We start from the raw sequence: 72,089 nt of genomic DNA, 5'->3' as shown, positions 1-72,089 counted from the left end.
GAATGTCAGCCGCCTTGAGTCTTTGCTACGGACTCAACGCTGGGTGCAGCTGCTGCCTGCCAGACTGAGCCATATTTGCCTAGCCGTGAGCCGCTCCTAAGGATCCTGCTTTGCTGGCCCATGTGTGGACTGTCCACGAGCTACTGCCTCATGGGAGCATTTTGCTATGGTAGCTGGCTGCTCGTCAATGGACTGTCCACAAGCCCACAGTCCCGTGGAACTGTGTCGCTACACTTTCAGAGTACCTTCCAGTTCATTGATGCTATGACATCTATGGATTTTGTCATAGTGAGCACCTTCTAGGTATTGTCAAGGAATGACGTTTCACTTGCAATCAAGTTGTGTGGACATTCATAGTCAGATGGCGTATTGATTTTAGTTCATGGTTAATATATTTCTGTTATTCCAGTGTGTGCGCATCCATCACAGCCTTCGTACACCACTTGATCAAGGATGTATCACATGCTACCAGTCAATGAAATGCTATGGAAATACTTTGGATTTCATTCAAGTATTTGTGCACATTGTCTTGATTAGGAAATTTTTGACATCATTTCTTCTGTCCCAGCAGGGCTAACGCTGGTCACGAAAAATTCTGCCATCATGTCGATTTCAGTCGATAACTACCTTTTAAGGGCAACACTATTGACCAAAAACATAGTGATGAGTTATGATGTTTGTGAAGATAATTCTCCATGTTCGTCAGACAGCATCGGCCTTACAGAGGGTGTAAGCATCTATTGGCACCTTCGCAGACAAAAGTCCTGAGATCTGCGGCGACAGAATCTTGAACTTCTTTTCCTTCTAAGCAAGTGAGAACTCAGAGGAACGGAAAATTGATCCATGAGTAGTTCACCTCTGTTCTATTATGTGTTCTATACGTCCCATATTTCTCGCTTTAAATCCTACAAGGATTTTCATAACTATTAAATTTTCACAATTAGAAATTTCAGAACTATTTATGTGGGGGTTAGGAATCTGTATGGGGCTAGGAGAGATTATTTTATACTCTTTTAACCTGATTTGAAAACGCGGTATATTAAAAATTCATTTTCATTTAAATAATTAGTTTTGCCTTTTAGTTTTGTGTGCATAAAATTTTTCAGTGGATTTTCAATGTCTTGATGAAATTATAAGAGAGATATATGCAAAATTTCAGGTTCATTTCATTGTCCTTCCACCTGGTAATGTCTAAAATAGAACAGAGATATACCTACATAATCAGTTTGTTTAATTGTTGTTTTCCTAAGAAGTTCAGCAAAGAAAGAATCATAATTAATTTCATATTATATTTCTAAGATTTTTATTACAATACTAGGTTTATATCCAAGGCTTCACACTTGCACACATATATCACATATACTGCACTCATTTCCTCTTCCGACTCCCTGTCCATCTCTTTCTCCCCACACTCTGTCCATCTACTTCGCTTTCTCTTTCTCCATCTCTTCCTCCCCCTTTCTCTGTCCATCGCCTCCTCCCCCTATCTCGGTCCATCTCTTCCTCCCCCTACTCACAGGCTGTCAGCTCCTCCCTTTTCTCTGTCCATCTCTTCCTATGCCCTACTCTCTCCATCTCCTCCTCCACCCTCTCGCTATCCATCCACACCTCCCACCCCCTCATTGTTCAGCTACACCCCTCAGCATGTATGTCCACCGAAACGCGTTCTGACGCAACCTGCACAACACACTAGTCCAGCAAGGCAGCCTTGATGTCAGATATTACCAAATATTTTCACACCAACCACTACCCATACCGTTCAGAGCGGCTAAATAAATGAGTTAATATTGCACTGACATCCAGTTCTGAGTTATTTTTAAAATTCTGTGTTCCTAGCTCATGAGGGAGTAAGTAAGTAAACATAAATTGCAAAATTTGTACCAAACAGGCAGACAAGAAAGTGAGTTAATAAACACGTCGTAAAATATTATCCGACGATCAGTGTGGAGAGAGGCATATTGCATTGCAGACACGACACACTACATATACTACGCTCAAAGGTGATTGAAAAAACAAAGGTTTCTGATGGAAGGTAAAATAAGAAAGCATCACTTGATGATAGAAGCAAATGGACAGGAAAAAGTTAAATTACACTTAGCTGGAAAAATATGGGAAGTCGAAAATGAAGTATCTTCTAACACAAAATGAACACTAGCGTCATTTCTTTTTATCCTAATAATTAGTTCGCAGAGAGGACACTCACGAAGTGTTATTAAGCGTAATTTTTTATGCGTATAATGTAAACCGTTCTAATGTTCTTGTGAAACGTGTTTAGATTGGATTAATATCGAGACAGTGAAATACATAATTATAGACCTAAATGGTCTACAATAGTTTAGCTACTTTACACGCCCAGATGCGATTCGAGAACTATCCTCAAACAATAAGTGGCGACGATTCGGAGACAACATTACAGTCCTCCTGAAAGACAAATAGAGAACACAGTTAAACAAGTTTTTCATTCTCAGTCACTAATAATATATCTACATCTACCTAAACACTCCGCGAGCCACCGTATGGCGCCTGGGACAGGGTACCTTGTACTACTAGTAGTCATTTCCTTTCCAGCTCCGCTCGCAAATAGAGAGAGGGGAAAACGACTGTGTATGTGGATCTGTGCGAGCCCTAGTTTCTTTTGTCTTATCTTAGTGGTCCTTACGCGAAACCTACGTTGGCGGAAGTTGAATAGTTCTGCGTCATCTTTCCTAAAAGTACTCCAACTTGAGTTTACGTAGCATCTCCATAACACTCGAGTGTTGATCTAACCTAGCTGTAACACATATAGCAGCCAGTCTCTGAATGGTTTCGATGTCTTCCTTTAACCCGACATGGTTACTATCCCAAACATTCGTGCAGTACACAAAAATGAGTGGCACTAGTGTTCTAAAGACAGTCTCCTTTACAGACCAACCACACTTTCCTAAAATTCTCCCAGTAAACCTAAGTCGTCCACTCTCCTTCGCTACTACCACCCTTAAGTGCTCGTTCCATTTCGCGTCGTTTTGCAGCGATAATCCTTGGTATTTAATCGATATGACTGTGTCAAGCAAGGCACTGCTAATGATGCATTTGAACATTACGACACTCTTTCCTCTATTAATCTGCATTAACTTTCATTCTCTTCATTTAGAATAAGCTGCCATTACTACTATAGTTACTCAACGACGACACCTCCTCGTACACCGCAGCATCATCAGCAAACAGCTGGTGACTGCTGCTCACCGTGTACGTCAGATCATTTACGTAGATAGTGAGTAGGAACTGTCGTATTACACATCCGTGGGGCATTCCTAACGATAACCTTGTCTCCGATGAACACTGGCCGTCGAGAACAACGTACTCGATTCTGTTACTTAAGTAGTCTTCGAGCTTCACAAATCTCTAATCTGCTCCGCACGCTCGTTCCTCCGTTAACAGTCTGCACTGTGTTACCGTGTAAAACGCTTTCTGGAAATCTAGGAATACGGAATCTTCCTGTTACCTTCATCCATGGTTTGCAGGATTCCACTTGAGGAAAGGACAAACTGAGTTTCTCACAAGCGATGCTTTCGAAATCCGTGCCGATTTGAGGATAGAAGCTTTTCCGTCTCAAAGAAATTTATTATATTCAGACTGAGAATATATTCAAGAATTCTGCAGCAAATCGATTTACGGATATTGGTCTGTAATTTTCCGGGTGTTTCATTTTAACCTTCTTATATACAGGAGACATCGCCGCGCTTTTCCGGTTGCTTGGAGCTTTGCGTTGGGCAAGAGGTTCGCGATAAATGCAAGCTAAGTAAGGGCCAATGACTTAGAGTACTATCTGTAAAACCGAATTGGGATTGTGTCTGGTAACATTACGCCACGGATGTTCGTTTCTCTGTCCACCATACGGGAACCTGTACGACAGCCATGTGGCAATATGTTTATACTACCCTCCTGCGTGAATGATTCTTACACGTGGGACTTAAGGTTTCGGCTTCATTTTTGCTGTTTTCTGTTGCCACACCAGACTCGTCAACGAAAGACTGGATAGAAGCTTGCCACCCGTCTGGCAATTTTTCTTAAGTTCAGATGGTTCAAAAAAATGGCTCTGAGCACTACGCGACTCAACTGCTGAGGTCATCAGTGGCCTAGAACTTAGAACTAATTAAACCTAACTAACCTAAGGACATCACACACATCCATGCCCGAGGCAGGATTCGAACCTGCGACCGTAGCGGTCACGCGGTTCCAGACTGAAGCGCCTTTAACCGCACGGCCACACTGGCCGGCTCAGATGGTTCAAATGGCTCTGAGCACTATGGGACTTAACTTCTGAGGTCATCAGTCCCCTAGAACTTAGAACTACTTAAACCTAACTAACCTAAGGATATCACACACATCCATGCCCGAGGCAGGATTCGAACCTGCGACCGTAGCGGTCGCGCGGTTCCAGACTGTAGCGCCTAGTACCGCTCGGCCACTCCCGCCGGCTTTTTCTTAGGACCAGAATTTTTTTTGGGTTCTCAGCAATATCTTTTGCTAAGGTATGACTGTGGTAGTTATTCAATGCTTTTCGCGTCGATCTTTTTACGGACGCACGAATTTCTTCTAACTTCTGCCTGCCGTCACTTGCGCGTTCTTTTTGAACCGAAAGTGCAAGAATCTCTGCTTCCTCAGCGATTTCAGAATTTGGATATTGAACCACAATCGGTCTTGTCTGTCCTTAAACCACCTACTCGGCCCATACGTCTCTGTTTAAACTTTGCCTGTAATTCATTTACGTGATTTACAGAGGGTCTCAAAGGTGGCAATTCCTTTTCTAAGTGGGACGATAACAAATGCTGATCTGTTCTTTCTACATCTACATCTACATCTATACTCCGCGAGCCACCTTACGGTGTGTGGCGGAGGGTACTTATTGTACCACTATCTGATCCCCCCTTCCCTGTTCCATTCACGAATTGTGCGTGGGAAGAACGACTGCTTGTAAGTCTCCGTATTTGCTCTAATTTCTCGGATCTTTTCGTTGTGATCATTACGCGAGATATATGTGGGCGGTAGTAATATGTTGCCCATCTCTTCCCGGAATGTGCTCTCTCGTAATTTCGATAATAAACCTCTCCGTATTGCGTAACGCCTTTCTTGAAGTGTCCGCCACTGGAGCTTGTTCAGCATCTCCGTAACGCTCTCGCGCTGACTAAATGTCCCCATGACGAATCGCGCTGCTTTTCGCTGGATCATGTCTATCTCTTCTATTAATCCAACCTGGTAAGGGTCCCATACTGATGAGCAATACTCAAGAATCGGACGAACAAGCGTTTTGTAAGCTACTTCTTTCGTCGATGAGTCACATTTTCTTAGAATACTTCCTATGAATCTCAACCTGGCGCCTGCTTTTCCCACTATTTGTTTTATGTGATCATTCCACTTCAGATCGCTCCGGATAGTAACTCCTAAGTATTTTACGGTCGTTACCGCTTCCAATGATTTACCACCTATGGCATAATCGTACTGGAATGGATTTCTGCCCCTATGTATGCGCATTATATTACATTTATCTACGTTTAGGGAATGCTGCCAGCTGTCGCACCATGCATTAATCCTCTGCAGGTCCTCCTGGAGTACGTACGAGTCTTCTGATGTTGCTACTTTCTTGTAGACAACCGTGTCATCTGCAAATAGCCTCACGGAGCTACCGATGTTGTCAACTAAGTCATTTATGTATATTGTAAACAATAAAGGTCCTATCACGCTTCCCTGCGGTACTCCCGAAATTACCTCTACATCTGCAGATTTTGAACCGTTAAGAATGACATGTTGTGTTCTTTCTTCTAGGAAATCCTGAATCCAATCACAAACCTGGTCCGATATTCCGTAAGCTCGTATTTTTTTCACTAAACGTAAGTGCGGAACCGTATCAAATGCCTTCCTGAAGTCCAGGAATACGGCATCAATCTGCTCGCCAGTGTCTACGGCAGTGTGAATTTCTTGGGCAAATAGGGCGAGCTGAGTTTCACATGATCTCTGTTTGCGGAATCCATGTTGGTTATGATGAAGGAGATTTGTATTATCTAAGAACGTCATAATACGAGAACACAAAACATGTTCCATTATTCTACAACAGATTGACGTAAGCGAAATAGGCCTATAATTATTCGCATCTGATTTATGACCCTTCTTGAAAATGGGAACGACCTGCGCTTTCTTCCAGTCGCTAGGTACTTTACGTTCTTCCAGCGATCTACGATAAATTGCTGATAGAAAGGGGGCAAGTTCTTTAGCATAATCACTGTAGAATCTTAAGGGTATCTCGTCTGGTCCGGATGCTTTTCCGCTACTAAGTGATAGCAGTTGTTTTTCAATTCCGATATCGTTTATTTCAATATTTTCCATTTTGGCGTCCGTGCGACGGCTGAAGTCAGGGACCGTGTTACGATTTTCCGCAGTGAAACAGTTTCGGAACACTGAATTCAGTATTTCTGCCTTTCTTCGGTCGTCCTCTGTTTCGGTGCCATCGTGGTCAACGAGTGACTGAATAGGGGATTTAGATCCGCTTACCGATTTTACATATGACCAAAACTTTTTAGGGTTCTTGTTTAGATTGTTTGCCAATGTTTTATGTTCGAATTCGTTGAATGCTTCTCTCATTGCTCTCTTTACGCTCTTTTTCGCTTCGTTCAGCTTTTCCTTATCAGCTATGATTCGACTACTCTTAACCCTATGATGAAGCTTTCTTTGTTTCCGTAGTACCTTTCGTACATGATTGTTATACCACGGTGGATCTTTCCCCTCGCTTTGGACCTTAGTCGGTACGAACTTATCTAAGGCGTACTGGACGATGTTTCTGAATTTTTTCCATTTTTGTTCCACATCCTCTTCCTCAGAAATGAACGTTTGATGGTGGTCACTCAGATATTCTGCGATTTGTGCCCTGTCACTCTTGTTAAGCAAATATATTTTCCTTCCTTTCTTGGCATTTCTTATTACACTTGTAGTCATTGATGCAACCACTGACTTATGATCACTGATACCCTCTTCTACATTCACGGAGTCGAAAAGTTCCGGTCTATTTGTTGCTATGAGGTCTAAAACGTTAGCTTCACGAGTTGGTTCTCTAACTATCTGCTCGAAGTAATTCTCGGACAAGGCAGTCAGGATAATGTCACAAGAGTCTCTGTCCCTGGCTCCAGTTCTGATTGTGTGACTATCCCATTCTATACCTGGTAGATTGAAGTCTCCCCCTATTACAATAGTATGATCACGAAACTTCTTCACGACGTTCTGCAGGTTCTCTCTGAGGCGCTCAACTACTACGGTTGCTGATGCAGGTGGTCTATAGAAGCATTCGACTATCATATCTGACCCACCTTTGATACTTAACTTAACCCAGATTATTTCACATTCGCATTCGCTAATAACTTCACTGGATATTATTGAATTCTTTACTGCTATAAATACTCCTCCACCATTGGCGTTTATCCTATCCTTGCGGTATATATTCCATTCTGTGTCTAGGATTTCGTTACTGTTCACTTTTAACCAACTTTCCGTTCCTAATACTATATGCGCACTATTTCCTTCAATAAGAGATACTAATTCAGGAACCTTGCACTGGATACTCCTGCAGTTTACCAATATTACGTTAACTTTTCCTGTTTTTGGTCTCTGAGGACGGACGTTCTTTATCAACGATGATAATGTCCTCTCTGGTAAGCCGTCAGGTATTTTATCGTTTCGCCCAAGGGGGGGGTCCCTCTAACCTAAAAAACCCCCGTGTGCACGCCACACGTACTCTGCTACCCTAGTAGCTGCTTCCGGTGTGTAGTGCACGCCTGACCTGTCTAGGGGGGCCCTACAGTTCTCCACCCAATAACGGAGGTCGATGACTTTGCAACCATTATAGTCGCAGAGTCGTCTGAGCCTCTGGTTTAGACCCTCCACACGGCTCCAAACCAGAGGACCGCGATCGACTCTGGGCACTATGCTGCAGATATTAAGCTCAGCTTGCACTCCGCGTGCGATGCTGGTTGTCTTCACCAAATCAGCCAGCCGCCGGAAGGAACCAAGGATGGCCTCAGAACCCAAGCGGCAGGCGTCATTCGTTCCGACATGTGCTACTATCTGCAGCCGGTCACACCCAGTGCGTTCAATAGCTGCCGGAAGGGCCTCCTCCACATTACGATTACGGACGAGACCCCCCGGCAAGCACACCGAGTGCACACTGGCATTCTTCCCCGACCTACCCGCTATTTTCCTGAGGGGCTCCATATCCCGCCTAACGTTGGAGCTCCCTATAACTAATAGGCCCGCCCTCTGTGACTGTCGGGACCTTGCCGGAGAATCGGCCACTGGCCCAACAGGCGAGGCATCCTGTGGTGGCTCGGAAACGATGTCATCACCACTAGGAAGCACCCCGTACCTGTTGGAAAGGGGTAAGGCAGCTGCCACGCGGCCAGATCCCACCTTCGCCTTTCGGCCAGGCACGCGCGAGCCCACCACTGTCCGCCATTCACCCTGGAGTGATGGCTGACCGGTAAGATGCTCACTGCCGGAAGACGCAGCGACATCAGGGGTTCCATGTGATTCCAAGGCCACCGAAGTAGGCACAGGTCTCACCACAGTTGCCCCAACGCCACTACGAGCCGACGCCTGCGCCTCGAGCTCGATGAGCCTAACAGACAAAGCCTCCACCTGCCCCCGAAGAGTGGCCAATTCTCCTTGCGTCCGCTCACAACAACCACAGTCCCTACACATGACTATGTTTACCCTACTCTATACGGTGACAAATTCCCAAGATAATCTTCTGATGAGCTACTCTGATAATCAAGAAACACTCACTGAAATACGAGACGCGAAAACTACGCTAGGTTTTCCCAGAAAAACTATTTAAAAGCTAAGCGCAGCAAATAAGTACAAAAACGTTTTATACAAACAGTACTCGCTGCTGCTGGTGCTCTCGCTCTGGCTGTCACAAGACAACTGCTGATTCAAGTGACTAGTGGCTAACGGCCGCGAAACAAACAAAAGACGGTTTTAGGGCGCTTTCTGTTCTAAACGATCAAGAAAACACTAAGAAATCTAACACGAAAACTACGTAAAGTTTTATCAAGAACTGTTAGTTACTATGCAGAGCAGATAAACACAAATAGAATCCCTTCCTTAGTGGAAGGTCGTAAACAAAATGCAAAATAAACGCTTTATACAAACAGTACTCGCTGCTGCTGGTGCTCTCGCTCTGGCTGTCACAAGACAACTGCTGATTCAAGTGACCAGTGGCTAACGGCCGCGAAACAAACAAAAGACGGTTTTAGGGCGCTTTCTGTTCTAAACGATCAAGAAAACACTAAGAAATCTAACACGAAAACTACGTAAAGTTTTATCAAGAACTGTTAGTTACTATGCAGAGCAGATAAACACAAATAGAATCCCTTCCTTAGTGGAAGGTCGTAAACAAAATGCAAAATAAACGCTTTATACAAACAGTACTCGCTGCTGCTGGTGCTCTCGCTCTGGCTGTCACAAGACAAAAGTACTCTCCTAGCCTTATTGATGGATTTATTAACTTAAGTAACCTTTGTCGTTATGATGACATCATGATCACTGATCCCTTTCTCTATACTGACAACGTCCATAATGTAAGGCCTGTTTGAAGCTGCAAGGTTTAAAATATTTCCATTGCGTGTGGACGGTCAAACTAGCCGCTCGGGACAGTTTTCGGAAAACGTGATCAAAAGTAGTTCACAAGACTGCATATTCGAATCACCTGCAATAAATCCATATACGTCCATTTCTATACTAGGTAGTTAAATTTCCCCCTCCCCCCCCCCCCCCCTCCATCCCGGTAATACTGCATGATCTGGATATTTCCACTCTACTGAGCGTAGAATATCCTTGAATGATTGTAAAACCGTCATGGCAGTATCGTGTGGCCGGTGAAATCATCTGATAATTAACTTTAGTTTCACGAGTCCAGATAACTTGACAGTCAGAGTCAATTTCGATCTTGATAGCTACAACAATTTTGTCGACTGCGACTTTGATAAACGCAACGTGTAAGCTGCACTCATGTCTCTTCTTGTGTATCTCAGTCAATAATTCAAAGTAAACTAATGCTTTATGGACATTACGTGAAGGACAAAGGTTCCCTCTATTGGAGGAAGAACTGAGGCGATACCTTCTACCACCTGTGTATAAGGTCGATCACGCTCTTACTTAAAAGGCTGTAAATATGCAACTTGCTACCAATCCTGACGTGTTACCAACAGTGACTAACGCCTTACTGAGCTGTGTAACTGGCTGTTTGAAAGAAATGCCGGTTGTCCTACAGACTGAGCGAATCTACACTTTACAGATACTAAAACGCGAATTTACAAATCTTAAACACAAAACACGCTCGTAATAAAAGAATTAAACTACGAAAAAACACAAGAAGAGCTTAATACGTAACTTGGAGCTCTGGTGGTACGTCACAGGCGGCAGCAGCAGCAAATATGACTTTCTTTTCTTCTGTGACTGAGACGGAACCTCTGCTTATACTTAAGTATTCTGTTCATACGAAATTACAGCTGTTATGTTACAGGATGTGTTGTACAAGTCGCATTTATTCTAAAGCAAATACCAATATGAAATTTCTGTTTCTAAATGATTCTTCTATTGTGTCTCTTAAAGTCTTCGTTTTTCAATTCAGATGGAGTATTATCTGAGAATCTCTGAAAGCAGATAGCTAGGTTTCATGACTGGAAGTCATCGTCTTTGAACGCAGATAAGCTGTTTTCTGAAAATGTCTCGGGAAGCCGATTCCTAACTCGTAAATATAACTGAGCATTCGCATTTTTGTATTTTCATTCGAAGTACGAAATTTCTTGAGCGAGGAACATCGATAGAAGCAAAGCATTTTAAAAATAAGTGCCTCTAGAAAACACAAGGTTACAATTTATGACAGAGGGTAGCACTTTGTCTTCTGCGAATTTGACAAATACACACATTAAAAAAAGTTTTGCATCACCCCTGTTCCCAGAACTCCGGAAGATAGACGTTGGCTGTAGATGTTGTATCACAGACACAGTCCCTCTGACTGTTCAGAAATCTCACTAAACTCGCCCGAAGATGTAAACAATCGTGCGTGAGCAGCGCCTATTAGACGGAGGGGGACCGACAGCCGATCAGTTCCAGTCATTCCACCAGGAAGGAGGTTCACGGCTCGTGTTGTCTGTAGTTCAACCATATCTAGACGGTCAATACCGCGGGTCGATGGCGTCCGCATTGTTTCTTTGTGCTAGGAAGGGCCCTCAACAAGGGAAGTGTCCAGGCGTCTTGGAGTGAACCAAAGCGATGTTGTCCGGACATGGAGGAGATACAGAGAGACAGGAACTGTCGATGACATGCCTCACTCAGGCTGCCCAAGGGCTACTACTGCAGTGGATCACCGCTACCTACGGATTATGGCCCGGAGAAACCCTGACAGCAATGCTACCATGTTGAATAATGCTTTTCGTGCAGTCTCAGGACGTCGTGTTACGACTCAAACTGTGCGCAATAGGCTGCATGATGCGCAACTTCACTCCCGACGTCTATGGCGAGGTCCATCTTTGCAACCACGACACCATGCAGCGCGGTACAGATGGGTGCAACAACGTGCTGAATGGACCGCTCAGGACTGGCATCATGTTCTCTTCACCGATGAGTGTCGCATATGCCTTCTACAAGACAATCTTCGGAGACGTGTTTGGTGACAACTAGGTCAGGGTGAACGCCTAAGACACATTGTTCAGCGAGTGCAGCAAGGTGGAGGTTCCCTGCCGTTTTGGAGTGACATTATGTGTGGCCGGCGTACGCCGCTGGTGGTCATGGAAGGCGCCGTAACGACTGTACGATACGCGAATGCCATCCTCCGACCGATAGTGCAACCATATCGGCAGCAAATTGGCGAGGCATTCGTCCTCATGGAGGACAATTCGCATCCCCATTGTGTACATCTTGCGAATGACTTCCTTCAGGATAACGACATCGACCCGACTAGAGTGGCCAGTATGTTCTCCAGACATGAACCCTATCTAACATGCCTGAGATGGATTGAAAAGGGCTGTTTAATGGACGACGTGACCCACCAACCAATCTGAGGGATCTACGCCGAATGCCGATGAGGAGTGGGACAATCTGGACCAGCAGTGCCTTGATGAACTTGTGGATAGTATGCCACGACGAATAAAGCCATGCTTCAATGCAAGAGGACATGCTACTGTGTATTAGAGTTACCGGTGTGTACAGCAATGTGGACCACCAGCTCTGAAGGTCTCGCTGTATGGTGGTACAACATGTAGTGTGTGGTTTTCATGAGCAATAGAAAGGGCGGAAATGATGTTTATGTTGATCTCTATTCCAATTTTTTGTACAGGTTCCGGAACTCTCGGAACCGAGGTGATGCAAAACTTTTTTGATGTGTGTATATATGAGATGCTTGTGATTTCTTTCATAGAAAGTTTCTGCCGCTTAATGAAAAGTCGTGCAATTACTTACACGTAGAACCGGTAAGAAGAACGTTTTTTTTTTTAAATAGATTCCACAGTAAGAAGTACTATCTGCGACGCGGTTTCCTGTGATTTGTAGAATATTGATCTATGTGTTGAATCCACATAGAAAACTGTCCATATATCTCTGTCCTTAATGCTTTCAATGTTTCGTGGTCACCATAGCCACCCTGCTGATGGTTAAGTGAGACAAATAATAGTTTAAGACACATATCGTGATAAAGCCTCTGAAATGTTTCCGGATGTCTTTTGTAAGATAAGTGTCACACTACTTCCAAAATGTTCTGTTTAAGACTGCTGACAATCTGAAAGAGATTCCCGAAACATTCTTAAAATTTTTGAGAAATGTTTGCATCCACTCTCTACCTTTGAAAAGTATTACAGGTAATGATGCACGCTCGAGCAACACCGAAGAGAGTGTTAGAGTAGATTTTTGTCTTACTAATAAGCTGTTTTTCCACGTCCGTCACCAGAATTTGTTACAGCATTTAGTATATCTGTAATTAGCATTGTGTCGTCATTTCACATCAATTAGCTTCGGCCTTTGATATTAAATACGCAACAGATTCTTGTAAAATGAGCGAGAGTTTCTCAAAGGTACCAAATGTATTTTTCACCTTATTTCATTTCTAAAAGCTGTCATGTATGTAAATAACGTTATATGTCTACAGGGATATGATGATGATTGCTTGCATGGATGTGTATCGAGAAACGCCGGCTATAAATCTGAGAAGGTTAAGGTTGTCAACATAGCGAGTCTGTGGAAGAGATCAGTCGGTAAATCGCACACAGCGCCAAGGTGGTGGCGAGCTCTTGTGTACCTAGCTGCACAGGGAGACGGAGTCCTATACAAACAGAACGAACCGCGCACCCAGTACCGGGAGGGGCGTTACTTGCTACGAAATGGAACGATCACTCCGTTCCAGTTATATTTACACCGAATGTTTGTTGTATGTAGATTGACTATACGAATCTGACGATTTTTTCGTAGAGTAGTATCCAGTTACGCTCATATCATTCCTTGAAGGCATATAGAATAGCACCCTACATCAAAATTTTATAGAGAATATTCTCTATCATTGACATTGACATTACGGACGGAGATGGATGGATAATTTTCTCAGTGGATTGAACAGTTCTACAAATCATAGTAAATCGCTTCGAAGAGAGTACTCCTTACTGTGGAATCTATTTAAAAAAAAAAAAAAAGCTCTCGTCTTACCGGTTCTATGTGCAAGCAGTTGCACGACTTTTCATAAAGCAGGACAGACTTTCTATAAAAGGAGTCACAACCTTGCCATGTACTTGTCAGATTTGCAGAAGACAACGTGTTACCCTCTGTCATAACCCTCAATAAAATATAACCTGGTGTTTTCTAAAGGCATATATTTTTAAAATGCTTAGAGTCTACCAATGTTCCTTTCTCAAGAAATTTCATATTTCTGAATGAAAATACAAAACTGCGAATTTTGTAGATCTATATTCTGTAAATCACAGAAAATCGTGTAGTAGAGCGTACTCTTTACTGTGTAGTCCATTAAAAAACAAGAGCGTTCTTCTTACCAGTTATAAATGAAAACAATTACACGAATTCAAGAAAATAGGTGAGTATCTCAATACAAGAAATTAAAAGATCCTCACATGCGTGTCACATTCGTAGAAGTAAGTATAATTAAAATCGCGAATGTGGAACAGCGGCTGCCGTGTTGCATCTATTTTGCTTTCTTTCCTCCATTATATTTTAGCGTTAGCCATCTACGACGAATAAAGTGTCAGTAACCTGAAACTGAAGCAAACGAGAATACTACTTTCATCTCCGGTTTTGTAATGAATATTTGCTCCAGTAATCATATAAGTGAAATTCAAAACGCTTGATCCTGATAAAAACAAATGTTGTGTTACACTTTAATTAAATTTCCTGACAAAAAAGTGAAGTAGCCAGAAGGCTTGGCAGGATGTCAGTTCAACTTTGTACACGTACACGCTTTCGGCGAGTATGTAAATGGTTAGAGATGCAATGCTCTGTGACACGAAGAACGGCCACCAGAAAGCGTTAGTGCTGTTCTTGTTTAGTGTTGTTACCAGGCCTAGTAGGGAATATAAGGGGCGTGGAAAGCGGCAGATGTTGAGTCATCGTTCTTGGTAGACAACGTTATCAGCACATGGCAGAGCTTGACAGGAGCCTAATTTTGAGTATCCATTTGGCCGGCTGGTCGAATAGTGCGGTATCAAGATTTGTGGGGTATTCTGATGTGACAGTGGCCCTAATGTGAGGGCAGGCGTACCGTTGTCAAAGTTCCGGTTGACTACATCTGACTACCACAAGGAAGGATCGCCGTATAGTGCACTAAACACTTCGGAACCCGTTCACATCTTCCCCCGTCATACGAGAAAAAGTAATGGATTTCTTGTAAAATTCTGTGTCATCCCACACAATTGGTCGGAGACTAACAGCAGCCGATCTAGGGAGTTATCGTGCCATGCGTAGGCTGCCTCTGACACAACACTAACGGCTGCGTTTGGAGTGGGCCGTGTCCGGGAAGCATAGACTGCTTATGAATGGCGTCCATTGTGTTCAGAGATGAATCGCAGTTCCGCGCTACCACGGAATATTGCAGCAACCTGGAGAGAACTCCCATTTTCAACATTCAGGAGAATAAGAGCGGTGTTGATACTGTCGTCATGGTGTGGGGAGCCATCGTGAATGACTTCCGGTCACGGCTGGTAGTGATTGACGGAACTATGGCTGGACAATGCACATCAAGGAAATCCTGCGACACCATGAAGTACCTCCCACGCGACAGTATGGTGGTGATACTTTCAACAAGACAGTGCTTGTGCACACGTGACACGTATCTCTATGAACTGTCGGATTCATACTGAAGTACTCCCGGAGCCAATAAGATCCACAGATCTCTTACCGAAATGTGTGGGACCAAATCGCACGCCAACCACGTCCCAGACCCAGTATCCAGTGTACCAAAGATCAGTTACAACAGCTGTGGGCAAGCTTGCTTCAGTTCATATTGCCAACTTTTTTGTAAGTTTGACTCGATTCAGTAATCACTGAAATAAGATCACATATCGCCTCAACTGTCGAAATTTCATTTAATTTCCTCCTGCTCTTCTGAGTGCTACATCTTTATCTCAAGTAGCATATAATGTCAATTCAGCACACATATATTAAATTGATATGTGATGTGTAGAGATAGAAGAAGATGAAGTGCTTTTTTAACTGCAGTGACGTAGCTCGGTAATGGGATAACTCATTGAGTTCAATTATGCACACGAATACGTGTAAAAGTATAGTAAATAACTTTACTTTACTAAAAAAATTATGACATTTGTGAAAAATTATAAAATAAACATGAAGACTCAATTTGTCGTTTGAGATTATACTGAATCGCAATAATTACAACACATTTAGGAAAACCTCAAGTTAAGCCTTAAGAAGACACCTGTTCCTAAAATAAACATGTTATAGTTTTTATTTATGAAAGGTGTTATTAAGTATCGAAGTCTAAGTAAGGGTTTTCCTTAATTTAGCGCTTAGTATTCCAGTACCCATTTTTTATGTATTTTAAATAATTCTCAGGCAGTCATGCTGGCTGTTAATATTCCTACATGTTGCATCATAATTAAAGGAGTGAACGCATATTGTTGAAATTACGCAGCACTACAAGCAAAAACTTCAAGTAACTATGGACGCTAAAATGTGTACCGAGATTTTCGATGTTATGAAACACATCTCCGCCACGGCAAACTTTTTGCATTCCATATTTTGGGAGGAAGTAGTATGGACTAAAACAAGAAAAAATTGTCTGGGCTACAAAATTTATACTTAACAGCTATACGCGCTAGATGAGTAGAAGATGTACTGGTGCTCATAGCTCTTAAGGTATGCACTTACAGCCATTGTTTACTGGACTTTCTTTTTTGTTTTGGTCTACGTTACCACCTCTGAAAATATGGAAAGCAAAGAGCTTGCTGTATCGAGGATGAAGAAGTCCTAGCTCTTCAGGTATGTATTTTAGAGCCCATGTTCAATAGACTTTTTTGGTTCTAGTATCCAGAGATGTGAATTATGTGTAATATATTTATTTGAAATGCAGATGAGAAATGCAAAGTACCTACTTTTATTTTGCATTTGAAGCACTTTTTTTTAAAATCATTTTCGCTTTTCACTTGAGTTGCTTAAATATTCGTATTTTGTATTTGTAAAATGCAAAATTCTTCTCTTGATTTTTTTTCATGCTTTGCAGTTTTCATTCATTCAATGAGCCATTTGTTTAAACCAAACTAGTTCCACGACGGATATAGATGGCGCAATTAGCGCCAAAGTTATGTCTGTCACGTGAATATAACCATGACCCTATTCGTAATTAGAAAAGGCAGTAATTCATAAGTACATGGAGTTTACTGTTATTCTTTGTTTAATATAAAGCGTACAGAAATTATCTGATCTCAAAAAGAAGTGAAGGAAGGAGGAAATGAAGTCGATATCGAATTTTTGTGTGGTTACGAGTTTACTCACAGTTTACACAAAGTGAAAGTCACAGCTGTACCTTCGTAAACGGTGTCTGCATCTATGGAGCACTAGAAAAACTACGTTTCCGTTTAGTTTGTAAGGTTAGTATCGATAGCTATTTTGCTCCCCAAATAGCAAAACTCCTTTACAACTTTAAGTGTCTCATTTCCTAATCTAATACCCTCAACATCACCCGACTTAATTCGACTACATTCCATTATCCTTGTTTTGCTTTTGTTGATTTTCATCTTATATCCTCCCTTCAAGACACTATCCATTCCGTTCAACTGCTCTTCCAATTCCTTTGCTGTCTCTGACAGAATTACAATGTCATCGGCGAACCTCAAAGGTTTTATTTCTTCTCCATGGATTTTAATACCTACTCCGAATTTTTGTTTTGTTTCCTTCACTGCTTGCTCAATATACAGATTGAATAACATCGGGGAGAGGCTACAACCCTGTCTCACTCCCTTCCCAACCACTGCTTCCCTTTCATGCCCCTCAACTCTTATAACTGCCATTTGGTTTCTATACAAATTGTAAATAGCCTTTCGCTCCCTATATTTTACCCCTGACACCTTCAAAATTTGAAAGAGAGTATTCCAGTCAACATTGTCAAAAGCTTTCTCTAAGTCTACAAATGCTAAAAACGTAGGTTTGCCTTTACTTAATCTAGCTTCTAAGATAAGTCGTAGGGTCAGTATTGCCTCACGTGTTCCAATATTTCTACGGAATCCAAACTGATCTTCCCCAAGTTCGGCTTCTACTAGTTTTTCCATTCGTCTGTAAAGAATTCGCGTTAGTATTTTGCAGCCTTGACTTATTAAACTGATAGTTCGGTAATTTTCACATCTGTCTACACTTGCCTTCTTTGGGAATGGAATTATTATATTCTTCTTGAAGTCTGAGGGTATTTCGCCTGTCTCATACATCTTGCTCACCAGATGGTAGAGTTTTGTCAGGACTGGCTCTCCCAAGGTCGTCAGTAGTTCTAATGGAATGTTGTCTACTCCTGGGACCTTGTTTCGACTTTCTTTCAGTGCTCTGTCAAACTCTTCACGCAGTATCATATCTCCCATTTCATCTTCATCTACATCCTCTTCCATTTCCATAATATTGTCCTCAAGCACATCGCCCTTGTATAGACCCTCTGTGTACTCCTTCCACCTTTCTGCTTTCCCTTCTTTGCTTAGAACTGGGTTTCCATCTGAGCTCTTGATATTCATACAAGTGGTTCTCATTTCTCCAAAGGTCTCTTTAATTTTCCTGTAGGCGGTATCTATCTTGCCCCTAGTGAGATAATCCTCTACATCCTTACATTTGTCCTCTAGCCATCCCTGCTTAGCCATTTTGCACTTCCTGTCGATCTCATTTTTGAGACGTTTGTATTCCATTTCGCCTGCTTCATTTACTGCATTTTTATATTTTCTCCTTTCATCAATTAAATTCAATATTTCTTCTGTTACTCAAGGATTTCTACTAGCCCTTTTTATCTACTTGATCCTCTGCTGCCTTCACTACTTCATCCCTCAAAGCTACCCATTCTTCTTCTACTATATTTATTTCCCTCATTCCTGTCAATTGTTCCCTTACGCTCTCCCTGAAACACTGTACAACCTCTGCTTTAGTCAGTTTATCCAGGTCCAATCTCCTTAAATTCCCACCTTTTTGCAGTTTCTTCAGTTTTAATCTACAGTTCATAACCAATAGATTGTGGTCAGAGTCCACATCTGCCCCTGGAAATGTCTTACAATTTTAAACCTGGTTCCTAAATCTCTGTCTTACCATTATATAATCTATCTGATACCTTTTAGTATCTCCAGGCTTCTTCCATGTATACAACCTTCTTTTATGATTCTTGAACCAAGTGTTAGCTATGATTAAGTTGTGCTCTGTGCAAAATTCTACAAGGCGGTTTCCTCTTTCATTTCTTACCCCCAATCCATATTCACCTACTAAGTTTCCTTCTCTCCCTTTTCCTACTACCGAATTCCAGTCACCCATGACTATTAAATTTTCGTCTCCCTTCACTATCTGAATAATTTCTTTTATTTCATCATACATTTCTTCAATTTCTTCGTCATCTGCAGAGCTAGTTGGCATATAATCTTGTACTACTGTCGTAGGCGTGGGCTTCGTGTCTATCTTGGCCACAATAATGCGTTCACTATGTTGTTTGTAGTAGCTTACCCGCATTCCTATTTTTTTTATTCATTATTAAACCTACTCCTGCATTACCCCTATTTGACTTTGTATTTATAACCCTGTATTCGCCTGACCAAAAGTCTTGTTCCTCCTGCCACCGAACTTCACTAATTCCCACTATATCTAACTTTAACCTATCCATTTCCCTTTTTAAATTTTCTAGCCTACCTGCTCGATTAAGGGATCTGACATTCCACGCTCCGATCCGTAGAACGCCTGTTTTCTTTCTCCTGATAATGACGTCCTCTTGAGTAGTCCCCGCCCGGAGATCCGAATGGGGGACTATTTTACCTCCGGAATATTTTACCCAAGAGGACGCCATCATCATTAACCATACAGTAAAGCTGCATGCCCCCTTGCTTTCAACCGTTCGCAGTACCAGCACAGCAAGGCCGTTTTGGTTAGTGTTACAAGGCCAGATCAATCAATCATCCAGACTGTAGCCCCTGCAACTGAAAAGACTACTGCCCCTCTTCAGGAACCACGCGTTTGTCTGGCCTCTCAACAGATACCCCTCCGTTGTTGTTGCACCTACGGTACGGCTATCTGTATCGCTGAGGCACGTAAGCCTCCCCACCAACGGCAAGGTCCATGGTTCATGGGGGGTATTTCCAGTTATGACACTAAAACTATTTTATATGAAGGAATGAAAGTTCACTAAAGAGAAGTGAAGATGCGAAAATGCTACAGAAGACGTGCTGTCTATACAAGTCATAATTCACGACTGTAATATCAGTACCTGAGGCTGTTTTGAGTTTGTCTTGATATTGCAAAGCAACTAGGAATAAAGTTCTGGAAACGTGAGCATTAACGTTGGACTTTGTGAATGGTCTCGGTTCGTTGTGAATATTAATAATTTCATGCACAAAATATATGTTGGAGGGATAACAAGCTCTTTTCCACGAATTTTTACATTCCCAAAGCTATTTGGGAGCAGCAAAAAGGGGCGTATGTACGCCCGGGCAGACGCCTGTACGATGTACAGCTGTCACTGTGAAGCCCTGAGGAATAGTGTGAGAGTACGTAAGTCCCTAGTCCATCGCGAAACGGTGAAATTCTGTCAAAATCGAATGGACAATGAGAGATCAACATTTTAGTTCTTAAGACGTTATTTACCCAAATGTGTTCTTCAGTAGAAGCCAACTAAGGGTCTAGGAGCCACATCTATACATCATGACATTGGAGGAATTTGATTTTATGAACAGTGTGTTAGAATGTTTTAAATCCGTAATATTCTCAAAGAGAAAACACCAGGCTGGATATTTTGTCTGCAGGAGCTGAAGAAATCGGATGGGTGATGGATGATTCCGACTTTTCTCGGAGAATCTATAGCGTGACTATAATGCAGTGGAGGAAACGACAAATTGCGGGTTAGATAGATATAGTGTTCATTATCAGCTCATTCCTTATCACGATTAAGGAGAACTTGGGATACGATTGTCATGTATTGTACTATGCAGCTGAGCTTATTACCAAATACTGATATGAAAATTGTTTTATAAATGGAAGTGTTTAGGTGAATAAATATCAAATCTTTTAGTCTAAATAGTCGTATTGCTTTTTCTGTACCATCCAATGACGTCCTGACGCTTAACCTCGGTCGTATCTACCAGCGTATGGTTTCAAGTCACGTATGTGCTCACTTACGAGAATCGTAATGGCTAAGACGCGAGTTAAAAGCTATTTTCTCGCACCTTACACCAGACCCATTCAAAACCTATTGAGCAAGTTGGCGTAATGGTTCAAAAGCTAGAGAGGACAGGTTTTCGAATATCTATCGAACAATATACATTCGTGTTCCTCAATTTCTCAAAATCTCTTCCAGAGAATTGGCGAATCGGTTCCTAAAAGAAACTGAGTATTATTCCAATCCCCGCCCAAACAGGTTGATTTTCCGATTCTAAGAACCTCAGTATCTAACTTCCTTTCTTTCCCAAGTGGATCGAATTTGTGTAGGACATATTGTGGCGGCAAGACACATCGCTCTTTCCGTAGAATTTATGTTTATGGGATATTATACAGGGTATTACAAAAAGGTACGGCCAAACTTTCAGGAAACGTTCCTCACACACAAAGAAAGAAAATATGTTATGTGGACATGTGTCCGGAAACGCTTACTTTCCATGTTAGAGCTCATTTTATTACTTCTCTTCAAATCACATTAATCATGGAATGGAAACACACAGCAACAGAACGTACCAGCGTGACTTCAAACACTTTGTTACAGGAAATGTTCAAAATGTCCTCCGTTACCGAGCATACATGTATCCACCCTCCGTCGCATGGAATCCCTGATGCGCTGATGCAGCCCTGGAGAATGGCGTATTGCATCACAACCGTCCACAATACGAGCACGAAGAGTCTCTACATTTGGTACCGGGTTTGCGTAGACAAGAGCTTTCAAATGCCCCCATAAATGAAAGTCAAGAGGGCTGAGGTCAGGAGAGCGTGGAGGCCATGGAATTGGTCCGCCTCTACCAATCCATCTGTCACCGATTCTGTTGTTGAGATGCGTACGAAGAACCACATGTTGTGTCGTAGTTGTAAAGGCACATGTTCTAGCAGCACAGGTAGAGTATCCCGTATGAAATCATGATAACGTGCTCCATTGAGCGTAGGTGGAAGAACATGGGGCCCAATCAAGACATCACCAACAATGGCTGCCCAAACGTTCACAGAAAATCTGTGTTGATGACGTGATTGCACAATTGCGTGCGGATTCTCGTCAGCCCACACATGTTGATTGTGAAAATTTACAATTTGATCACGTTGGAATGAAGCCTCATCCGTAAAGAGAACATTTACACTGAAATGAGGATTGACACATTGTTGGATGAACCATTCGCAGAAGTGTACCCGTGGAGGCCAATCAGCTGCTGATAGTGCCTGCACACTCTGTAAATGGTATGGAAACAACTGGTTCTCCCGAAGCACTCTCCATACAGTGACGTGGTCAATGTTACCTTGTACAGCAGCAACTTCTCTGACGCTGACATTAGGGTTATCGTCAACTGCACGAAGAATTGCCTCGTCCATTGCAGGTGTCCTCGTCGTTCTAGGTCTTCCCCACTCGCGAGCCACAGGCTGGAATGTTCCGTGCTCCCTAAGACGCCGATCAATTGCTTCGAACGTCTTCCTGTCGGGACACCTTCGTTCTGGAAATCTGTCTCGATACAAACGTACCGCGCCACGGCTATTGGCCCGTGCTAATCCATACATCAAATGGGCATCTGCCAACTCCGCATTTGTAAACATTGCACTGACTGCAAAACCACGTTCGTGATGAACACTAACCTGTTGATGATACGTACTGATGTGCTTGATGCTAGTACTGTAGAGCAATGAGTCACATGTCAACACAAGCACCGAAGTTGACATTACCTTCCTTCAATTGGGCCAACTTGCGGTGAATCGAGGAAGTACAGTACATACTGAAGAAACTAAAATGAGGTCTGACGTGGAAATTAAGCGTTTCCGGACACATGTTCACATAACATCTTTTCTTTATTTGTGTGTGAGGAATGTTTCCTGAAAGTTTGGCCGTACCTTTTTGTAACACTCTGTATAGTAAACACTTTTTTCGAGATTCTGGTGTGGGGAGTAGTCCTATAGTTGCTAATAGTAGCGTATTCTGATTAACCACGTAGAAGTATTTTACCAGTCTGACATTCACTACACAGCACAATATGTGGATTTTTCATCTACTACTGCTTCGTATAGAAGATTTTTTCTTGTGGGGGGGGGGGGGGGGGAGAGGGGGGGGGTGTCTTCGCACGGAAATGTGGTGCAAAATGCTTGAAGATTATGTACTTAATTTTCTTCGTGAATAACGTATATAAGAAAGTTTGTTCCTTTTGCTATACTATTTGTTACATTGAGTAATCTCCGTATCCATCATGATGCTCGCAATATGCTCACGATTATTTGTTGCTAAGGGATCAAGAGTTTTCGCAACCATTTACAATTCTAGTGGGCTCCTGAAGTAGTTGCTGAAAATAGTTATCAGATAAATGATTTTGTTCAGTTTCTGACGATACTTTATATCTACCATTGGCTTTGAAAACCTATTTTCACCAACATATTGAGGATAGATTGAAGTCACCTCCAACTACACTGCTGGCCACCGTAAATGCAACACCCTGAAGGAAGCATCCGAATCAAATGAAATTTACACCATGGGTTTGCAGCGATGAGATATGCAACTGATTAGAATTTCAGCGCAGACGCACATCACGCGAGCCTGTGGCGCCATCTCATAGCGCCATTTAAGGCTTGGCGATTTCGACGAGTGTGTTTACCTTGTGGTTGTTTCACAAGACGATCAGTTATGCCTCGTAGACAACAGCGAACATCGTTTGATCAAGTATCCGAGTTCGACAGAGAAAGGATAGTGGCTTACCGAGATTGTGGATTATCATACAGAGAAATCGCTAGTCGTGTTGGACGAAACCAAACAACTGTAATGCGGATATGTGACCGTTGGATGCAGAAGGGTACGACGGACCGACGTGGTCGATCGCATTCACCTCGGTGCACCACTGCACGTGCTGATAGGCAAATTGTGCGCATGGCAGTGATGGATCGCTCAGTGACATCCCGAACCATAGCACAGCACATTGCGTCTGTAACGCATTATCCAGTCTCTGCGCATACCATTCGACGCCGTTTACAGCAGAGTGGTCTGTCCGCAAGACGTCCATTGCTTCGTCTACCATTGACGCAGAACCACGGACGTCTCCGTCGCCAATGGTGTGATGACAGACGGATGTGGACGGCAGAAGGGAATGACGTTGTCTTTACTGACGAGGCACGCTTCTGTCTGCAGCACCACGATGGTAGGATTCGAGTGTGGAGACACCGTGGAGAGAGGATGCTGGACAGCTGCATTATGCACCGCCACACTGGTCTTGCACCGGGTATTATGGTATGGGGCGGTATTGGATATTACTCTCGCACGCCTCTAGTACGCATTACCGGTACTTTAAATAGCCGGCGCTACATATCCGAGGTGCTGGAGCCAGTTGTCCTACCTTACCTTCAGGGCTCGGCCACAGCCATATTTCAACAGGATAATGCGCGACCACACGTGGCACGCATTGTCCAAAGATTCTTCGTCAATAACCAGATTGAAGTGCTTCCCTGGCCGGCTCGCTCTCCGGATCTTTCGCCGATAGAAAACATGTGGTCCATGGTTGCTCAACGAGTGACCCAGATTACATCCCCAGCTGCCACACCAGATGATCTTTGGCAACGTGTGGAAGCTGCTTGGGCTGCTGTACCCCAGGAACACATCCAACGTCTCTTTGACTCAATGCCGATGCGTGTGGCAGCGGTGATCTCCAACAATGGCGGCTACTCTGGCTACTGATTCTGGCAGGAACCACATGTCACAGACGTCTGTAAACGTAATCATTTGATACTTGGTCAACATGTTATGTACAAAATAAATTTTGTTGTGCTACCTCTTGTCTTTCTTGGTGTTGCATTTACGGTGGCCAGCAGTGTATAATTGTATGAGTGGGGAACATATTCGTGATGAGACTGAAGTTTTCTTTGAAGCGTTCAGCAGTTAAATCTTCTGTGTCGGGGGATCCGTAGAAGTCGGTAGAAAGTTTGCTTCATACCAAATAAATGCAACTGATTAGGGAGAAAGGACATTTACGATACGACTTAAGTAAACGAATGAATATGTAGAAGGGAGATTACCTGACGTATTAAGGAATGATTAAATTGATAACGGAGGGAACGACAGGGGCAGCTAAAACTGTAAATGGAAACAAATAGCTTGACAATGTTAAGCAGATTCAAATGGATGTACTGAGAGATTACATTAGTTATTTAGAGAAGAAGACACTTGAACATCACAGTCATGTATGGAGAGCAGCATCAAACCTGCGTTAGGCTGGGATACCTCAACAACAATATTTATGTGTTTGTTAATCCAGACACTCCTACAAAATGCGAAACTGATCACCAGAGGTTATGATAGGCTAACCCGACAGTGTAAACAGAGGTAGGATTTTTTTTTTTCAGTAGAGAAGTAGTAAGAGGAGAATAAGTAGGACAGGGGAGCTAAACGACTTCGAACGTGTATTAATCAGTGGTTGCCACGTGAATAGCAAACCTATCAGGGACTTTTCAACCCTTATAGAGCTGCCCAAACCGAATGTTGGAAATGTGATTGTGAAATGGAGACGAGCAACCATAGATAAACCAAGACCTATACCTCATGTACTAACGGGAAAAGTTCGTCGAGCATTACGGAGAGTGGTTGTAAACTATGGCATGAAATTAGCGGAAGGAATCACGCGTGAGTTTCAGAGCGCTATCAGCATCCAGCTAGCACAATGAGTTTGTGTGGGGAACCACAAATGGTAATCAATGCTAAGCGACCTATGCGGTTGAGTAAAGAGCAACGTCATGAACAGTGGATGACTGGAAATGGATGATGCATTACGTTATGCTCTGTGGCAGCCGATGAGATTGACGAATGCCTGGAGAACGTTACCTGGCAACTACCTGCAATGCCAACAGTACAGTACGGAGGAGGTGGTGTTACGGAATGGAGGTGTTTTTCGTGGTAAGGATGTGATCCCTTTACTGCGCTCAAGAAAGCGCTAAATGTGGAAGGACAGGAACACATTTAACAGCACTGTGTACAGTGTACACTTTAGGGAACATTGCGGAGACGATGCCTGTGCTTACTGGCATTACAATAGACCCTGTGGTTCAAATGGTTCAAATGGCTCTGAGCACTATGGGATTTAACTTCTGAGGTCATCAGTCCCCTAGAACTTAGAACTACCTAAACCTAACTAACCTAAGGACATCACATGCATCCATGCCCGAGGCAGGATTCGAACTTGCGACCGTAGCGATTGCGCGGTAACAGACTGTAGCGCCTAGAGCCCCTCGGCCACTCCGGCCGGCGCCAACGAAATAACCGCTTGCTTAAGAACCAGAGGTGGACCGCGCTATTGACTTGCTCAATTTGTGAAGCTTTTTCTCTTGAGTAAATTATCCAATTTTTCTGAATTTGTAATCATTCGTTTGTCCGCACAAGTACATCGCATCCATCGAATTCCGTCCAGTCGGATGATTTCTTCGTACAGCCTTTTTTTTTATCTTAGAGTGTGTATGTATTTCACGAAGTATTTAAAGTCTTTCTTACGTACATCCGCCGATAACTTGCCAGGTTCAGTAGATATGTACCACGGTCAACAGCACGAGAAATCTTGCTGGTATTGTGTTTCAGTGACATGACAGCAGATGGCCTCTGGATGGCTTATATATACGACACTCACTCGTGCTCTCGTTGCAGTTCTCCGAATGTCCTCGGAGGCCTTCCGCAGTCGAAGGCGAAACGTCAGGGGAGAGTCTTATGTATGGACCACGGCATCTCAGCCCGGAAGTGTTAAGTGATAACCTAAGGACGTCACACACATAAATGCCCGAGGCAAGATTCGAACCTGCGACCGTAGCGGTTGCGCGGTTCAAGACTGAAGCGTCTAGAACCGCTCGGCCATTCAGGCCAGCAACTGCATTTGTCCAGGCCGGTATAGTCCGCCTATTTCATTATTAAAGAATTACAATGAATAATTTCGGAAGGTAGGAAAAGAAACAGATATTTCCCTGTACGGAATACAAGTATTCTGCTCTTTTACCGTGTGTGACAAAGCAAGCGCTGTATCATTTGAGAGATACAGAGGCGAACGAGTGTGCCGGGACTCATCCCAGTTCACTGCTGCTGCGCGTCTGTGCGTAGCATACAAGTATTGCACCCTAATTCAAGAACGAAATTAAAAATTAAAGCTGTTTTGCCAAACTTTGTCAACATATGCATCAGTATATTAATGTTTAAATTGTCAAATCTCAGATTGATCAGGTGGATACCTTTCCCTAAATACATGGTTTTAAATTAAAAAAGCAAGTGGCGCTAAATAATGGAGCTAGGAAGAATGTGCAAATGTATGTCAAAATCAATTGTTACAAGTTTAAACTTGATCGGAACTAAATTTTAGCCAGAATCCACGTTTTTACGAAAAATAAGTGGCGCTAAATAATAAACCTAGAAAGCCAAAAATTTGTATTAAGCTTCAGTTCAACATAGAAACAGTAACTACGTGACCCCATTGAGCTACCTCTAATAGTTTTCGAGTAATATACTGAAACCTAAATTTGGAACAAATACGTCATTATTTGTAGTAGATTAAGTATTATTTATAGTAATGATACAAAGCTCTGATTACAGCAAGTGATTAAACCCGTTAGTTAATTAATAATGCAGGCTCGTCCAAAATGTGCCCCCGGGGCGCTAGCGTCCGCGATCACCCGAGGCCAGCGTCCCGGGCGAATTCGTATGTTGCTGCACTGGCCGAGCCGTGTCATGTAAGCTGACCGTGCGGTCCACCCGCCGTGCCTCGAAATGCTGCTGTAAAGGCGCTTCGCACGTAAAGGCCGGTTCCCACTACAGCGTGGCAGCGCAGCGTGCGGCAACAGCAGCGGCAAGCGTTTTCCGCTTTGACGCGGCGGCTCGCAGAATTGGCGTTCACATATGGAAGCGGCAAACGCTAGCGGTAGCCAATGATGGACAGCCACTGAGGTACGGGGCGGGACTCAGTGAAACGCCCGGTGCGTTTGATTAGCTATATCTTGCACCTACATGAAGGAAAGACGAAGATGGGTGAAGACATACCAATTTTTCATTTTTGCTCTTTTACATATTTCAGTATTCATGGTTTCTCATTTCACCATAAACAGATTTCATTAATATCTTTGAGAGAAAAAGTGGTGAATGCAGCAGAGTATGTGAACGGGAAAAAGGTAAAGCAGAAATCAGTGGATAAAACGTGATATATTGAATTTAATTGACAAGAGGAAAAAATGTAAAAATGCAGCAAATAAAATAGGCCATGGGAAATAGAAATGTCTAAATACGACGTTGACAGAGAGTCGAAAATGGCATCGCAATTATACACTAGGAAAACAAAGGAGAATGAAAATGAGAAAGAAGAAAGAAAGGTTTGCTCAAAGGAGAAGCAACTTTCAAGAACTCATTTGGCAAGCCAGAACTAAGCAAATAAGAGAAGGCTAGAAAATGGAAGGAATATGTAGAGAGGAGAGGGGGAGGGGTTATACAAACTATCATAAGCACACTGTTAGGTTCCAATGAAATGTCTGAACACGCAAGACAAGTGACCCTACCACTCAGCTAAGTAAACAGACTGAAGAACTGCAAAACTGTGTTTATAGCATTTGCATGTTTAGAGAAAGGTTTTGACAATCTTAATTGAAAAACATTCTTTGAAGCTCTGGAGATGTCACTGATAAAACACAGGGACACAAGGTTATCTACAACTTGTACAGAAACCAAACTGCATTTTTAAGACTTCAATCACTTGAAAGGGAAGCAGTAACTGAGAAGGCAGAAGTAGAGAGGATATAAAATGAAGGCTGTCAGTAACAAGAAAAGCGTTCTGAAGAAAAAAAAATTTGTTCACATCGAATATAACAGCAGGTGTTGGGTACTACTTTACAAAGGTATTTGTGTGTAAATTTGTATGTAAATGAAACGTAGACGATGAACAGTTCTCTCAAGAAGACAGTGGACGGTTTCAAAACGTGATGATAAATAAGAATGCTGAAGATTGGATACGAGGATCGTGTAACTAAAGAAGAGGTACTGAATTAAGTAGAGGAGGAAATGAAAATTATTGCACAACTTGACTACAAGAGGAGTTAGTAGACAGGATATATTATGAAGCATCAAAGAACCGTCAGTTTGGTAATGGAGGCTAAATGGTAGAGTGAGACCAAGGCTTACCAACGGTAAGCAGATTAGAATGGATGTAGGATGCAGTAATTACGTAGAGATGAAGAGGCCTGCAGAGGGTAGACTACTGTTTAACACTGTATCAACACACAGACGATTTTTTTTTCTTATTAAGCAGCCCAACAGCAAATAACATCACTTTTCATTAGGTAGGTCAGTTGCGTATTTATTGCCAGAATATTTGTTTAATGTAGCCTCTAGCACATATATTTGTGACGTATTTGTGTTTACATCTCTGTTAGTCTCTGCAAACAGCCTGATGTTAGGGAAAACTTACAACTTGAATGCAGTTTTCTTATGGCGTCTGTCAGCAAATGATGAAGTTTAATTACTGTTATGGCCACTCTGCCATCTGTAGCATTTTCCATAAGACATCTGTTCCTTCATGAAACAACAACCAATGACTGGTTACGTATTGTCAAAAAAATGGCTCTGAGCACTATGGGACTTAGCATCTATGGTCATCAGTCCCATAGAACTTAGAACTACTTAAACCTAACTAACCTAAGGACATCACACACATCCATGCCCGAGGTAGGATTCGAATCTGCGACCGTAGCGGTCACGCGGTTCCAGACTGAAGCGCCTAGAACCGCACGACCACACCGGCCGGCTGGTTACGTATTATCCATGACTTTTTCATCAGTGGCAAATGTATCGTAATGCAGTTTTACATATGCTGCCATACTTTTTTGTGCAGTGGAGGCTTTTCCGCTGACTTCAGATATCATGTGACCATTCTCAGGCATGTTAAAGGATGCACGAACGTCGTATTTTTAATTACCTTTTTTTATCGGGGAAAGCAGGTTAATCAAAAAATAAATAAGGTATTTTGGCAACCGAATATGCAATCGGCAATTGGATTATAGCGCCTAAAGTGGTAACTGTGAAAGCAGTTATTATGACTGGTCCTTCATAACTACTTGCAAGGCTGTGATCAGTGAGACTTTATGGATACTGAAAACGATTCACATAATATTATATTTGGTGCTTTATGCCAAGGTGTTTGACACAAAGATTCGATCAGGGATGTAAAATCTTTCGGTAAAAGAAATCGGCTTATCAAAGACTATACATCTGACTGCGATGCTGGAAATAGTAATTGGCAATCAGGTGTTTTTACATGTAATTATAAAGTATTCTGAACGTTGGAAATAAACAAAATGTCTTAAGGCAAAACGAAATAATAAATAAGAAATTTGTTTTCGTGGCCATCACCTGTATCAAGTACAGAAATATTCGTTTAGTAAATAACAAACGCCATTGTTTTCCCGCGACGTATATTATTTGTTCTATACACTTTTCGCCTTTTACTTTAAGGCACTTCCAGTGGAAACTTTGTGTTATTTGTAGATTATGAAACAGCCCAGGTCTAATTTTTTACGTGAATAAGTGATTACTGACAGTTAATCGAATTTTTGGCTGGCGTCTGCGTTTCCTCTCATTTGGTCGCAGGCTGAAGATTGCACTATAAAATCACTTACGAGACGTAAGCACATTAATTTCATGTTACAAACTTTTTTCCTTCACAATTTTTATGTTCTTTGCGCTAATTGGTGTGGAGCTTCTGTCACTAGCTGCGAATATTTTACCAAAAACTGATTCAGAGTCGTAACTACTCGGTGGTCAATTTGTGCCTCTTCTTATTTGGCTTGTTTATGCACACGTTGCCAACCTAATGAAGCATATGATGAAAACTAAAGTCTGTTCCTTCTGTTTTCTTTATATCTGTTTATGTGTGCGTGTAGTTAAGATGAGCTGAAGAAATTGCATGTGAATGTAATATATGCCAGAGCGTAGTTGAAAGTTTTTGTGTTCAGCTGATTCGAGCTGTCTGACAACTACATTCACTTCCAATTTTCTATAACTACCACTGGCTAGCCACACACGCATACACATATAAGGAGAACAGAAATAAACAAACGTTAGTTTTCAGAATATAATTCTTTAGGTTGGCAACCTGTACATAAACAAACCAAACAGGAAGGGACATGAGGTGAATACACTGTAGTTACGACTTTAAATCAGAGTTTCGGGTAAAATGTCTACAGCTAGTGACAGAAGAAAAAAGAGTGAACATGAAAATGTGCTTATGTTCCATAAGCTAGTCTTAGTTCAACCCAGCATGTAACCAGGTGAGGGGAATACAGATGTCCGCCAAAAACTCGATTAACTGTAAGTAATCAGTTATTCACGTAAAATAAAGATGTGAACTGTTTTATAATCTTCAAGTATCACATATCAAAACAAAACTGAATCATTCTAGATTCCACCGAAGATGCCTTAAAATAAAAGGCGAAGCGCGTCTTGAACAAACAAAGTACACTGGAGCAAGAAAAAAAAAAAACATACCAACAAATTAGTTTCAGTTGAACTTCTGTAAGTCTATATAGAATATTGTAAATATTAACGTGTTCCATGTCACTGTCATTCTCATCCCACATGCTATTAAATTATAATTTTTCATTCTGAAAAACTGTAGTTACTTTCAGATCTCGGTAGATAAATCGATTTTGGAAATTTATCATGCGACGATATACATGACTTTTTACAAATTATCATTTAAAAAAAAAAACACGTTTCGATTTCTTGACCCGTTTACGAAATTTGAGGTTGATACAACCACACGGTTTACGCCGAGCGGGCGAAGTATCGGTTGCATCGTGAACGACCAGCGCGCGGCCCGTTCATCGACATACCGTCCAATATTTCGAGAACGGCGATAGCTCTCGTTCTGCTCTCAACTTTAAAAAAATTTCGATATGCTGACTACATTTCATACGCAATAATGTATTACCTAAAATGAACTATACGCAAAGTCCACGCAATGCGTTTTTACCTGTGCATACTCAATAAAATTTCGGGTAGTGGTTCACATAAAAGCGATGCAGCAAGTAATCACTATGAATAATGAAAAGAAATTCAGTCTTTTATCGAGCGAAGATATCAGTCTGTAAGATAAAAAAAGAATTAACTACTTTTTTTTTTTTTTTTTTTTTACCAAATAGTTTCCTAGGGAATCGGATGATAAGTATTTAGTAGCTGCCGCCGCGTCTGCGCCAGCGCTTCGGCGAAAGTTCGTGTAGCCGGTGTTCTGGGTCTGACGTCACGCTCAGCGCGTTCTGTGTTGGCGGCGCGGACCTGGAGCGCGGCACGCGGTAACGGCAGCGGTTCGACATGGGCAAACCGCGACGCGGAGGTCGCTATGTCTCTCCGCTGATGGTGTTTCTATGGTAACCACGCCGCTGCCGCGTGGTTTTGACGAGCAGCAGCCCTAGTGGGAACCGGCCTTAGACCGAACCAGCAGCGGTCAAAAGCACTGATACGACACAAAGCTGTTAGCCAACAGACGTAAGGCTACAGTGGATCGAGATGGATGGTCAACAGCAAAAGATAGAAAAAAGGAGGAGCACTATTTCAACCCAAGTGAGAAATTAACTTCTTTTGTACTGCTGTCGAAAATCATGCCAAATGTTTATTATTTCATCGGAGCCTCATGTATTTAAAAAAGTACTCCACTGAACGGCACTTAAATACATGTCACAAAGATTATTTCGAACATTTGTCGCAAGAGGAAAGCCAGTCAAAGCTTGAAATGGTTCAAATGGCTCTAAGCACTATGGGACTTAACATCTGAGATCATCAGTCACCTAGAACTTAGAACTACTTAAACCTAACTAACCTAAGGACATCACACACATCTATGCCCAAGGCAGGATTCGAACCTACAACCGTAGTGGTCACACGGTTCCAGACTGAAGCGCCTAGAAACGCTCGGCCACACCGGACGGCGTCAAAGCTTGAAGAACTGAAAGAAAATTTCAAGCAGCATTACAGTGAAGTAAGTGTTTCCTATCGTATGACTCTTTATTATTAATAAAGATGATAAATAGAACTATATTTTATAATCTGATATGTGACTTAGCAATGTGATCGTTATTGGATATCAGTCAGCAACAAGAAACATTTCTTTTCGTTTAATTTTTATATTTGGTTTGCATTAAATCGCGTCGCACAGACATAAGAAATGTTTCAAGTTCATTATTTTTTGCCACTTTCTGAAAAGCCGTCACAACGCTCTCTCGGACAGCAAAGTGTCGCTAAGAGTCATTCTTTGTTTTTGTTTATTTGTGTTTTGATGAATGGGAAAACATATGTTGTAGTTTGATCTATGTTTTCAATTAATTAAAACGCAAATATTACAACAGATACAAATTTATTTTGCAATCACATTTCATTGTCCTTACTAGCGTCTAAGACCGCTTCTCAGAAGAACTGGGGAAAAACGCACCTAAAACAAATCTTTTTTTGTTAGTCTTTTATTTGGGTTTCAATGAATGAAAAACTTAATTGTGAAATTGATAAAGGTATTTTAAAAACAGGATTGTTCAAAATTAATTGTAAGATCTTTTATTTTTTTGCCTTGGTAGGAGCAGGAAACCAGTGGGCAAAGTTTGCGCGCAAGTTACAAATGATCGCTGAGAATTGCGAAAGCAGGGAAACCCTTTGCGGCTGAGAATCTCATCAAGGATTGCCTGGCCGATTCGGCTCTTTCGCCTCAAATTGTTGCTCGCCGAGTCGAAGATATGGCCTCAGATATGGAGCAACAATTAATGGAGAGAGCAGCAATTAATGGAGAGATCGGCAAACTTCGTTTCATTTTCTATCGCTCTTGACGAGTCCACGGACGTTGCGGACACTTCTTAGCTCGTCATGTTCATTGAGGTGTTGACGACAATCTGTGTGTCACGGAGGAATTTCTCGCCCTTATATCATTAAAAGACGCAATCACGGGTTTGGATATTTTTCTTGCCGTGGAAAACGTATTGGAGTCAATGGGTTTAAAATGGGAACAGTGTAACAACGGATGGAGCCCCTGCGCTACGAGGGCTACGCACTGGATTCCTGCTTTACGTCAGGTCAAAAATGGCTGAAGTCGGCTGCTGCTTATTAGCGGCAGACCAATGTCTGATTCCCCAGGACGCACGGTATTCGAATATTATCCGAACCGTTAATTATCTTCTCTAGCATGAACTTGCACATCTCCTATTTAAAGAATTTCTCGCTGATATCGAAGCTGACCCGGACAACCCCTACCACGCCGAAGTAAGATGGCTAAGCAGAGGGAAGGTGCTCTTTCTTGGTTTTTTCTTCTTGAGGAACAAAGTCTATACCTTTTTGGAAATGAAAGGACGTCCAGCCGAATTACTTCGTGACCCTACGTGGGTGGCGAATTTGGCTTTTTTGAGTGATCTAACTGGTCATTTAAATACTTTGAACGTTTCACTCCAAGGCGAAAATCACTCTGTAGTTGATTTAGTGCAGATGATTCAAGTATTTCAGACAAAACTTATTTTGTGGAAAAAACAGTTGCGCGAGGGGAACTGTGGACTCTTCCCTGCATTAGACGGTGTCAAACAAGATGTGGATTTTTCAGATTACGTTCAAATAATTTGCCAATTACAAAAAGAGTATGAAAACAGATTTTTGGAGATAAGTGAGCTTCCACCGACCTTAGATATCTCTCTTCGCTCGTTTTCCCTTTGTGCAGAGAACATCTCACAAGTTTTTCAACTAGAGCTGATTGACCCACAGTCCGATATCCGCCTGAAGGACCCCTTTCCTATGTGTAAAACTTTGGATGACTTTTACATTTGTTTTCCGCGAGAGAAGTATCCTCTTTTGTATAAATACGCACCCAAAGCTCTATCAGTGTTTCGTTTTTTCTCTCCCTTTTAAAGGGTGCTAAAACTAAGAACCGTTCACTACTTAGCAATAAAAATTTGACTAATTCTTTGAGGTCAACAGTCTCCCGGAATGTCGTACCAAACACAGGCAAAATTATTTCCTCTAAAAGGAAAAACGTGTAAAATGTTAATTGTCTTCTTTAGCAGTGTTGACTGTAAGGATTAAAGGTCTTTATAACCTTAATTATATTTTTGTTAATAAGTTTTCAAACTTGGTCAATTTAAATTACTGCGTACAAAACAGCATACTAAAGATCCGATGTCTAAACTCTGAAAAGAGGCACAAAAAGCTGTAGCACGAAGTACAACTAAAATATTTACTTGTAACTACTAACAGTAAGAATGAGACTCTGTATCCCTTACGTAGAATTATTTCTAAAATAGAATCTTTATGGCACTGGTTCATTTAAGATATTGATATATCTTTTAGAAGACGCGTACTGTACATATGACGAGTGTGCATGTGCAGTACTAGCAGAATCAAACTATGGGTCAGAAAACTAGTAAGTGGTTCTTCGATTCTTGATTAGGATATATTTTTCTAAAGCTTTGCATAGTAATTCTGCGACACGAACACTAATTGTTACCTGAACAGTAAAGGGTTTGCTTGTTTCACCGCTCATCGACCACTTTTACAGAGCTGCGCTTTCTGTGTTATTTTGTTTGCGTTTGACCTGACCGCGGGACAGTCCAGCGCAGAGCAGTGCTGTGCGGCCTCACTCGCTCCGCAGCTCTCTCTCTCGCTCCTACGCCGACACTAGCGACACACGGTCCCGTACGGGACGCGCTGAACTACAGTGCCTTGCGCCCGCGGAGCGAGGCAGCGCCCGCCGGGCGAAATTCTTGGATGAGGCTGTAGTAAAGTTATAACAAGTTTCAAGACTCTGGTGTAAACAACAATCAATACTAGGTCTCATAAAGATGTAGTTCAGAGGTAAAGTTCTACTGTCGGCTCCGTTCTAACAATTCTAGACGGAAAAGTTTAAATGCAGTCAAGCTAAATCTTTTTCTGTGATTATAACGAACTTAATTCCATTCATACAAAAATTGCTAAGATTCTAATTTAATATATGACAGTGTTATAAAATGATATGTGTCCGGAAAGCGGCCATTTAGATACTGCTACTTGGGTATTGAGTGGATGACGGCAGGTGTTTCCGTCGGACGTCCGCTGCGCCCGTATATAAATACGGCCGGAGAGACAGTGCCTTCAAAAATGGTTCAAATGGCTCTGAGCATAGCCGGCACGGTAGCTCAGCGTGTTCGGTCAGAGGGCTGCGTGCTCTCTGTAGTAAAAAAACTGAGTCAATGCATCAACGATCAACTTGAACAGATGTCTTGTGACGTCCACCCAGACCAAACGCAACGAACTATATCGAACAAAATTTAAAAAAAAGGATTGTTAGCTGCCCTCTGTAATAAAAACTGAGTTAATGGATAAACGACGAACTGAAACGGGTGTCTTGCGACGTCCGCCCCGAGCAGATGCAACGAACTAAAACGAACAAAATGAGATAAAAAAAAGAGCACTATGGGACGTAAAATCTGAGGTCACCAGTCAAATTAAAACGTCATGCACGATGTGGGACTTTTTCACGCATCTCAATATTCGACTTCATATCTCCTGAACTATGTGTCGTACAATTTTTGTCCGTACATTCAGCAGCCTATGTGGATACTGTCTACGAGATGTGTCGTGAATAGAATTACAAGCAACGAAGTAATAAACTTAAACGTTTTTCATGCGTTATTTTTTCACGCTTTCTGTGTTTATGACGTCGAGTCTTCTGAACTAAGTGTCAAAAAAATGGTTCAAATGGCTCTGAGCACTATGGGACTTAACTTCTAAGGTCATCAGTCCCCTAGAACTTGGAACCACTTAAACCTAACTAACCTAAGGACATCACACACGCCGGCCGGATTGGCCGAGCGGTTCTAGGCGCTACAGTCTGGAACCGCGTGACCGCTACGGTCGCAGGTTCGAATCCTGCCTCGGACATGGATGTGTGTGTGATGTTCTTAGGTTAGTTAGGTTTAAGTAGTTCTAAGTTCTAGGGGACTCATGACCTCAGAAGTTAAGTCCCATAGTGCTCAGAGCCATTTGAACCATTTTTTTGAACATCACACACATCCATGCCCGAGACAGGGTTCGAACCTGCGACCGTAGCGGTCGCGCGGTTCCAGACTGAAGCGCCTAGAACTGCTCGGTCATAGCGGCCGGCTGCAGTGACTTCACTTCCCTTCACTTCTCAGGCAGGTACCGTACGGTCCGTGTCAGTCAAATGTCGGAGAACGCGCTACCTCGGATGACATCACAGCCAGAATGAAACTAAACTCTTGTTTTCGGTACAAATAGGAAGTGAACTCGCGATGACTGTACACCGTCCTGGATCTTTGCGGAAGTTACTGTTTGTGTACCGCCCGTAATGATAACAAAACTGCGTGGCAAGTGGTGACTTTACTTTCCACTTTCGTGGCGAGGAATTAACTTAGATTATTAGAAGTCAGGGCGAAAGCCCATTTATTGGGAACTTACCATAGATGTCACCACTGAACTGCTCATAGTGCTGTTTGCCCTCATCTCGTGGTCGTGCGGTAGCGTTCTCGCCTCCCACGCCCGGGTTCCCGGGTTCGATTCCCGGCGGGGTCAGGGATTTTCTCTGCCTCGTGATGGCTGGGTGTTGTGTGCTGTCCTTAGGTTAGTTAGGTTTAAGTAGTTCTAAGTTCTAGGGGACTGATGACCGTCGATGTTAAGTCCCATAGTGCTCAGAGCCATTTGAATAGTGCTGTTTATGATAGAGATATTAGATTTATTATTAAGGTTAACGTCAAGAATATTACTATGTTGTGCGTGTGAACGTTGATCAAATATATCTATTAATTAGGACTCAGAATATTCATTTATAATCATTGTTCCTGAGCCCACTGAGTAAAGAGAGAATAGAAATATTTCTTTCTGTGGGCTGGACAAGAATGTGAAGTTGCAAACTGGAAACTATTGTCAGTATGTTCTCCATCGCTTTCTGGCTGGCCACAGAAATAGTTTTCAGGCTCTCGAAGAAAAAGACGGCACCGCCGGCCCACACGTGGTGTACGCTCTCTCATTGCGTTCTATACTCGTCGAAGAATGACACAAAATTCCACTTCAGTTGTAATATTGTACAACGTGAAAGGGAGTACCGAGGAGGCCATTTCATATGCACTGATGGAAAAGAGAGCAACGCCAACAAGTGGTTGTGCGAATAAGCGAAAGCTGGTAGGCGTGTTTCATCATGTGAAAGTAAATGTCTATTAATATTTTACGCCAGTCCATTCGCATAGAAGTGGCGCTAGTGGCGCCACTATGAGGAAGAGAATCACATTTGCTTTAAATACACGCAGTAACGGTCGTGAAGGTTAGTTACCTTTGAGAGTGGACTTGGTGAGTTGATGTTAGTCAAGAATGCCTTTAAGTCGACAAAGACGGCATTATCAACATCACCTCACTGATTTTGAACGAGGTCACATATAGTCCCTGCAGTCTCCTTAGCTTGTTTTCCCAGACTTCCAAATGACCTGGTTCCCAGCAGAATGATACATGCATCAGCTGCTGCTGAAGACGAAGAAGAAGAAAATTGTCCTAAATTGTTTGTATCGTTTTCTCCGCTGAGTACATTTGTTGCAATGCTTGTAAGACACCAGGGGATGGTAGCTGATGAGAAACTTTTCGCTCTGTAGACCTCTCATTTTCTCCAGTGCCTTAAAGGATCGCATGGAGCTGCATGGTATAGATATAATTTAAAAATCCATTTTCTCTAAGTGATTAAGGAAAATCAGGGGAAGTCAAGTTGTAGATAGCCGGATGGGGACTTGCACTGTAGTCTTCACAATACCAATCCACTGTCGTTCAACTGCACCACCTCGCTTAGTCAAGTAGCTCCAGGACTACCAGGCCAAAATTCATGCACAAAACATAAAGTTACATAAGACGATATGTGTTTTTGGGGTTAGAATGTGTGTACTTGGGAGAGATGATTCTAACTGTAATAAAGGAATCCATCACGTAGCAATGGTTTTATAAACTCATTATTTATATTATTGCCACGATCAAAATTATTATTACGTGTCCCACTTAAAATGACTAGATCGGAAGTCTAGTCATTCTATGTGGGACGCACAATAATAGTAATACATAAATATTTCATGAATTCCGTTTATTTAGTAAGCTGAAATAATAATAATCACAGCTAACCCCAACCACGAAATCGGTGGTGAAGAAGATGGATCATTTGTTCAATAATGGGAAGTGTATTGTACAGAACCAGACCTATTATTATAGTTCTTTTTATCGAAAGTTATTTCAAGTCAATCAGTCCTAAGTCCACATATGAAATGTCAAGTTAGGCTGCAGCTCGGCTTCCAGATTAAATCATTAGTACCTGTTACAGCTGACTTCGAGAGCTACCAGAGAAGCTAAACAGGACAAAATAACTTCACCAGGTATTTGTGAAGGATAATTTGAATACCACAGAGATTTACTGGGCATGGTCCTATTGAAGGTCGTATTACTTTATCTTTTAGGAACAACGAAGCAACACTGTACTGAGGGAGGATTTTTACCACAGTGAGGAAAGCACGAGCAATGCCAATTTTTGAAGTAGATTAAAACTGACAATCCAACCCTACCCCCCCCCCCCCCCAAAAAAAATATAAGTTCCATTGGTAACACCACACACCTCGAAAATTCATTCAGCAGGTATCTACCAAGTCCACATTTGCCGATCCAGCTGATACTTTCTTTAATTTCATATTGTCGAACTAAGATCAGCTTACAACTCCTCTTCTTCCTTTGTTGTATTATATTTTCTCCAGTACTCCTATATATGCCACCCATGTTGTCTTTTACCATCTCCGTTTCGTTAAAGAATTCCTATTTTTTGTGGCTTGAAAGTCTTCTAAATTCAGTATTTTGTCCATAAAAATGTTTATTTCTGTTGTCTCCAATTCTTTGGTGTTGTTTCTTTCAAGTTATTTTTCTTATTTCAGTAATCCATACCTTAGCAGCCGTGCAAAGTGGCCGCGTGGTTAGAGGCGCCATGTCACGAATCTCGCGGCCCCTCCCGCCGGAGGTTCGAGTCCTCCCTCGGGCATGGGTGTTTGTGTTGTCTTTAGCAAAAGTTAGATTAAGTAGCGTGTAAGTCTAGGGACCGATGACCTCAGCAGTTTGGTCCCTTAGGGATTCACACACATTTTAGCATCCCTCAGTGGGATACCAGCATTGGAATATAGGCGGCCAGGAATAGTTGAGCAGCGAACTGTCGCCGTCAGAGATCTATGCAAGAGCAAGTAATTTATCCATACCAATACTCAGCAAATTTATTTTTACTTAACTTCAGTCAGTCCTGTTGCACAATCCAAAATCAGAGTCCAAAGATCATAGCACAATGCATCAACACAAAACGGAGAGTCCGCGATGCAAGGCGCTATGTAGTCACATCTCCTGCCACGATCAACTAAACTTCACCTGCTTGATTGCCGAGGGGCTGTACTATACTAAAAGAAAAAAAAAAACTCGCAAAACCAAGAAGGAGTTGTGTGACGTAAACAAAAGTTGGTAGAAGTGTCTATATCTGAAGGATGATGTCTATTCAAGTTTCGCGCCAGTCGCGTAACAATGGTGCTAATAGCGCCACTATGAGAATGCAAATCGGGTTTACTTTAAATACGCGCTGTAAATGTCGTGAGCATTAGTTACCTTTGTCAGTTGACGTTATTCAAAAATGTCTTTAAGGTGAAAGGGACGCCGTTACCCGCACCTCACTGAGTTTTAACGAGGTCGTGTAATTGGGCTACGATAAGCTGGCGCTTCCTTCTGCGCTACAGACGAAAGGCTTGGCAGGAATGTAGTCACTGTACGTGACTGCTGGCAACGGTGGCCACAAGAATGTACGGTCAAAAGAAGACTGGACTCCGAACGGCGACATGAAATTACCGATAAGGAAGACCATCGTGCTCGGCGTATGACTATGTAGCAACGTACTGCATCTGCAGAAGCAATTTGAGCAGCAGTGGACACCACTGTGACAGAACGAACTGTTACAAATTGGTTACTTCAAGAACAGCTCTGAGCTTCGAGCCAGTCGCCCTGTAGCGTGCATTCCACTCATCCCAAACCACCGCCATTTGTGATTTGTGTAGTGTCAAGCCAGAGCTCATCGGAGTGCAGGGTGGAGGTCTGTTGTGTACTCTGATGAAAACTGATTCTGCCTCGATGCCAGTGATGGCCGTGTGTAGGTTAGAATGAGGCCTGTTGAGGGCCTGAAAACGAACTGTCTACGTGCTAGGGACAATGGACCTACACCTGGAGTTACGGTCTGGGCTGCACCCCCGTGTTTATCCCAAGAATCCTGACTGCAAATCTGAACTTAGTTTGGTGATTCGGCCTGTTGTGCTGCCATTCATGAACAACATTCTCCAAACGTTTACCAACAGGTTAACGCTCGCCCACGTACCGCTGCTGTACCCAGCATGCCCTACAGAGTGTCCACTTGTTGCCTCGGCCTGCACGACCACAATTTCTGACTCCAATGAAGCACGTATGGCACATCATCGGACCACATCTCTAGCGACATCCACAACCAGCATTAACAGCCCCTGTGTTGACCGACCAAGTGGAACAGGCATGGAACTCCTCACAAACTGACATCCGGCTCTTGTACATCACAATTCATGCACGTTTGCATGCTTGTACACAACAAGCTGACGGTTACATCGGTTACTAATGTACCAGCATATCATATTTGCATACATTAATCTGTGATCTTGCAATTTCAATCACTTAAATATGTTGCCTAGACAAATGCATTCCGAAATATTCACTACTCTAGATCAATTATTTTTTGCGGTTGCGATTTTTTTTTTCATCACTGTACATCCAGTCCGCAGAAGGCCCTCTTGCCTGCAGTCGGTGGACATCGGGTCCCGCGTGCGTGGATCATTGGCGGCCGCGTTGTCCTTCGCGATAGCTTCCGGCGTCCGCCGAAATCTTTCGATGTGTTGCCAACTGTCACAGGACGACACCTCCTGTGATATCAACTGCTACGACACCAAATATACTACTGTAGATTTTTTTTCAGAAATAAAGGAATATTTATTTCGTTAGCCATTCGTTAACCATTCGAGAGAGGCATACTGATATTTTTGCTATATTTTCATAGATCTCGTCATCACTCTCATTTTCCAACCATCTGTAGTTTTTATTGCACCCATTATTTTTCTAATAATCCGTCTTTCAAGGACCTCTATTCCATCCAGCTTTTAGTTCATCGTTAGGCATTCATGTTGATATAACCATTACGGTTTTATCATTCTGGCGTAGTGTTGAGTTTTATGTAGATGCACATTTAATACTGTAGATATTTTTTGTCAAATCATCTGTTCCATTTTATTAACACTTACACCTATTGCAAATTTTTGTGATCCATTCTGCTGCATGATTCTCCGAGGTACTTAAACTTATTAACTCGCTCTGTTTTACCAGTTCGTATTTCTATGTAATTTAGTGCATTTTTATGTTTGTCGTGAATTATGTATTTTTCAGTTGAAATTTGAGACCAGTTCTATTCGCAATCATTTACAGAAGATTCATTTAAGTACCTTATCCTGTCGGATTTTCTGAAACTATTGCAAAATCGCCTGCAAAATTCAGGCACTTTATTTTAATTTCATGTGATTCCCTTTCCAGATTTATTTGTTCACTTATGTATTAGCTCCAAATTCTAGATCCTTACAATTTATTCTAAAACGCAATTATACAGTGAAGGTGATAAGCTGTCCCCTGGTTTAACACCAAATTTTCATGTTTGCTAATTTTGCTTTTACACCGGATGTTCTTTTGATTTTATCTATTATTTCTCTGTCTTCGTAAAGAAATGCTTTCTTGAAAACAATAAGTAATACTCTTATGTGTTCGCTGGTTAACATTCTGTGGTGAATGGTCCACTTTAAATTAAAAATCTGTTTTGCTTCCTTTTGAAAACTACCTTGACATTTTCCCAATTTTGATCTGCCGGAAGTCTCAAATCAGCCTACACCCTACTGCAGACTGAATATGCATTTTGGAAACAATCCCCAAGTTGTGGCTAAGCCATGTCTTCGCATATCCCTTCTTCCATGATTGATAGTTCCTCAAGGTATTCAGGAAAACTTCTGTGGTGTTTGGAAACGAAGAAACGAGCTGTGAGATTGGTTCGTGAGTTGTAGTTGGTTAGCTCACTTGGTAGAGCACTTGAGTGTGAAAGGCAAAGGTTCCAGGTTCGATTCAAGGCCTGGTGTACTGTTTTGATCTTACTGGAAGTTTTTTCTGCTCAGTTAATGATTAATGTTACTAATGTTTCTTCAACTATGTTCAGGACAACTTTTGATAATATTTTGTATGCTACTGGCAGAAGTGAAACTTCTGTGATTCTTGCACAGGGAGGGACACTGTTAATATCGTCACTTTGATCTGTCTTGACAGGTAATACAACTCTGCAATGTTCGTATTTTACAGTTTCTGTGTACTACTATGCAATGCATGTTTAACAGCCTGTCGAAAAATTTTTAGAGTATTTCATAACTTTTGGTAAACATTTTTGGAATACAGTGATTAATAGATTATCATATTTTGACTAAAGTTCAGTCTTGATCACACCATTTATGTTTCAATGACATAGGTAACCGGTTTCGGTTATTTTTACATAACCATCATCAGACTTCGTAGCAGCTGAGGAGAGCTCCGCCTACCATCCTAAGGGAGCCATGGGTCTGATGATGGTTATGTAAATACAACCGAAACCGGTTACCTATGTCATTGAAACATAAATGGAGTGATCAAGACTGAACTTTAGTAAAAATATTTCATAATTTGCCTTATTAGTACCGCATTTTTGCATTTTCATCTTTGAAAGAAGTACTTGGTGCCTGATAATCCTAAACCAAGTGTTTAAAAGTTTCATATAAGTTTCTGGTGAAATTTTCACGTGGTTCTACAAAACGAGATTTCTCAAAGGTTCCTTTGATTTTCCGGGTTACTTCTGATGTTTCTTTTTTGTCTTTGATCCCTTCGTTCTATTATTTCCTCGTATTCCTCATTTCACCAATGACTTCATTTTATTGTCTGCCAGTTCTAATTTTTCTCTGGCACTTAAGTAATTTATACCTGGATCTCACACCAAATCATCAGTTTTAGCTGTCTATTTCTTCTCAGAATTTTTCTGTATGTTCTTTTGTAGTACTGCCTCTACTGGAGTTGCACCTGATTACTTTCTGGATTTCCTTCTTTGTTTTATGTAGAAGAAATCGTATTTTAACCAGAGAAAGATAATGATCTGAACGTAATTCTGATCATTTTGATATTTACAAATTCTTTGATATTCTTTTTGGGTATGACAATGTGATTCAGTTGAAATTATCCTAGATTTGGATTTGGAGGTGCCGAAGGTTTGGTTTTTCTTGGTAGTTTGCGAAAATGTTTCTGTTTGTTCTTAAGTGTGCTGGATTCTCTTACAACATTCTTAATGATGTAAGCTAGTTGTATTATGTGTTCTTCACGCAACAAAATCTTCTTCCCCTACTCCACAAATCAATGACGGCAGTGTTTATAGCATCAATGCATTCGTATTTCTGATTACTGACTGCCAGAAAGCAAAATTATGATAGAAATCTAATCCTATTATCTCTCGACAAATGGTTCAGTAGCTGTGTGAGAATGCTCCATCATAGATTTAATCAAAGCCAAAGTCTTTTTCACAAAGAAAAGGTGAACGAGATTAAAATGAACGTCATAAGAGTAGTGAGAGAATCGTTCTATTGTTTCGAAAGTAATTTTTAGTCTAAGAAGTTCGGTTCATATGTGAAGTCTGCAAATGCGTCAAAATCATCTATTTAGTTGTTCAAAAATCACACTGGCATCGAAAACAGTGGATGCAAAGACATTAAATTCAGTCATCTGATTTTATTTCACTACGACTGATTGCAATATGATTCCTCTTTCGAACTATCGTACGAACGCCGAAATGGCGCATTATAAAACGAACTAAAACCACTAAAAATTCCAGAGGCAGCTGGACTTGATGAGTTCTGTGTGATTCTCTGTAGATTATGCGAATGATCTTGATCCCCTTCTAGCAGAAATTTATTGCGTGTTACTTAACCACGGGGCGATTCAAGTGGTTTCAGAGCGACAAGGCTCACTTCCGTTCTCAACTACGATTGTTGGACATACGAATACAGCCATAAGCCTTGATTACCGACGTATATCTGTTGCAGAATTATGAAACCCGTTTTATGCCCTACCTGAAGAATGAAAATTTCTTTCTGGGGGCTCAATACGGATTCAGCCAACAGCAATCTTTTGAAATCCATATAGCTCTCTTTGACCATGAGACCGAGGTTAAAGGCATCCGGGATGATGCTCTATCTCTTAATTTCCAGAAGATATTCTGTACCATTTCACATTGTCGGATAATGAATAACATAGGTGCATTCGGAGCGATGGACTATCTTTGTGATTGGTTTCAGGAATTCCAATCAGACTGAACTCAACACATCATTCTCAAGAGACGATATCGCCAGATTTGAATATAACTTTGGAGGTGGCCAGTGTAGTGATGTAGAGTCGTTACCGTTAACGATGTGCACAAATTACGTGATGATGTAGTAGGAAGCTTCTTGAAGTTATTTGCGGACTAAGTTGTCGTATAAAGAAAATTCAGCAGCGAAATGCATTAAGACTTGCAGAGGATCAACGTCTAGTGATGGGACTGGCAATTGTCCCCCGATACAAATAAATGGAAATTATATCGCAAAACTTTACGTAGAATTTTTTATTCAATAAAACGATTTGCTATCAATCAATGAGAACAATCACAAACATAAAACATCGAACACTGTGCATCCGAAACAAGATACAACGGAATGTGCAGATAAAACCATTTGTATGAAAAGCAGATGACGGCCTGAGATCCATTGGAAAAATTCTAAAAAAATGTGATTCATTTACGAAGGAGGTAAGGCGCGAAAATCTCGTTCGATCTACTCTAGAATACTGCACGTCACGTTGGGACCTTTGCTTGTAGGATTAATAGAGGAGAGCAGAGGGACAGAGAGAGAGAGAGAGAGAGAGAGAGAGAGAGAGAGAGACTGACAAAAGGAGAGTGAGGACGAGATGAATTAGAGGGAGGTGGAGAAGATGGACAGAAGAGAAAGTAGTAAGTGGACAGAGGGGCAAGTACGACTAGGACTCGCGCTCTGACGGTCCCGTACGAACTTAATAGTGTAGTACCCGGAGTACAAGCTGAGTACGTGGCAATATGCCCGCCTGGCTAGCCGCACGGTCTAACGCGCTGCTTCCCGAGCGGGAAGGCGTGCCCGTCCCCGGCACGAATCCACCCGGCTGGTTAGTGTCGAGGTCCGGTGTGCCAGCCAGCCTGTGGTTGGTTTCTAAGGCGGTTTTCCATCTGCCTCTGTGAATGAGGGCTAGTTCCGCTTACTCCGCCTCAGCTACAATAGTCGGCGATTGCTGCGCGAACACTGTCTCCACGTACGCGTACACCATCATTACTATACCACACAAACATTTGGGGCTACACTCGTCTGATATGAGATGTTACCAGGGGGATCCACTGACGGCCAAGCCGCACAATAACCCTGGGTTCGGCGTGGGGCGGCGGTGGGGTGAGTGGACTGCTGTAGCCTGTTGTAGGGTTGTGAACCATTGAGGGCTATGACGGGGACGAAGCATCTCCATCGTTTCTAGGTCCCCGGTTCAACACATACACACATACACACACCTGGAATTACCCAGGTGCATATTAATTCCAATCTTCTATTAGTCCATCTCCTCCATCTGTCTCTCTCCAGCACCCCTCTCTCTGTCCAACGCTTCCAACCTGCATGCTCTGTCTACCTCTTCCTGCCCCTCTTTCTGTCCATCTTCTCCTCCCCCACCCCTATTCACTGCCCCCTCTTTTCATTTAATCCTTCCCATTCTGTCCATCTCCTTCTTCTCCCTCTAATTCCATATCATCCTCCCTCTCTCTTTTCCAGTCTCTTCCTACTCCCCCTGTGTCTATCTCCTCCTACCCCTCTCCCTGTTCATATGCTCCTGCTTCCTTTCCGTGTCCATCTCCTTCTCTCCCTTCTCTCTGTCCATCTCCTCCTCTTCCCCTTATCTGTCCGTTTCCTCCACCCCTCTGTCTGTTCATGTCCTCCTCTCCTATCTATCTTCCTGTGTCTTCTTCCTCCTGTCTCTGTACATCTCCTCTTTCCTATTTCTGTCCATCTCCTCTTCTCACGTGTCTCTGTATATTTCCCCGTCTACTACCTCTGTCCATCTCCTCCTCCACCTATATGTTGCTATCTTCTTCTTCTCCCTCACTGTCTGTCCATCTCTCCATCCTCATACTCACCCCAATAGGAGGCTGGTGGTTTTTACTCCTACAGCAGTTTTTTTCCAGAGTCTAACTAATATGTATATCAAGTTCGATTGAAATCGTTGTAGGGGTTTAGATGAGCTTTTTATCCGTGGCTTTGATTGCCTACGCACATGTCGAAAATATTTTGCACATGTTTAACATATTTTATTCGTATTCGTACTCATATTTGACCTGTACGTCTAGTGAATTTCGTCGTCCAGTTTCATTTTCACGCAGGTAACTGTTTATGACGTCGTATCTAGTGAACTACATGCTGTACAATGACATAATTTTGCAGGTATATCCAGTTTTATACGCGCCTACTGTCTGTGAAATGTACTGTGAAAAGAATTAGTAGTAAAGGAATAATAAATTAGAACGTCATGCATGATGCAGCAGTTTCTCAGGCCCATAAATGTTTATGACGTTGTATCTTCTGAACTATGAGTTAAACAATGATATACTTTTCTACGTATATCCAGGGACATATATGGATACCGTCTACGAAATGTGTTGCGAATAGATTTAGTAGCAAAGAAGTAATAAATTAAAACGTCATGCACGATGTGGCACTTTTTCACTCATCTCAATATTCGACTTCCTATCTCTTGAACTATTTGTCGTACAATTTTTGTCCGTACATTCAGCGGCCTATGTGGATACTGTCTACGAAAAGTGTCGTGAATAGAATTACAAGCAACGAAGTAATAAACTTAAATGTTTTTCATGCGTTATTTTTTGACGCTTTCTGTGTTTATGACGTCGAGTCGTCTGAACTAAGTGTCGCACAATGATGTAATTTTTCTGGTATATTCAGTGAATATTGTCTGCAGTATGTGTCACGAATACATCTAGTAGTAAATAAGTAATAAATTAAAACGACATGCTTCAGTGGCATTTTTACTGTATGGCCAGCTAAAATGTAGTACGCCACAAACTTTACTCCTTTCATCATTTCGTAGGGGTCGTCACCGAGAAAAAGTTTCGTAAAGGTTCAAAATTATGTGTACAGTGTGTTGCAAGTCTCTAAGCGCTGTCATTCTCAAATACTAGATGATTAAAGAATGGGTATTCTAGCGCCGTGGCTGCACTGCTTTTTCACAGACGGTTGAGAAATGGCAAACTAGTTTTTCGTGTGATATAATTATAAATTAACTACTTTCGGAATTTTTGCTCCACTTTTAGTGTGACATCTACATCTACATCTACATTTATACTGCGCAAGCCACCCAACGGTGCGTGGCGGAGGGCACTTTACGTGCCACTGTCATTACCTCCCTTTCCTGTTCCAGTCGCGTATGGTTCGCGGGAAGAACGACTGTCTGAAAGACCCCGTGCGCGCTCTAATCTCTCTAATTTTACATTCGCGATCTCCTCGGGAGGTATAAGTAGGGGGAACCAATATATTCGATACCTCATCCAGAAACGCACCCTCTCGAAACCTGGCGAGCAAGCTACACCGCGATGCAGAGCGCCTCTCTTGCAGAGTCTGCCACTTGAGTTTGTTAAACATCTCCGTAACGCTATCACGGTTACCAAATAACCCTGTGACGACACCGTGCTTCTTGCCAAATCTGAAGATTTTAGGTTAACGGGAAGTACCCTATAGGTTTAGATGAATAAGTTTGTTAGTAACAAAGTATGTGACATAGATGACCGTATGTTTTGATTGCACTGACTTAGAAAATTCAATTTTCGTACTCCACCAAATAACCTTAATATTTAACATACATTTAGACTTGGTACTTCCACACGTTCCCGAGAAAAATGAGGTCTTAGGAGACGGACGACACACAGACAGACGGACAACAAAGTGATAGTACAAGGATTCTGTTTGTACTAGCTGAGATACGGATCCATAAAACAACGGTGTAGTTCTTTATATGTTCGTTTAGTAATCACGAGAGTGTCATGGAGATACTCATCGAACTCATGTGCTAATACTACATGACAGGCGTGCATCATGTAGAGATTTTCTGTTAACATTCGGAGAAGAGTTAGACAACGTATCAGTTGCTCCGAAATGTATTTTGCCAACTGATTTCAATGGGAAAACCACAGAAATTAGAGCTCATGTGGCGGTTTAGCGGCAACTGATCTCTGCCTGAATCATTCGTGGAAGGTGCAGCAAATTGGGGAAACGATACTCCACCACACAACGTAAAGTGGGAAGCGGGGATACAGCTGTAGACAATGAATAGTTCTGTCAGTGATCGGAATAATGGAGCAGCGAGCAGAAAGAGAAGTTAAGCTTTTATTACTCGAAACTATACTCAGTATTACAGAATATTTTGAAAGCCCTTTGCTACATGTGAGAGTTAAGTTATCACATTTGAGCTTTATCATATGTGAACGTTAAGGTGATGAATTACAAGAAACCAAAGTAGGCAGTGGGACAATATTTTTCCAGTTAAAGGTTAACCGGTAATAGTAGAGTCAAAGAACAAAGTAGACAGCGGGAAACGCTGTAACGAAGAATGTAACGGCAAAGGGAGAGGAGGCAGTGGAACAAGAACACAAGCGCTGGTTAACGAGAATAACGGTCTTTGTGTTTTCCAGAAATAACATCCGTAGGATGCTCCAGTATGCAGAATATAAAACGAACGCTTTGGCAAACACAGGAGACTAGTAGAAAGGTAAACAGTCTCTAAGTAAACGAGAGCATAACTTCTGAGGTAAACCTGTTATTCGTGTTAAACCAGATTCCTTTCAGATTCACCTGTTGTCTTCCACAGTAGCTGTACTAAAAGCTATCCTTCTGCACCCAACGCACTTCGGTGCTGATCATTTGTCATTATAAGTGGCGAATTATAGTATCTACAGTGAGTCATTTAGGTCTGATTTCTCTGTGTCATACAATAAAGGCAAGTAGATTTATAAACAAAGAGTATAAAGAACAATTAAATTCGAAACCTTACAAAATTTATAATTAACCAGTTTATTAAACGTTTTTATTTGAGTTAAGATGCCAGATTCTGTTGATGTAAGTCGCATTTAGTGCAATATTTTAGTTGGTATTTTCACTTGTTTGCACAATAATAACTGTGGAGTATAATGGCACTATACAATTTAGTATATATAAAATTATGTTTGTTCATAAAAACATGATCTGATGTTACCAGCTGATGAATCATGTTATGAAATTAAAGTTTACAGATTTCCTTGAGACTAAACAGAAAAAAATCGCCATCTACTGAAACTTACGTGCGAGAACACAACAGTCCGCAGCTCGTGGTCGCGCGGTAGCGTTCTCGCTTCCCGCGCCCGGGTTCCCGGGTTCGATTACCGGCGGGGTCAGGGATTTTCTCTGCCTCGTGATGACTGGGTGTTGTGTGATGTCCTTAGGTTAGTTAGGTTTAAGTAGTTCTAAGTTCTAGGGGACTGATGACCATAGATGTTAAGTCCCATAGTGCTCAGAGCCATTTGAACCATTTGAACACAAGTAATGCACATTTTTATTGATAAAACAACACATAAAGTGGCACTGCATGTAAATACTACATGCACAGTGCACGAGCAGACGACGTACTGTTGACCAAAACATTTACATAAGCGAAAACATTAGCACCTGAAGATGGGTTTGGTAACCCGAAACCGATAATGCCACTGAAATGAAACATTTTAAAAATGATAACTTTACCATGGTTTGGGGTCACAATCATGTAAAACTTTTTAAATGAAAGTTCCGCCATTTGTGTGTAAGATCGTTTATTCTATTGTGAAATAATTATTTCGGCCTTTGACCGTTTTCAGTTACCACAGTGTATATACACTGAAGCGCCAAAGAAACTGGTAGAGGCATGCGTATTCAAATACAGAGATACTGTATGTAAGCAAGCAGAATACGGCGCTGCGGTCGGCAACGCCTACATACGACAACAAGCGTCTAGCGCAGTTTTAGATCGGTTACTGCTGCTACAGTGGCAGGTTATCTTGATTTAAGTGAATTTGAACGTGGTTTTATAGTCGGCGCACGAGCTGGGAGACACAGGATTTCCTAGGTAGCGATGACGTGCGGATTTTACAGTCTACCAATTCACGAGTGTACTGTGAATATCATAAATCCGGTAATACATCTAATCTCCGACATCGATGCGGCTGGAAAAAGATCCTGCAAGATCGTCGATAGGGGCTTTCGGAGCCGAAGGCCCACTCGTATGCCCTTGATGACTGCACGACACAAAGCTTTACGCCTCGCCTGGGCCCGTCAACACCGACATTGGACTGTTGATGACTGAAAAAATGTTGTTTGGTCGGACTGATCTCGTTTGAAATTGCATCGAGCGGATGGACTTGTACGGGTATGGAGACAGCCTCATGAATCCATGGACTTTCAACGTCTGCAGTGTGGGTGGTGGTGGTGGTTAGTGTTTAACGTCCCGTCGACAACGAGGTCATTAGAGACGGAGCGCAAGCTCGGGTTAGGGAAGGATTGGGAAGGAAATCGGCCGTGCCCTTTCAAAGGAACCATCCCGGCATTTGCCTGAAATGATTTAGGGAAATCACTGAAAACCTATATCAGGATGGCTGGAGACGGGATTGAACCGTCGTCCTCCCGAATGCGAGTCCAGTGTGCTGCAGTGTGGGACGTTTGCAGTTGGAGTGATATGGATCCCTTGATAAGTTTAGATACGATTCTGACAGGTGACACGTACGTAAGCATCCTGTCTGATCACCTGCATCCATTCATGTCCATTGTGCATTCCGACGGACATGGGCAATTTCTGCAGGACACTGCGACACCCCACACGTCCAGAATTACTACACAGTGGCTCCAGGAACTCTCTTCTGAGTTTAAACACCTCCGCTGGCCACCAGACTCCCCAAACATGAACATTATTGAGCATACCTGGGATGCCTTACAACGTACTGTTCAGAAGAGATCTCAACCCCTTCGTACTCTTACGGATTTATGGACAACCCTCTAGGATTCATGGTGTCAATTCCCAGATCTACTGCAGGCATTAGTCGAGGCCATGCCACGTCATGGTGCGGCACTTCTGCGTGCTTGCAGGAGCCCTACACGATATTAGGAAGGTGTACCAGTTTCTTCGATTCTTCGGTGTACTTGCACCACAGATATTGCGATAATTTCCGGTTTTCACAGAATGGATTGGTAGTCAGCGGCTCGTATTGGCAGCCAATAAACTGACTGTAATAACACTTAGCGTATTTTTTGTGCAAATATACACTTTCTTAAATGGCACAATGGCTATATCATTCAGAAACTAAAAGTAGGGTATATGAGAATGTCTGTGGTATTTCTTGCAAAGGTCTAGAGCGAATCGTTTACGAGGTATCGTATTTCTATAAGTTTGTGCCATTCAACCAGCGTAGTTGCTAGGTACGATGCTGTTATGTTTGCTTAGAATGTGCTTGTTGTTTCCTTGAGTGCATTGTGACTTGCTACACAGTTAATGTGTCTCGGTCTAACCATTAAGTGTTTCTTGGACCATGCGATTTACCAATACAAAAACGGCGAAATGCTCATTGTGTATAGAGAATGCAGGAGGAATGTCAAGATATCCCAATAGACGTCAACCACCTCCGCAGTTATTTATGAACTTCTTCAACCAGTTACGTGAAAGGCAACGTACAGAAGGAAACAAGTGATGGCAGAGGGGGGGGGGGGGGGGAGATTAATGTTGTTGCTGCTTTTGCAGTTGATCAAGACGTTAGCTCTTGCGCAGTCACACGAGGAAGTGGGATGAATCAGGCAAGTGCCCTCCGTATTCTCCGTCGACATAGATTCCATCCATGTCACTTTTCTCTCCATCAATCGTTGTACGGAAATGAATATGAGAATCGTGTTAACTTATGCACGTGGGCATTAAGGCAGGAAACTCCAATTGTATCACGTATCTTATTTGGTGTTGAAGCCTCATTTACCAGTCATGGCAAGGTAAAAAATGAAATGATCGTATAGCATTGATGGCTGGGAGGTCCCAAACGGTAAAGTTCGGCCGCCGATTGCGAGTCTTATTGCAGTCGACGCCACATTGGGCGACTCGTGTGCCTCCCACCGCATGGGAGGCAAGCACGTTACTACCCAGCTAAGCAAGCGGACCGTGGCCACGTAAACTATTTGTCTGTTGACAATCCCCATTGGCTTCAACGGGTGGCATGTCAGCGTCCATGGAGTGTAAATGTGTGGTGTGAGAGAGTGCATCATCAGCTCATAAGCCCGTTTCTCATAGAACGAATTCTGAATGCGCACAAGTAACGTAGCCTCAACAGACCATCTTCCATAGATGCTAAAAGACGTTACTCTGCAGGCTAGGAGGAACTTGTGGTACCAACATGATGGCTGTCCAGCCCATAGTGCACGAAGTACTACTGCATGTCTTTGAGCCGTGGCTGGCTTGAATCATGCTTGTCTTGGGTTAAACCTCGGTTGCAGTCTGTGATTTTATTTCTCTGGCAGTTATCGTGATAATGTTGCTGCCCTATCTGTGAGTAGCAGCAGCAGCGTGTATCGATACTAGTACTGCTGTACTATCTTTGGTGTGGCGGATATAGTTTCCGGCAGGGCGGTGTGTGGGCAGTCTGTCGGTTGGCGTGGAGCGGCAAGGAAGTCTCCGTCGCGCGTGCTCTGGCCGGGGCTGCTGGCGGTGTGCATGTGCGGTTGGAGTGCGAGGTGCTGCTTACGAGTGCTATGAAGTTCGTCGCCCACCGATCTTGGACGTGAAAGTTGAGTCCTCAATTAACTTACTATCGAGCCTCAACTGTTTACATTTCTTCGTTTGATCCTGGTTGTCGCTTTTGGGACATTACTGCGAGCAACAACGTGTCTGTATACAAGTCGGCCAAGATTCCAGCCCTCTTCCTGTGGAGTTTATCTTAATTTATTCCCTGTTATTGAAGTTGACCAGCGGTATTTTCTGCCTTGTGGCCGTAGACGTTCCGGTTACCTGCTCTGGTCGTTGACGTAATTTTGGCAGTGTACTTTTCTCCTCGTGTTGTTGCTGTCCGGCGCGGCGTGTAGTTCGACAGCTGAGGTGTTGTTGGTCGTTGTGGGCGCTAATATTCTGTGTGTCGTTGTATTGAAATCTTGTGGTCATTTTGCTGGTTGCGTGGAGCGGAACTGATCTAGTTGATTGGTCGGTCGGCTGTCTGTCGTTGCGTTGCCTTCAGATTAAGAACGCGCTGGACAGGCTGCCTGTCTCACCTAAACGGGCGTCAGTGTTACAATCCCAGGCCGACCCTTGGAAACTTCTGAGCGCCGTTCCTTGTGTGTTACATAGTAATTTACCTGTTTGGGTTTTGGTTACTTGGTTGGTGTGTGGCCTTCAGCCGAATATCAATAGCTCTTATATTAACGTTCTTGTCTTGCCCTTAAGGCAAGAGATTGTTATTCTTTTATATGGGGCCCTCAGCCGAATTTTACATGAGATGTTTTGAGGCCTTCTGACTTTTAAAATTGAAATTCTCCTTTGTAGGGTTTAAGCTGTTAAATTATTTGCTGATGTGCGGCTTTCATCAGAGATTTAATATCTCTTAAATTAATGTTCTTGTCTTGCTCTTAAGGCATAAGATTGTTACGCTTTTGTATGGGGCTCTCAGCCGAATTTTGCATGAAATGTTTTAAGATAAGGCCTTCTGCCTTTAGACTTAAACTCTTCTTATTGCTTAATATGCGGCCTCCATCCACATTTCATTAAAATTAAGTTGCTAAGGCGTTCAGCGTGTTTAGATTGAGGATTTAGAAAATATTTGTGTGTGAAACCTCCAGAAGAACCTTCTATTTCAATTTCTTGCTTAGGCCTTGCGTCTTGGATTTTGAGTGTGGCCTTCAGCCGATCTAAAGTTAATCAGATGAGGTCTATTAAAGTTTTGAGTGTTTTGCATCCTTGTTGAAACATTGCGTGTTGATAAATAATGGTTGTATGTTGAGTGCAACTGACAGCAACTTACTTTGGCCCCTTTCCACAACCTAATCCGCTCTGTCCTACTAGCCCAGGCGTTTCAGTCTTCATGAACTGTTTCCAAATCGTTGGATTGGATGAAGAGCCCTGTACCGTGGCCGGCCCATTCCCGGATGTGACGCTTGTAGAGTTTTTTCTGTGGGGAAATTGGAAAGACGCTGTCTGACAGGACATACCAAGTACACTCGATGATATGCAACCACGTATTACTGCAGCCTGCTCGGACGTCTGCGCTGAAATGCTAGCACGTATGTTGCAGTCGTTCCATACTAGACTGGGAGAGTGTATTGCCGCTGCCAAAGGCCGTTTTGAACACAGTTGTCAGTTGTCTCGATACTGGTCAGAATACACGTAACTAGGATATGCACTTGTGTTGTTCTTTAGTGTGTGCTATCACAACTGTTGTACAAACGTTGGTGCGGGAACTTTTCAAAATGACTTCCGCCAGTTGCGTAAGAGTTGCTCCAGTAACGCCACTATGAGGATGCAAATCAGGTTTGCTTTAAACACTTGCTGCAGTATATGTGAGCGTTAGTTACCTTTGAAACTAGAAGTGGTGAGTTGATGTTAGTCAAGAATGCCTTTAAGGAAACAAAGACACCTTTATCAACATCTCACTGAATTTGAACGAGGTCGTGTAATAGCACTGCGAGACGCTGGATGTTCGTTCTGCGATACTGAATAAAGACTTGGCAGGAATGTTGTCACTGTACATGATTGCTTTCAGCGGTAATCCGAGAATGTGCGGTCGCAAGAAGACTGGACTCCGGACGGCCAAGTGACATTACCGATATGGAAGGCCATAGTGTTCGGCGTATAGCTTTGGTGCAACGTACTGCATCTGCAGCAACAATAAGAGCAGCAGTTGGGACCACAGTGACACAGCGAACTGTTCCAAATCAAGTTACTTCAAGGACAGCCCCGAGCTAGACGGCCTGTAGCGCGCATTCCACTGATCCCAAACCACCACCATTTGCGACTTCAGTGGCGTCAAGCGTGAGCTCATTGGGGGCAGAATGGAGGTCTATCATGTTTTCTGATGAAAGCTGGTTCTGCCTCGGTGCCAGTGATCGCTGTGTGTTAGTTAGAAGGAGGCCAGTGTCGTAGGGAGATGGTGGTGCTGACGAAACTTTGATGTCAAATTGATATCAAATTCTTATGAAAATTAATTAAATTGATCATTAATCCCCCCCCCCTTCAAACGACGGGGCAGTCGCCCTCACCTTCCACCCAAAATATCACGATTCAGCTTGAAGTTTACAATTGGATTGCGAGTGCTGTCAGATTTAGAATGTATGACCGGAAGATCACGTGACCAAAAGTGCAGCCACGTGGATCTTTAGAGTATAAAAGGAGGCAGGACAGCCACAACCGATCAGTCTGCTGTGGTAGTTGAAAATGTTAACATGTATTCATCCAAAGTGCTTTACCGGTACATGCCTCAGCTATTAGGGAGGAGAACGAGATCAACCGACAAGCGCTTTGATCTAAGGTTATTATTGGAGAACCTAGAAAATCTGGATTATGACATTGGCAACTTAAATTACGTCAAAAATGGTACGCTCCAAAGCAAGTAGAATTTAAATGTGCTTACTCCTATTACAGAACTGTTTTCCGATAACATTATGATAGTTAAGATCTGTTATGAAGGGAACAGTCAGGAGCAGTTAAAGAAGAGACAATTTGTAATGTTAAAGAAGGAGATGTGTGACTCATTTAACTACAATCTACGCAGTAATTTCTCCAAGTGCGTCACCGCAAGAGATGGTGTCAAGGCGAAGCTACCATTTCTCCTACATGGAAGCGACAGTGTGACAGCAAGAAGAATATTGGATAAAATAGGCAAGGAAGCACTGGAAACAATTTCGAAGAAATATAAAACTCCTGTAGCTATACCATATAAAATGGATTTATCCGACGTTAAATTGGATGTTCTGATGGAAGAGTTGCCTGGAATATTGCGTCAGATACTTGTAGACGATTATTACCTTTCGGATTTAGACACGAGGCAAGACTTCACTGAAATTTTTAATAAAATGGATATACGCGGCTACCGAATATCAACCCACGCCTTCTGCTTGGAAAAAGACCGCCAGCGAAGCAGCAATGTGATTGTGGAGAACGATAAGACAGCTGGAATTGACTGCTTAAAGTGGATGAGCTCCAGTTGTAGAGTAAATGTATATAACGAATGTATTGTCAAATCACAAGTCCAGGAATAAACAAAGTTATCGGTAACCATCTTATAGGTTTAATAAAGTATCCAGAAACGCGTCCATGGGAAGCTATTACGTATTTTTTTGGCGAAGGGGCATAGCATTACCAGGCTGGATGATACAATATACAGCTACAGAATGGATCGTGTGTTCGACCTAGCGCACCACAAGTCTTAAGAAAAAGATCCAAAGTTTCAAACAGACTTAAATCATTCCCCATTAAAGAAATTATTCCTTTAAGTGCAATTAATGTATTAAGCGTACGGAAAAGAAATATGGAAAGAGAGGACCTGGAAATAAAGATAACTGGAATATATGGAGAAGACAACTGCCATAAGGGACGAATATAAGCTGCAATTGGAAAAGGAAGAAGATATTGCGTATGTGCAGCCTATTTTACATATGGATTTAAACACACTGTATGGGAAAATCTGGCTACGAAGGGGGGATACAAAATATTGGCGTTTACAGTAAACAGCAATGGAAACTGGTCACATGTTGGAGTACTGGCCAAAATCAGTGGAATCGAGAACGTTCACTTTATTAAGGAATACACGAAAAATGTATTTCATAGCTCTGTTCCCGTTTGGATCAGCTTAAAAAGGATTGTTATATTCTATCCAAGTGTGCCGATCTGAATGTTGTCCACCTAGCAACAGGATAGCCATTTGCCGAGTTTAAAACTGTTGGATAACTATATTTAATGGACACTCGTTTGCAAATGCTGTAAACTTAAGTTCTAGACAGAAATCCTGCAAGGATGTGGAACAGAAGAGCCGCCGACAAACACACAGGAAGATGCGGATCGTTTTAACAATAGCGTCACGGAGGAGATTACAGGAAAAATTAAAATCCCCAAATGCTCTCGCCTAGAAGATCTGCAGGACGCAATTGAGCTAATAGTGAAAGCCATAAAACAAATGTTTTACAGGAAGAAAACTAGATATGTATCGGTATTAGAATCTGAGAATGTACCTTTTCTGTATTTGTCAAATTACTGGTTGGAGAGAGAAACAGAGGATTCGGATGTGGATTTAAGCTATAAGTTAAACATTAAATTGGACTTTAATAAAACTACACCTAACAAAAATAAGGAAAGCGTTGTTTTCTGTGTGTAAATGTATATGCAAAAGTTAATAAAAATTTTGCACGAGAATATTTACCTGTCTTATTCGATAACCTACCAAAAATCCTAGGACGTTTCCTATTTATAGCGATCTATGTACATGAGCCGGCCGGTGTGGCCTAGCGGTTCTAGGCGCTACAGTCTGGAACCGCGCGACCGCTACGATCGCTGGTTAGAATCCTGCCTCGGGCATGGATATTTGTGATGTCCTTAGGTTAGTTTGGTTTAAGTAGTTCTAAGTTCTAGGGGACTGATGACCAGAAGGTAAATCCCGTAGTGCTCAGAGCCATTTTAACCGTATGTACGTGTATTTCGGATGTGGGACGTGGGAGGTTGGATAACCTTGGAAAGTAGTTGAAACTACGTAGTCGAAAGCGTGGTGACCACCTTTTCTTACCTACATGAAGCGATAAGAAGTTAAAGAAGAGCATCCCTGTCCTACAAAATGTAAATTATGTTCTTCTTAGAGCATAATTCAGAGATTTCCAGTCCTCTATTTTTTTTATTTCTACAACCTGTATCCATTTATAAATAATTTCCGCAAACAAATTTCATTGATATTATGTCTTCTGAATTGATAATTGGATTTTAGAACGAAAATTCGAAATCGCTTTCGAAATTCGAAATTCCCACCAAAATTCGAAATTTCTGCCAATAGGGAATAGGGGGGGAGGGGGGGGGGAATACGGGAGGGTGCGGAGATCCACGTGCAGGCTGAGAAAAACACATGATGTCATCCAGGGGTGGGGTGGGCGTTGTTGGGTGGGTGGGTGTAATTAATTTATCACTTTGATTAAGTTGCACATCAATTTGATATCAACATAGCGGCAGCACCGCTGTCTCCCTAGTACTGGCCAGTTGAGGTCCAGCAACCAACCTGTCTGTGTACTAAATTCAGTGAAGCTACACCTGGAGTTATGGTCTGGGGTGATATCCCACGCGCCTCGACTGCAAATTTCTACGTGAGTCTGGTGATTCGACCCTCTGTGCTGCCATTGATGAACAGCACTCCACGGTGTGTCTTCCAATGGGTTAATGCTCGCCCAGATACAGCTTTTGTAACCAAACATGCTCTGCAGAGTTAGACATGTTGCTGTGGCCTGCACGATCACAAGATTTGTCACCAACTAAGCACATGGAACATCAATGGACGACAACTCCAGTGTGATCGACAAATAGCATTAACCATTCCTGTATTAACTGACCAAGTGCAACAGGCAGGGTACTCCATCCTAAGAACTAACTTACAGCATCTGTACAACACAATGGGTTCACGTTTGCATGCTTCCATTCGACATTTCCGTCGTTACGCCAGTTATTAATTTACCAGCATTTCACATTTGCAGTGGTTTATCTAGCACTTACATTAACCTGTTACTGCAATGATAATCACTTAAATAAACCTAGACAAAAGACCAAATGGTAGAAAGATATTGGGGTTAGGAGAGGGTTGCAGTACAGAATTAGATGGAGGAAAATTGTGTAGTAAGATGTACGTGCAAATATAAGGGTGTGGATGGGCGCCAGAGAGGAGATATAGCAGAGTAAAAAATACCTATGAATCGGCACACAACATGTTGGGGTTGGGTATTAGGGATGAAGGGGCAAGGAGGGGAAACTTCTTTATGAAGATATATAATTGTATGACTTCTGTAGTACACTAGTATTTATACACGCATTTTAAATAGAATTAAAGTGGCTGCAAATACAATAAACAGAGACAATCATATGAGCGGTGATATTTGAGGAATTTCGATTAAAATCCCTCATCAGAAGTAGGCGTTAATTTACTGTTGTTTGGTTTAAGAGACCATTACTTACTTTCAGTCATCTGATGTTCCAAGGCGTACTAATTATTTAGTTATTTTAGATTGACATTCTGATGTTATATATTTTAACTAACTCCTTAAATTATCTTCGATAATCACTTGATAAGTAAATTTATTGAAGTTCTTTCGATTACAGTTGGTATAAATGTGTGATTTGCTCCACGAATTTCTGAGCATTGACCGAAGAATAGTCCAGGCCGATTATCGTGAACGTTCCTTGATTTAATCGGCCGGGTGTGGCGTCAATTTTAACTCCTAGAGAAGGAACTCCTCTTACTTGCGCCCACCCCCTCCCCCACCAAGCCACCCCTCCATTTACATCTTAGATACATTTTTATATCCCAACTTAATTTTCTCATATGTGTAACAGCCTCGTCTTACCATTTTTGAATATCCTGGCTGAATTTCATTTGTATACATGATGTCTTTACAACTTAGAATGGAAATCCAAATGTATATGAACATTACTCACTTCATGTAACTCTGGTTGAGTGCATTTGTCACTTCTCTGGAGTCAACCATAGAGTACACGACATTGAATCACAGTCTACAAAGTTCATTGTAAGTAGGCTATTTAGGTTTTTTTTTATTGATAACGCCACGTAGCGCTCTATATGAAAATCACTGTGTGCAGAATGTGGCTGGTTTGCATTGTTGCTTATTTGCTATTGTAGTGTTGGGCTGTTGGCTGTTAACAGCGCGTAGCGTTGCAGCAGTTGGAGGTGAGCCGCCAGCAGTGGTGAGTATAGACGCTCTGCGTGATGGCTCTTATAGTCATCTTAGTTAGGAGATATAGTCAAGTTGCATAAAATTGCTATTTTTTTGGGATCGCCGATGAAGCGCCAACATTCCATTTAACTGTACTATTAAGTAAAGTGAGTGATCAAGGAGTTATTTTAATGATTTTATTAAATAAAATTTTGTTGTTACATAAAATTCTTATCTTGGTCTCACAGCAACGTCTTATTTCCGTTGCCATTCCTGTTAAGTTATTCAAACTTTAAACTTAAAGTTAAACAATAATCAGAAATTTTGTAGCGATATTTGCTCATGCAAACAGTCATAAGTGTCTTTCACAAAAGATACAGGCGCCATTTTCAAGTTGATGATGCCTGCCAAGGATTTGCGGAAAGCAAGTGTCATGCATAATGGCGACCCTTTAGCCTAGGATCTCGTTCAAATTAGGAACGGTTTATGATGCTGTGAGGTCGCTAGGATGTATTAATAAATGATTAAATTTTCACAGGTGTAAAAATTCCAATTTGTGAATAATCAACGATGCAAATACTGCGTTGCATATACATCGTCGCTTTGTGATTTTATTTGTGTGATTCTGGGGGTAGTTTTCTTTGTGTGTTATATTCATGTATTTTGAGGAATTTTAAATTGCATTGCGTGTAACAATACATGTGTTAGGCTGCGTGTGATGACTGTGCTAGTTTACATGTAATTATAGCGTGCGCTAGGCTACGAAAAATAATTCGTCATGATTCGCGTAGTCAAGATAGGGAATTTGTTTTTCCGTGAGAGAAGCTCTATTAACTACGTACTTCGTGCGGAAGTATGATCCCAGTATCCAAAATGGAAACACGTGGGCGCTTGAGGAGTGATTGGAGGATAAATAGGTCAGGCGCAGAGGTAGTTACCACTAATCAGGTAGCCGCGGAGAGAGAGGAGACAGGCGCGGATGAGACAAGCAACGGGACGATCCCCGATTTCAGTTGCGCTGCGGCAATGCTGAACTTAGAAAATGTGCAGGCTATCTCCCCTATCGGTAGTGGGACTTTGGACCCAAGCGTGAGCGCGGACGAAACCGAGACAATAGCGAGTAGACAAAGTACGTCGGCTAACACAAACCCGAATAACATGTGGGTGGCTGATTTGGTCAGGACAGCATCCGGCCCGCCCTTAACATTAACATGTCAAATCCGATTAACCATGGCCGACCCTGCGTAACCTTGGGACAAGGCGCAAGCGATAGGTAGGTAGGAATAGGTAGGCTGAATTGGTGAGGGTGATGAAAGAAAGTATGGCGAAACAGGAAGAAAGTATGGCGAAATAGGAAAAAAATAATACGAAATTAAACTCAAAACTCGAGGGTATCATGACCGGAGTAAATGCGAGATTTGAAGAAAATAAGGCGCTACTTGCAGAGGTTCGAAAGGACGTTGTAAACGAGGTCAAAGATAAATTTGAAGTAGTAGGTAGTAGATTAAGCGCTGTCGAAAAAGAACAGAAAAGAGTTCAGGTCGAAATGAGAAAACGTGGAGAAAAATTAGAAAATGGACTCCAAACATTAACAGAAAGATGTAATAGCGGAAAGAAAAAAGTGATAAAACGGATTAAGGCCGTCGAGGCAACTCAAGGAAAGATATATGGAAGCATTAGGGCAATCGTGGAACTTGAGGGAAAAGTAGAAGCGGTAAAAGTGCAAAATAAGGAGGCAATAAAGAAGGCGAAAGAAGAGTTAGAAAAACTCGCAGAAAAGGTTGCAGATATTACAATATCGGAGAGAAGGGAGAACGCTTCGTTACTGAATGCAATAGATAATGAAGAAATCAAATTATTAAGGATATTTCAGGAAGGCCAATGCGAGGTCAACAGGCGACAACGCGATGCTACAAACGAGATATGCGAACGCGTGGCTAACGTGGAGAATCTTCTCGCGTGCGGAACCGAAAAGGGAAACCACGTGTGCAAAGGCGCACAAGACAGTAGCGAGGGATGTGATTCCGGACATGAGGAGGACTACGAAGAAACTAGCGAGCGTAGGGATATAGGGAAATGTCGGGAAGGACACAGAAATCCATGCGTAGGTTCGTACAGGAGGGAAGCTGAAGGGTTTGACTACAAACACTTTCTCTTTATGCGAAAATTCGAAGTCTTCCGCAATTCGGTGAACTGGATACACCCACGTGTTGGGCTTGAATAATACAAGTTTTGTCTACCACCCAATTGGCCGGATGAATATAAACTAGAATTTATGTGTGGGCATCTCGAAGCCGAACCCGCTGTGCGAATGAGAGCTGTGGCGAGCATGTGCACGACGGTACAAAAGTTTGAGCGCGAGTTTCTCTCGGCCTATTGGTCTGAGGCGGCCCAAGACCGGGTAAAGCATAAGATAATGGTGTTACCATATCTAAACCAATCTGATTTTGCGAGTCCTGCGTGACTGTTCGAACACATGCTGCAGAACGACAAGTTTCTGTATAACCCTTACAGTCCGGGCGGACTGATAAGGCTGTGTATAATGAAACATCCAACTCAGCTGCCCCACATCGTACTAGCCGGGCGATGTAAGGACGATATAGTATCGTTTAAACTACTCTTACACGAGTTAGAGTACGACATCGGCGAGTGGGAACAGGAAAATGCACAGTTCACAGAAGGAGACGATGTAGGACGAAACCGGAAAACGAGCCACGGCCGCAGTAAAGCGCGGAGGCGTACGGGCTCACGGGTAGGCAAGTACTCAGACACTAATTACCAACCGTGTAAAAGTAATTGGGGGGAACGGAAACAAGTATGGTAAATGTACAAACGAAAGGCGTAATGGCAATCACGACGTGCGCAATAACCGCTACAGAGGAAAGTACGAGCACGGTAACCGGTCGAGCTCACAACGAAATCGCTGTGAAAAATACGGAGGGACCAAGGCGAATAAGAAAAGGGAAACTATTCCCGGTGATATAGAAATCAGACAAGCTGATCCACGAAAAACTGCACCGGAAATGGAGGGAAGACAACAGTTATGGCCAATGCAGATCGAGGGAGACGGTATTAGTCCACACCCGATGTCGGAAAGCTGCAAAGTACATTACATAGGTAAGGAAGATATCAGGGTAACATTACTTCAGGAGCAAACGGATAACAGGATTTCAGCTGCTAGTCCGGTGATTGACATCTCAGTGAACGAGGTATCACTGGACTGCGTAATCGACACGGGAAGTCCGATCTCGATTGTTAGTGAGGCTGCATTCCGAAAATGTGGGGAGGCGGAAGCTTGGCTGACATTACCGTTGTGAGGGACGAAGGTGAAAGGGGCAATATACGGTATGAGAGCAGAAGTCAAGTGGCAGACTAGGATCATGTTCAAATGCCAGGGCGAGGAGTTTGAGGAAAACTTCTTCATTGTGCCCTTAATGAACACTGAAGTAATTTTAGGGGTAGACTTCATGAACGTTCACCAGGCAATTGTAGACTTTGGTGGAGGTATTATGTCTATAAACAGAGAGGGGAACCCCGTTGGATTGAAGTTCGACAGTTGTGTCATAAGGGGCGAGTCTGAAGCTAGCTGCCTACAAATTCTCACTTTCCCGAGAGAGCACCAGGAACCGGAAATCCTCGCAAACTGTATTAGCTGAGTGAGCTTACCGCTGTCCGCGCACGGAAGGGATGGGGGTTTCAGAAAAATAATGCACAGCGTAGGAGACGTGCCAGAGGACGCCCGTTTAAGATTACTAGAGGTTTTAAGGAATCACAAGAGAATACTTTCGGGCGCACCGGGTGCAAAAAAAGGCTTTGAATACAAGTTCCAAGTACGGGAACACAAAAAGTTTTTCGTGAGGTCGTACCCCACTCCGTTAGCACGTAAGGAAAAAGTGAAGACAGAGGTCGCGAAGATGCTCAAACAGGACGTAATCGAACGCGCCCTGAGTTCGTACAACTCACTGCTCTTAGTGTTACCGAAAAAAGAATGAATCGGTGAGACTAGTGCTGGATTCTCGGCAAATCAACACGATTATTAAAGCAGAAACAGACAGACTGGAGAGCATGGAAGAATTATTGCAACGTTTCCATGGAGTGAAGGTATTAACCTCCATTGGTATGGCCGGCCGAAGTGGCCGTGCGATTAAAGGCGCTGCAGTCTGGAACCGCAAGACCGCTACGGTCGCAGGTTCGAATCCTGCCTCGGGAATGGATGTTTGTGATGTCCTTAGGTTAGTTAGGTTTAACTAGTTCTAAGTTCTAGGGGACTAATGACCTCAGCAGTTGAGTCCCATAGTGCTCAGAGCCATTTGAACCATTTGAACCATTGGTATGAGAGCCAGTTACTGACAAATCATGTTGCATCCAGAGTGTAGGCACTATACCGCATTTTTGTGTAATGGGAACTGTTACCAATTTGAGCGGCTTCCGTTCGGACTGAATGTTTCGGCGGCAGCGCTCATACGAGGCCTGAGCAGCATCCTTCCTGAGGACCTACATGACAGAATTACATTATACATTGACGGCGTGCCAATAGCAGAAAAATCGTGGGAAGAACACAACGAGGTGTTAAATCGTTTATTAGACGCTTTTGAACGTGACGGTATTACAGTGAACCTATAGAAATCGCAATTTGGGCTTAAGAGGAGAAAGTATCTAGGACACATAGTTTCGGTAGACGGGATGCAACCCGATCCCGAAAGAATTAAAGCGATTGCTGAATTCCCAAGGCCAACAACGAAGAGGCAACTAAGAAAATTCTTAGGAGTCTCCAACTTTTCAAGAAATTTGTGAACTTAGCCGTGCTGGCCACGGCACGTCTCTGCGCGGTAACAGGGAAGAATACGATTTGGTATTGGGACGCTCAAGTATAGGACAAATTCGAAAGGTTGATGGAGGCATTAGTATATGCACCTATTCTCGCACATCCAGACTTGAGTCGCGATTTCTATCTCGTGACGGACAGTTTCGCGAACGGCATTGGTGCGGTTCTGTTTCAAGGAGAAGACGCTAACGATTCGTCGACCTGGAAGCCCGTTTCTTTCGCAAGCAGAGTGCTGTCGCGAGCAGAAAGAAACTACTCGGTCACGGAACTTGAGGGGCAGGCAGTTGTCTGGACGTCCAGTAAATTTAGATATTTCTTATACTGAAGAAACACGAAGGTATTTACCGACCATTGGGCACTACAATTCATGATGTTGGCAAAATTGGCCCACGGCAGGTTATCTCGCTGGACACTTTACCTACAAGAATACAACTTTATAATCGAGTATATACCTGGTAAAAGAAGCTGATTGCAGACGCTCTCTCTCGGGCTTCGGTAGACCTGAGAAGCGGAGTAGACGGTGAACCAGGCGAAAACAATTTCAGCATTTTGTACCTGAAAAATGTCACCTTCGAAAACTTTGTGAAAATGTCAATAAAGAACGTCAGTCGCGAACAAGACAAGGACCCCATACTCAAAGAAGTGAAGGAAAAGCGGAGGGACAGAACTCAAGCTGCCATTCGGCAAATTTATAGGGTAGAAAACGGGATTCTTTTACGGAAACGGACCACAGAAGACCCGCGATGGCTAGTGGTAATACTAAACTAGTGTGGTACACCCACCTAAGCTGTGGACACTTCGGGGCACAGAAGAGCTTTCAGAAGCTTCGCGAAGCGTGCTATTTTAATAATATGCTAAAAAGAATACAGCGGGTAATCGGAGCGTGTAAGCCGTGTCAAAGGACCAAGCCACCCACCACATCTTTCGCCGCTCCGATGTACCCGATAAATCCAAACATGTTGCGAAAAGTCGCTGCGGTGGACTTGTTCGGGGCAATAACTCGGGGGACGTCTGGCTACTCGTCCGTCTTCGTAGCTGTGGAGCTAACATCAAAATTTGTCTGCTTTGCTCCGCTGAGGAAAGCAACAGGGAAAACGGTGGCGACGGCATTTGTAAACGATTTCGTGCGAGAGGTCGGACCGGCCTAACTGGTAATCTCGGACAACGGGCCGCAATTAAGGCCTCAACATGGACTGCAGATGTTAAAGCGGAGAATAATGAAGGCGAACTTTATCTCGTTGTTCCACCCATCGTCTAACCAAGCAGAACGCGTCATGAAAGAGTTAGGGCGGCTGTGTAGGCTATACTACCGCAAGCACAATAGGTGGGACGTGCATATAAAGGCATTCCAAGAAATTCCGAACGAGTTGCCGAATGCGTCAACGATGGTGCCATCAGTATTAGTACTGAAAAATAAGGAGCCTCCAAACCGAATCAAAGAAGTGTTACCATGGCCAAAGGAAAGACAACTCCGACACAAGGAGATCATAGACATAGCTTTCAAGATCGTCAAGCGCGCTGCCTAAATAAGGCAGAAGACATATCAAAAGAAAGTACAAAACATCGACTTCTATATTGGACAAAAGGTGTGGGTTCGGTCACACAAGCTATCAAACAAGGGGAAAAGGATCTGTAAAAAATTCATTAGTCTTTAGAGTGGCCCCTACCGAGTGTGCCGTATCCCTCATTCCAACGCTATCGAAGTCCAGACCCCAAGGACAAATAAATCGAGAGGGCTGCATCACGTATCCAACGTGAATCCCCTCATAGAACAGCAGACAGTGTATCAATGTAAATTTATGTCATATAGGTGAATAGCGTTATGTTGTATATTAAATATCAGTCACAGATTTTGTGTCCCTGGTATTAAATTGCAGCCGGCCTGTGTGGCCGTGCGGTTCTAGGCACTTCAAATGGTTCAAATGGCTCTGAGCACTATGGGACTCAACTGCTGAGGTCATTAGTCCCCTAGAACTTAGAACTAGTTAAACCTAACTAACCTAAGGACATCACAAACATCCATGCCCGAGGCAGGATTCGAACCTGCGACCGTAGCGGTCTTGCGGTTCCAGACTGCAGCGCCTCTAACTGCACGGCCACTTTGGCCGGCTCTAGGCACTTCAGTCTGGAACCGCGCGACCACTACGGTCGCAGGTTCGAATACTGCCTCGGGCATGGATGTGTGTGATGTCCTTAGGTTAGTTATGTTTAAGTAGTTCTAAGTTCTAGGGGCTGATGACCTCAGATGTTAAGTCCCATAGCGCTCAGAGCCATTTCAACCATTTTATATTGCATAATGTCAACAAGGCAGTGTGAGTCATCTATGCTAGAATGAAAAGGGTAAGAACAAGATTTACCAGGAAAATTTAATTGTAGAAGAAAAGATAATACATTTTGTCGGGATAATTTATGTTACTGCAAATAAATCTTCAACAGCGCGAAGAGGAATGAAGCAAGATGCCACATGAAGCGTGCCAGGGGTACGGAAAGGAAAAACAAAAATAAGGAAGTCAGAGGAGTAAATTACCGTATAAATTAAGGTTGTAGATTGCATGGTAGAAATTGAAAAGGATGCTTTGGGATAATGGTAGTTCTGTGTTTGTATTTGTTAATGTAGCATTGACGTAGTCTGTAATCATTTCATATGCATGGTAGAAATACTGTATGTTCTTTGTATTACGTGTGAAAGTATCTTGAAATGGCTATGCATGCGGAAAATGTGACGTCACCAGGAATGCTTTCTGAGTAGTTAGTCACGATTGCCTGTGTGTGTTGCGACATGTGTAAAAGAATGTGAAATTTGAGGCGTGAATGACACGAGGACCGGCCGGTGTGGCCGTGCGGTTCTAGGCGCTTCAGTCTGGAACCGCGTGACCGCTACGGTCGCAGGTTCGAATCCTGCCTCGGACATGGATGTGTGTGATGTCCTTAGATTAGTTAGGTTTCAGTAGTTCTAAGTTTTAGGGGACTGATGACCACAGATGTTAAGTTCCATAGTGCTCAGAGCCATTTGAACCAGCCAGTCAATGGCACGAGAAATGAGTGGGTTCTTCTCATACTCGATATTATAGCTTCCTAAGCAGTGTTGATAGGATACACAAAGCATCGATAAACGATTCATGGAATTAAAGTTCAGTTCATTTCTTATTTACCATTAAGTAAAAATACTTCATGTGTTGTAAAAAAAAAAATCCCTGTTGTAAAGCTATTGATTGAATGATTAAGAAATGAGAATATTGTAAATTAGTGATAGAGTATTTATTTACGTAATAGTCGGCTGAATCACAAGCCAGGTAAATATAATTTGAAAGTTAACGCCCATAAGGCATAATATGAAGAATCATTGAGAAGAGATAAACGTTATATTTTGAAGAATCATTGAGAAGAGATAAGTGTTATATTACGAAGGGCGTATTGAGAACTGTGTTCCCCTGAGCACAGATTCCCGTCAAGAAGCAGCTTGCAGCTGGGGAAAGTGGAGGCTGCAGGCGAAGGCGGTTAGCGGTTACGATGGGGCGAGCGTGACGCGTCTGGAACTCCCCGATTGACGGAAGCTGCCCGCGGCCGCCGGAGGTGACAACGTGGGCTCTCCCCACCATCCGGCGGAAGCGGCGGCCACTCCAGGCGGTCGAGCAGCACAGGGGTGTGGCGTGAGGTAATGACCCACACCTGCCGAGCGCCCACGCTGGCAGCCGACACGGCCCCCAACACTGAGGGAGTCTGGCTGAAACGTCAAATGGTCACGGGCAGTCCGTACAGACGACCCGTAAGGCGGCGCGCTGCTAGCTCGGCAGCCGTTGCCAAATACAAAATTGAAGACAGCAGCGACCGCAAGAGGCAAGCTTGGCTACCGTAAGGCGTTGCGATGCGGCAGGATGGCTGAGAGAAGAGGGACGGGTGCACGCAAGGGGCGTGGCACCAGTGGTGACGTGTCAGCAACACCACCACACCCACAACGTTTGCAGTACCGAATCGAGAGACATGTCAGACTCATCACCAGAGTCGGCACGGCGGGACTGCATAAGGAAGAAAGGTGAATGAAGCGACCGAGGGGGTGACGTCATGAGTAGTGGCTGTCAGCACAACACTTGCTGATAAGACCGCACTACTATGAGGTGTTAGCCAGGCGGATCCAGGCACTCGCGACGCGGCAAGAGGCGACGACAGCTGGGGTGAGTTCATCCTGCCCTGGAGGTCGATGCTCACCTGATGCGGAAACGCGTGCAGCAGTGTCCTGTTGCGGCTGTAAACACGGGGCACCACAGGTCCTGTTGAGCTGCTGCCAAATCGTGAAGGAGTGACCAGAGGCAAGGAGTTGATCTGCGACAGTCTACAGTCCCTAACACCTGCACAACAAGTTTCCTCCTTCCACCCACCAAGTAGCACAACACGGATGTCCTCCGAATGCCCCAAGCCCAATAGTGAAGTGTATAAAAGAGCTCGAAAGTGCGACGCATTTAACTAAGATAGAGCGGTTTTTTTTTTTTTTTTTTTTTTGACAGCGGACCTGATTTTATACGCACATTATATAAATGTAATTTTTCAGAAATGTACGGGTGTTAATGACGGAGACCGATTTCTTAAAATCTGTGATTGTTGTAGGGAATAGGAAATTCTACTTTCAAATTGATCGTGTGTTTTATAACTAAAGAAAATATGGACCAATGTTAAACAAAGGACTTTACCACATTAATCAGAAGTTCAGTAATGAAACTTAAAAGAATTTTAACTACTTTAAGTGATAATCTCAGAAATTTCAATCATATTTGTTTGCCAATTTTAAAAAAAAGGGAAAATATTTATGAAGTGCCAAAATAAACTTGGGAATGTTCTATTAACTGAAATTGGTTAAGTTTCTCATGTAATTTGCTTAAATTTTTCAAGTTTAAAGATTTTATATGTTTTCCTCTGTCTTGTAGATTATTTTAAAGGAGGACACACTTACTAAAAGATATCAAAAATTTGAGTGCCCAAAAGGCGATTATCGATTTGTATAAAGTTTTATGAGAAGTATGTGTTGTGGATTGGCAAGACAGCCAACCCACTATGAGAGGAAGCCGAAAGGCACGCGTTTTAGCTCATGCAGGCTGGCGTGAGGTCTGGAACAGGTCAAGGAAATGAGACTAACAAAAAACGTACGTAGTTGCTGGAATACTTAACTTTAATCCATAATTGGTGAACATCGCTCTTGACGGTACATGTTTTACAGCATCAATAGTAACTGAAAATGGCGCCTTGCTAGGTCGTAGCAAATGACGTAGCTGAAGGCTATGCTAACTATCGTCTCGGCAAATGAGAGCGTATTTTGTCAGTGAACCATCGCTAGCAAAGTCGACTTTACAACTGGGGCGAGTGCTAGGAAGTCTCTCTATACCTGCCGTGTGGCGGCGCTCGGTCTGCAATCACTGATAGTGGCGACACGCGGGTCCGACATATACTAACGGGCCGCGGCCGATTTAAAGGCTACCACCTAGCAAGTGTGGTGTCTGGCGGTGACACCACAGTACGTATTCTTGAGATTTCGAATATTTAAAATGTAGAAAATGATCATGTCTTTGGTAACAATTTCAAAATTGCACTCACTTACATAACATTTAAAATGGAATGCTTGGTCTACGTAACAGATAAAATGACTTGCGTTCAGCTTAAATGATAAGTCAAATCATGTACGTTTTGCATAAATATGTTTGAGAAAGGCTTGGGCCTATATGTTATTGCGTTGGGGTTGTGTCGAGATTCACTGAGGATGAATAATTTGTTAACAGTTAATAATTTCCGTATATTATGAGGTGTGTATTAGATGATTAGGATTTTTTGTACTTAAAATTAGTGGTCAATCATATATTTACATGACGCAGCTCATGCCACTATGATTAAAGAAATGTTTGAAAGTGCCGTTCGAAAGCAAGAACACTTATTGCTCATTTTTTTTTTCGCAGTAGGGGAAGGTTATGTATAGGCTCCATGTGAGCCGCTACATGACTTGACACAATAGTTTTGTACCCAGAACACACCTGAGTGCCCTTCCGACACTCAGGGAAGAGCAATATAAGATTCATTATTCGAAATTATGTTGCATTATCAAAAATGGCTCAAATGGCTCTGAGCACTATGGGACTTAACTGCTATGGTCATCAGTCCCCTAGAACTTAGAACTACTTAAACCTAACTAACCTAAGGACATCACACACATCCATGCCCGAGGCAGGATTCGAACCTG

The sequence above is a fragment of the Schistocerca serialis genome, chromosome 3 (assembly GCF_023864345.2).
Source record: "Schistocerca serialis cubense isolate TAMUIC-IGC-003099 chromosome 3, iqSchSeri2.2, whole genome shotgun sequence".
NCBI classification, from domain to species: Eukaryota; Metazoa; Arthropoda; class Insecta; order Orthoptera; family Acrididae; genus Schistocerca; species Schistocerca serialis.
The sequence above is the reverse complement of the archived record's forward strand: the minus strand, read 5'-3'. Positions refer to the sequence as shown.